At 40.2% G+C, this 56,397-nt stretch overlaps 2 protein-coding genes and 1 long non-coding RNA gene across 4 annotated transcripts; all 3 read left to right on the top strand.

Moving 5' to 3' along the window:
* Positions 1-4,821: 4,821 nt before the first annotated feature.
* LOC145434135 (uncharacterized) lies at positions 4,822-8,147 on the top strand. The gene is made up of 3 exons (XM_080311446.1): positions 4,822-5,070; positions 5,142-7,071; positions 7,535-8,147. The coding sequence occupies exons 1-3, from the start codon at positions 4,887-4,889 to the stop codon at positions 7,752-7,754; spliced, it is 2,334 nt and encodes a 777-aa protein (XP_080167572.1). The 5' UTR covers positions 4,822-4,886; the 3' UTR covers positions 7,755-8,147.
* Positions 8,148-20,881: 12,734 nt separating this feature from the next.
* LOC145434139 (methyltransferase-like protein 27) lies at positions 20,882-43,030 on the top strand. Of its 2 annotated transcripts, none has more exons than XM_080311453.1 (5): positions 20,882-21,497; positions 34,994-35,129; positions 41,688-41,799; positions 42,484-42,604; positions 42,691-43,030. In XM_080311453.1, exons 1-5 carry the CDS (start codon positions 21,408-21,410, stop codon positions 42,916-42,918), a joined length of 687 nt encoding a protein of 228 aa, XP_080167579.1. In that variant the 5' UTR covers positions 20,882-21,407; the 3' UTR covers positions 42,919-43,030. The 2 variants fall into 2 exon arrangements, with proteins under 2 accessions (XP_080167579.1, XP_080167580.1); XM_080311454.1 differs by having other exon boundaries at positions 20,890-21,479.
* On the top strand, positions 21,504-33,242 carry LOC145434145 (uncharacterized). The gene is made up of 2 exons (XR_013913284.1): positions 21,504-27,701; positions 29,454-33,242. It is a non-coding gene; the product is annotated as an uncharacterized LOC145434145 (long non-coding RNA).
* Positions 43,031-56,397: the final 13,367 nt, after the last annotated feature.

Here is a 56,397-nt window from a genome sequence, read left to right as displayed (position 1 = left end):
GTGGGCTAATGGGCGACATGCGCCACTTTTGCCTGTAGGGTTGCATTTAAAACAACAACCAAATTAAGAGAAATATGTCTCAAATATGGCCCTTGTATAAGACATGTTTTTATTGTTTTGAATACAACTCTAGTTGCATGTATATGATCATTATATTGATTCAAGGATCTTTGCTGCAATTCCGCCTTTTTCTTGTCGGGGCATGTTGTTTCCCGGATTGGGTGAATATATAATAGATATCACAAAATTTACATAGGGAAAATTTTGTGAATCATCGTATAGGCCCTGGGGATGTGTGAAAATTCGATCCCTCCCGCGAAGCGTTGTGCCTTTGCTTAATCCATATCATGTACAATTGTACATATTTGATAGTTAGCATTTCGTTTGGTACATTCTGAGTTTTAATCTGCATACTCGTGTATATTCAAGTTTTCAACACATTTTAATGTTTACAGCCGCGATTGCAAGATTGGCTGCTACGGACTCCTCTCGAGCTGACATTCCCTGACTATGCTAGAGCAATGAATATCGTATACTATTAACGGGATGTTCTAGGATAACTATTTAGGAATGGGACAACAATGATCCGATTTATATTCGAGTGCCGAATAAGCCAAACCGTATCAGAGTCGTTTACCGCAGGGGTGTCAAACTCATCTTGGCTCGCGGGCCGGATTCGGAGTTTTGACTGCTCGCGGGTCGCACAAGTCAAATTATTAGCACATGTTACTTCCCAATTCATACCTTTGTTGCGCTCCGAAATACTTTAGTATCAAGGCTTATACAATAGATTTATATATTGCATTACAAATTATATGGACTCTATTGTAGCAGTACTGTCATTCGCAAATTACGGAATAGGCAGAAATACGATGATTAGCTGATTGAACGATGTAAGTTGGTATATTTATAAGCCGCTGCAAAAACTACAACATCAGGTCCTTCGTATAATATAGCCAGGGCCCCAAAGGGACCCGGATATGTGTCCAACAAATCACTGCTTAACAGATTCGGTGTCCTAAACATAAAAGATATGCGGAAAACTAGACATTGCCACGTTTATGTATCAGTTCCACTGCGGCCACTGCCCGGAAAACTACAATGACTTGTTTACCTCGGTATCAAAAGTGTGTTAGTATGACACACGCGCGTCCACGTCGTCCAACTATCATATGGGGGACAAAAAAAGATCATACTGTGTAAACATTGTTTATTTTCTCATGAGTTTGTACTTCATTCGTTTGGTCATATCTCATTGTCGGTCGCACAACGAAACATACATTAAAAATGGGTCGCAAACTGTAAAAGATTGGGAGGCATCGGTCTCTAGGGTTTGTTTGTTTGTGGTATTTGTCGACAACTATACTATGGTCATTTACAACAGGTCGATATTCTTCATGTTTATTCCGTAACTGCCGACTTGTAGCACGGCCCACTTCTAGGCTTTTCGTAAGACACCGCTTACGCGGATGAGATGGCGAGGAGGAGCCTAGATAAACCTCCAACACTTAAGTAGGAATTCTGGAGTCGACCTCGAACCCACAACCCATTGCCGTTGTTGCTGGGGATTATACCACTACGCTATCTCGCCACAGTCTGGTCTAAAGGGTGTTTGTCAAACTGTCAATTACATCACAAAGCAGCCGACAATCATGACGTTATATGTCACTTAGTCGGTTTCCATGCATACCAAGGTCGCAAGTACTTCTTGAATCTTCATTCATATTCTATTATGTAACTAGCTATCATTTCCAACTATAAATCAATGATTGATTATGTTGGTAAATAGAGCTAGGAGTTTTTAGCTTAACTCACGATGCTCAGCTCCGAATTGTCTTCAGAAGTGCATCAATCAACCTTAAATATGATGATAGACATTTTTCGTTAATTCAGTAACGTTATATTATCACCGCAAGCACCCTATTCGAATAATTGCGACTGATATGCAGCAACTGCATAAAAAGGATTCGAGATTGACTTACCATTGTGACCATAATGGTTAGGCCAATCAGGCACATGTAACTGCAATTCAGTCGTACAGGTCATCAGACATTGACGTGGGCATGACTTCCTGAATGGCCAGATTCCTATCTGGAATCACGATTCTCAGTAATAGAGTTATTGTTTCGTCAGCTTGCTTTGTCGTGGTTACTACGACCGGAAAGTTTTTTGGCAGCCTGAGTCCTTCCATCCCATGGTCACTGGTCATTGGTCAGTCTACCAGTATAAAAATTTTATATTGCTACTTGAGGAAACCAATGCAGTACGGTTGCTTAGCCATATAGCGTTGAACAAATCAAGAATAATAGACGATTCGGGCATGAATATAAAACATTTATTACAGGTTTTTTTTTACAAATAAGTTACAAGCAAAAGGTGAAAAGTTTACTACGTCAGGTGTGTCTCTAAAGGTAGTGTGATGATACTGATACTGATACTGGTAATGATTCTTCCAACAGTTGCGAGACGAATGAGTTACGAGTTCGAGTCCGACCGAGGTAGACTCCAGAATATTACAAACAATAACAACCACAACAGGTGTCTATAGTTCGAGAATGGGGCGGACGTGGCCCGTTGTAGTATTTCAGTGAGGTCAATTAAAAAGTGTAAGTCCGAGTACAAATATGGAAATATATTATAAGAACTAGTCCGTACACTACCCTATAATGGGTGGAATAAACGCTTGGTTCCTGTACGCATAGCCTATAGCCAGCATTAGAATGTTAGTGTGATGCAACGAAATGTAATGCACACGACGACGTCGTTGATCCATTAGTGCGAGGTGAAAACATTAGACTTGGAGTGCAAAATTGGGGGGCAAAGAACAAAATCATGACTATTTTTACCCCGCGCCTTAGCTGCGCCTCATTAATACTTGTTATATCATTGTAGTACCAAGTGGAGTCACAATTTTATAAGTCAACCTACGAAGTTTAAGAGGATCGCTGCTTTCAAATCTGCTGTGCATATACGAGTACTCTGATGGCTTTTGTTTCGTCACCGAAGTAGGAGAATCTCCTGTAATTATTTTCAATGACTGACTGTGGAGGCTGTGATCTCCTATACGGAATGTGCGCCAGGTTCCACCGACTTGAGGGAATGTCGTGATTCACATCATTTGTGTGAAGATACTTTTTTCATCGAGTGCAGAAGATTTATACCGCTCTACCCAGATTTCAGTGATATTTCCAGAATTTGAGCGAGACAAGAACAATCAACTAACTACTAACACATCGCGAGTCACGACACGAGGCTGGCTTTAATTCCATAAATTGGGCAATCCTGCCCTAAGTGGTAGTCACTATCGTAAAAAGTTTCCATAGCATTGGACCTTCTGATCGACTTTGGACGCGTTATCGTCATGGTTCTTTGTTGGTAACCATTATGTAAATGGATCGTTAAAACTGAATTCGATTCCCTGCGATAAACCATGAGCTGTAACAGAAGAAGCAGTCTAAACTTTATTTCCAGAAATTAGGAGAAAAATATTGCACTAAAATGGTGCACAGCGATACGGGGTTGAAGTCAGTGCTTCAACTCAGCCGGTGGGCCGCGAAATCATGTCCGGTGGTCGTGAGGCATTTCTAAGTTCTACAGGTTGCTATTCAATAATTCACATAGGGCTGCTCTAGGTTGTTATGGTTGATATGATAGTATTTTGACAGTTATAAAAAAACTTCCGAAATACTAGTGATTTTACATGTAGCGGTTGGTCGAAAATAGGTAGACCTCAATTTTGGGTATTTCTGTATATTTTCCGTGTAATAAAATCAAGCCAATCAAGCGTAAGCTTGATATGATATTATCTAAGATGGAAGCTCAACTTTCGCATTAATAGTAAACTGCATGCGTATAGGCCTACAATGTTTCTTTTCCCCAAGAGCTCGTTTTGCATTCGTCTGGTCATTCATATCTTGGATTACAAAAGGGGTCTCGAACTGGAAAGGGTTGGGAAGCACTGCTCTATAGGTCATCACGTCAGCTGCATGATAACATATATATTAATCAAAGTCGCTAATCTGCACCAATTTCGAAGAACGTTGATCATAAAGATAGCTGATCCAGCAGAATACTAATCATGTGATTATAAACTGCTAATCGTGGTGTCATTTGGGTGGGGAACAAAAAGTTACCTGCTGAGAGAGAATGCTGATCGACTGATTAAAAACGATTGTCTGGTTGTTGAATGAAACGACAGACTACTGATAACGATACTGCGATCGTGACAGGTAGAAGGCGTTTTCTTGGTGACTCGGTAGAGCAGTGGTTCCCAACCCTTTTGCACCCACGAACCATTTCGAGGTTCTATGCAGTGCTCGGGTGCCACCTACATAAGTTACGCGCGCCGAAGGCGGTCAAAAATGTTTCCACCCAAAATAAATTGCTCATTTTAAGCCGCAGTATATGATTTCTTTAGTGGATCCATTTGGAATTCTCGAGGTCAAATATATTGAAACGGAATTTGGTTAGGTAAGAATCCCAATGCTTCATGACTAGATCTCTTCCCCGTAGACCGTCATTGGTGGGAGGTCGAAAACCTCGATAATTATTTTGTTGATACCGCGCCTATGCTGACTAAACAAAAATTGTCGACGCAGAGCCCATACGTAATTATCCCACATTATGGCTTCCTTGCATGCTGATTTGACATACTTTGGCTCCAATTCAGTTGATCTCGGTTCAATAATTCCCGTTATGCACAATATAACTTATATTTAGTCTGCCGACCGGTTTCGCAGCCTTCCGAAAATGTCTCGCGATCGCCCAAGTGATCACCCCTTATTCCTTCCCTAAAATGTCTGAGGCATCAGTGTGAACAATGCGCAACTGAATTTCTCTACAGTGTAACAGATTTACCTAACATCTATATATATCTAGTGACCACTATGCATATGTTAGCATCTGCATTGCTCGTGCTTTCGTCCACCTTGATAGCTTATAGCAGGCGATGCAACGAAGGCATTAATGCGACTGTATACGGCATTCCTCTTTACCATTGGGACGAAAGAGATTGTATAGGCGCGAGTAGCTGCTTCACGCAAGAAATCGGAATTGGGCAAAACACCCCGGGTAAGAATATGCAACAAACTACTGCTGATGATACAAAAATATAATTCATTATTCAATCGCTTTTATTATAGTTTCGATACGATACGGCGGATGTATATCGGGAGCTTACGCGAATCTACTCTCGTGTAAAGTGCTATTTAGCAACGACAGTAACTTAAACCCGGCGATTTTCTTGGATCTGGTGACGGACTCGGACGATTTCATCGAAAAGATGTCGGAAGACTTCCGAAAAAACCTGACTAAATATTCGAAACAGTTGTTCGGAATGCAATCCAACGATTTCATCGAGGGCGTGTTCGACTTCAACACAAAAATCGGCCTCAACATGAAGGTAGCCAGAAAACTGAAGCAACCGATTTCCAATTACTTCTCCACTATGTTAGAATTCCCTGGAATCGCCCCTGGCAACCTAAAAAACTACTACAGCCGTCTCAGATCGAAGGAGTACGAGTTGTACATCGCAATCGGAAATCTAAAAGCAAGTACCTCGGAAACTATCGACAAGGTATATTCGTTTCTTCAAGGACTTCCAAACGCGCCGGATAATGTTAGAGAATTCTTTAAAACACGAAAACACCGGATGTTACTTGAAAACGTACCAGGGCTGATTAGATCTATGATAATTAAAGACACAAAGGCTCTGCATTGGTTTGATGCCATGATTAACGCGCTGAGCAAACTAGACTCTAAGAATCTGAAACAAAGCGTCGCGGATATGCTGGTCGTCTTCAAAAAATCGATTGAAGTCTCGGCTACCGTGAAAGAGTCGGTCATTCAACCGATTTTCGATACTATCCCCGATGTTGTCGACGGTATTTCCAAAGGAAGCACATTCGAACAACAATCAACGAGCTGGGCGGTGTCAGTGTTGATGAAGTTCAGCAAGAAAAATAGTGCTACTAACTCGTTATCTTTGTCTATGAAACGGTTATTGATAGCGGTATTACCGCCTGGTTCGATCACAACACCTCCGGATTTGACAAATATGATTGAATGGTTGCCGGGTCTATTTTATACGTTTGCACCTGCACGTACCGCTGATATCGACAAAGTGTACATCGCACTGGATCAAGGAATGGATTCATTCAACTTCACATCTATAAGCCAGTCCGCGCCATTAGAAACTACTAAGATGAGCGAATTCTTAATCGACCTTATCCAGAAAATGAAACCGGATTTTTCCGACACCGATCGATTACTGATAATCAATTTTTCGAAAACATACTACAACGCCATGACTGCCAAGTACGAGCCCTACCTCGACAAGTTCTTTTCAACACTAATAACGGATCTAGGTCAATTTCCGACAATGGACGCCGGGATGTTACTGAAAGATTTGATGACAAATTTCGGCCAGGAGATTCCCCGCGAGTTATCACCAATGCTAGACAAGATACAGGATATCGTCAACGGCTTCCTTCAGAGACAGGGACCAGAGGCGAAAGTACTTACTATCATTGATACAATGCGGGATTTAGCTACAGAATATCACACTGAATTCCCGCAATCAAAATTTCCGACCATCGGTATGCGCTATCTCGATTTACTGACAAAACTAATTACTCAGCGAGCTCGCGCGAACACTACGCATTGCGATTATGACCCGGAATCGCTTCAAAAGTACTTCGAATGCATACAAGGTGCACAAATGAAGATGGTATTCGAAATGTACAAGCAGGGGAAGAAAGTGAGCTCTGTCGACGTCGACTTGTTCTTCGCTATTCTGGAGGCAACCGGTTTGACGTCCGATTCGTTCATAGCGAACGCGATATCTGACAACCGTACGTTAATCGCTGCGTACGCCCGACTGCTGAAGTCGTTGGAACCCGACGACGTAAAGGAGTTAGTGAACGACTACAACATGTGGCTGATGAATATATTCCAACAATCGGACAACTACGACTTCGACAATTTTATCTTGTCGATCAATTACACCACCAACAAAATAATTCACAAGTTAACGGATGTTATGACGGACGTGAGATATCTGCAAGCACCTGAGTAAGTATCCATAGAATGGATTGCTTTCGTTGCGTTCGTTGCGAATTACAGAAAATCGAGGATCATGCGGAATTGACGAAATATCGTGAAAGATATAGCTGCAGCCGTCTGGCTTACATACTTATAGCCGTGCCCACCTATAAATATGATGCTTTGTATGAAGACCAAAAGCTATAATTCTGCTATAAAAGAGGAGGGTAGCACTCACTAGATGTCGGCTATACAAGTATAATTAGTTTACGTAAAAAATCTGTTATCATCTATATATAACTGAATTAAACTATGAAATCGTAGCACTTTGTAATTCAGACGCGACATTGAGAATAACTCGTACTTCAAATTTTCTAAGTCCTGTTACAATATGATTCCTTACCGTCATAAAATTACAACTGTATGAATGCGAAAACGTACCGGCATATCAAATCACGGAAGGCAATGCCTCAACAATATTTTCTATCATTAGGTCGTGTCGGTACGTTACCTGCAACGAGGACGTTTGCAACACTCACAAATTGATTGGCTCAGTCACGGCAATGCGAAAGACGGGGACAAGAGGAGATGAAGCAAATACCCATGGTGTCAAACCGACCCCTGGTTCTGCTACGCCATTGAGCAGCCGCAACTCGTTCCATATAACTTTATTTATGTCTTTAATATTGGTCATGCATTTCATTTTCGAATAAAATGGTAATTTCTTTATATGCTTGGCAAAACACTTACCTTATCGCTGTTATAACCAACTAAGTCGTTACGCCACATATGCATTTGCGCAATTAATGTGACCTGGAGTAAAATTATCAAATCTCACGTCTTTTACTTGGTGCGCGGTGATTGAAATATTTTCGACCATTCTGTTAACGCATACTTCATGCAATAGATTGATACACGCTTCGTCATCATATATTTTTTCCACTTTTATCGATTCAAGATACCACAAGAATTGCAATACTCTGAAAGGATTCGGAGTCGAAGCGACTTGTAATATTCTATCTTAAGGACCGACTATACTTTTCATTTTATGTTAACTGAGAGACCAATTTCATGACGAAATAAACAAACGATCTTGTAGCATTTCATGTTGCGATACTAATTTTGTTGCCATGTATCAGTGCAATGCTTCTGGTAGTGATCACGGGTATAGCGTTGTGGTATAGAGCCGGAAATATGGGTTAAATATCCCAAGCCTCCCAGTTAGGGGCCATGCCGATGGTTTGGAAAAAATTATTTCGCAAATAAGCATATAATAGATTACTTTATTACACATATTTTCAATTTGAATATTTATATCGAGGTCCACGCGATTTCATCACACGGCAATTCATGATTTACTTAAGTGTATACCACCTCCGGAATAGCTAATTTACAAATGGGACTTTCAGCTGTCTACGCCAGGGGGTATACGACATGAAGTATGGAATTATAAGGCGTGATATAAGGTAGCACATTCAGGATGGCATAAAAGATGTTGTCTAATAGCCAATTTGCAAGCGGTAGCTTGATCATAATCACGTGGTGTGTCAATAGAATGCGACGATGAAGTTAAAGAAGCATTTGACTTTCTTTTAATTTGCCGTGGGAAATACTGACAAATTATTTGCTTCAAATGCTGAGATGTGTGGCCTATACGTACCGGCTATACCACATCGGCGCGTGTATTGATATAGATTTATGTGGCTTTGATTTTTCCCATGCAGCACATCCTTCTGCGCTGCATGCATCAGAGATTTTATCACAAAGGTTGTCTGGAGTTGTCTGGACTCTGGAGTCGGAACCGGAGTTGGAGTCTGTATATTGAAAATGTCTGGAGTTGAAGTCGGTGCTGGAGTTATTGGTAAAATTTACCGACTCCTCAGCCATACTTAGAACCGATCCTCTGTTCCCCCACTATGACTTAGATTTAAAATCACTCTACTAGACCCGAGTCAAAACTCTAAAAGTAACATTGAATCGTGACTAGTAACGTTGTGACTTGGTTACAACTCTAGGAAAGTCTGTCGGTGATGTTCATCTCATCCTCCGACGTACGTCAAAATTCAGCGAAATCACCCCATTCACGTCAGAAACATGGTCCCTCCACCTCCACTTGATACCTGATTATGTTTAAAGTGATTCAATGATTGAGCGCGAGCATTAAACGACGAAATGCAGTTTCGTGGCTCAGTAAAGCTCTCATACTACTCCCAAGCGCAATTTTCAGCGAATCGCTAATGAGACTCCGAATTAATGTTTTCAATCGCATGGCAGATTTTTAGCTAGTCCTAAGTGGAACTTCGATTCAGGCCGACACTGACCAGGTTCAGAATTACGATGAGGACATGCCGGCGCTGAAATCGGTCGTACATCACTCGCTCGTGAATCATTCATGTCATTTGATCAATAACGACGTATCGAGTCTCATGTTGGATGTTGCGACAGGTAAGTCCGTACCATGGTTCGCATGCTGTACCACCGACGCAGTCGGTAACAAAAGGCTACGTTCGTTTCGTAGAAGTATTCAGGTAGGTTTGTCTACTTACACAACTTAAGTGGTTCGGTTTCCGGATAATAAATGGTTTCGAGCGCAAATTGGGTGTTGCATGTTACATTATATCATGAAAAGAAAATATTGTTCGACTTGCGTCACTTGTGTGAGCCAGAGGGTAATAAAACCCTGGCGATGTAACAGATAATTCAAAGTTCCGAGGGTGTATATTAGCAGAGGTGGTCAAAGTAGTCAAGAAAGCTACTCAAGTAGAAGTAGAAGTAGCGATTACAAATCTACTCAAGTAAGAGTAGAAGTACTTCTTCCATGAGTCACCTAAAACTACTTGAATTAGAAGTAGAATTGACTGACTTTAAATCTACCCAAGTAACTAAGTAGTTTTGAAAACAGTCTTAATTCATTCGCATGGACTGTCAAAAGCTGCAAATGGAGCTATGCGGAAGGTGCAGAGAGCTTGATTCGTATTGATGCATCCCAGGAGGCATAAATTTTCGACAGAATAAGCATTCTTTCGTATTTTGGGATGCAAATTATAGTATTGATAGGAAAATGCGATATTGACCCTTTGTTTCCTAGAAGACCCCGTGTTAGAGAATATCATGGCATGGCGCCCTACCCAACATGATAAGGCCCCCAGTTTAGGCCAAGAGCAATACGGATAAGTTGTATAGGATACGGTTCAAACACTTTGCACGATTAGTGTACGTTGATAACAGGTATTGTGGATCGTAAAAGTTATATTTAATGTAGTTTTATTTTCGGAAAATAGCGTCACTTGTTTTTATGCTTCAACATGTATATTCTGCAGACAAAAGCACTGGAAGCAATTAGAACTCGAAGTATGATACTTGGAATTGAATGTGAAATACAAATACCACTTCTAAAAAGCGGAAAACATATTTCATGTCTTTTGTCCATAAAGCTTCAAAGGTGATCTGCTAAAACAGGTGTAACGTTCAAAAAAGCCGGATTTTCCAGATTAGCAGGACACGTCATGGGCTCCTAGATTACGAAATGATAGGTGATTGCTAGATTGCGAAACGGTAGTTTCAAACGTTATGGTGGGCCATATTTACTGTGATAAAATATTTGATATGGGCGACAATGCGATGTGAGCAGAACAAAGCAATCCGGTACCTATATTATATTCACTGATACTCTCGTGAAAACTTATTTGTCACTTCATAACTACTGTGCACGAAGCGCAACAAAATTTCTGAGCTTTACTTGACTTTTATGAATATTAAATGTTGGTACTCAGTGAAAACAGCCCCGAAATTCCTCAGGCTCAGGCTTTATTGGGGGATTAAACTACTTCTACTTGACAAACTGAAAATAGCGAAAAGTAAGTAAGTAGATCACAAAATATTACGAAGTAGAAGTAGAGAAAATCAGATCTACTTGAGTAAGTACCAGAAGTAGATGAAAACTACTTGAGTACTTCCAAAAAGTAGAAGTACTTCGTTACTGACCACCTCTGTATATTAGGGGTGGAGTGAACGTGAGGTTCACGTTCACAAACGAACCTTGGTAGGTTCTGCACTGCGAACCTTTTTCATATATTACAATTTTCACTTCATTACAACATCTTTGGTTGAAATTTACTACATTTCAACTGCGGGTTAGTATAGATTTCCGTTTTACACTCTGCTCAATATCAACGTAGCAACACTCAGACTCTGAATACATTGTCCGGTCTGACATATAGACCGTTAAGGCGTAAGCTTATATTCCTTTGCAAGTCCTCGTCGAAATCGTTGGCAAAGCGACGGAAGATATTGATTTTACGGGATTATTTTATCATTCGACTGCCCCAGTTGATACATTTGGCGACGCTTAGAAAGCCAGCATCTACTTCAGAATTGTGACATTTTGTCACCCGAGTCGCTACTAGGTATCGTGTACATTAATACATCACTTCACTGAAATTTAGGGTAGGAATTAGCAATATGACGTCACGTGATGTCATGAGGTTCACGTTCGCGTTCACACAGAACATTTCAAAACGCTTCGCGTTCACACGAACCTGAACCTTTCAGAGGTTCACACCATCCCTAGTAAATACCATATAATAGTCTCCATTTATCGTGATAGAACGCCAATACTATTTAATATTATTTGACAAGAAGTGTTTTAGGCCGATTTGTACAACTACTGGATTTTTAAAAAGCGCAACTAGAACTAGAACTAGAACTAAAACTACTCAATTTTTAAAACTCGCAACTAGAACTAGAACTAGAACTACCCGATTTTCAAAATCCGCAACTACAACTAGAACTAGAACTACCCAATTTTCAAAATCCGCAACTAGAACTAGAAGTAGTCAATTTTCAAAATCCGCAACTAAAACTAGATCTGCAACTACCCAATTTTCAAAATCAGCAACTAGAACTAGAACTACTCAAAAAACCGTTAGTTAGTTGACCATCAACTAACTAAATGGGTAGTTATTACAAGTCTGCCTAATGATATATAGCCTATAAATCATGGGTCTGCCCGAGTAGCTTTACTGGTAGTCCTACAGATTGCTGTAACACATATGGTATGAACACATGTGATAGACTTTTGTTTTGTGACTCACTGAAAATCAGGCGTTCTCCGAAGACTTGTAGATTAGCATAGGACAGACCTGGGCATTTTACGGCCGCGGGCCAAATACACACTATTCGTGGGAAGTGCGGAGAAATTTTGAAGAAAAATAAAATCTGTCCCAAAAGACCCTGCTTCATATTGATTTACGAAATGATTTGGATTCAGTTTCAAGCTTTTTCGATTTTGAAAACTTTTGTTTCACTTTTTGCAAGAAACATGATTATTTTAATGCACATCAAATCATTCAGCGTGCCATCAAAAATCATCCTCGCGTGCCACTTTTGACACGTGCGCTAGGGGTAGCCGATCCCTGGCGTATTCTATATTCAAGATAAAGTCGATATAATGTAGGTTAATTTAAGTCGGGATTATGACATAAGCACGCATTCACTCGGCTGATGCTGCGAGAAGACGAATTCGGAAAATCTGCCAGCGAAATTACGAATCAACAGAACGATTTTACCGATAAGCTGCACACCGCTCGGGATAGTGACCAAGCTGTAACATCCCATACATTTTAGTGTCCTTTAGAAGGACGTGTCTATGGGTTGGTGTGATCAAAAAGAGTTAACAATGTTTCTTGTTTACCATCGTTTTGAATAATTACGTGCGACTCCAAATTATTAATTGCGTAATAGTAACACAGCCACCCAGAAGCTTGTATCAACCACGTAATCCATTGCTTTCAATTCACAAATTATTAGAAATACATACACCACCGAATATAGTGAAAACTTTTGACTTAGCTAGCCAACGTATTTCCTGCCTGTCATTCTCAGAAAATAGTTTCCCTTCTGTGACGTAGCGGTTCCCAAGTCAGCAAAGGTTTAGAACCGTACAGAACTGGATTTCATTCTCCTAGTCAAAATATTAATTTCTATTTTATCCGAAATATCAGATAGTGAATCGACATTTGAAAAGAACGGGGCTTCGAGTTTGAAATGGGAGAGATTCCGACCTCAAAAAGCCTCCCGCTGGCTAATACGCCGCTGTTAGAAGTGATGGCTCTGAGCGTGCAATGGCTGCACAGTGCACATGCATCATTCAACAGAATAACGGCATCCCAATTCGCCCAAAACCACGACACGCGTTTTCTAGTTGTTCGGCAACTAATATTTGTTTTCAAATGTGCAACTATAACTATAACTACTGAATTTTCAAAATCTGCAACTACAATTAGAACTAGAACTACTCTGTTTTAGAAATCCGCAACTACAACTAGAACTGGAACTACTCAATTTTCAAAATCAGCAACTAGAACTAGAACTACTCAAAAATCGTTAGTTAGTTGACCATCAACCAACCAAATGTTCAGTTTGTACCAGTATGGTTTCATGTGATATTGAAAGACGAGCAAATGACTAATGTGCTTTATAAGCTCAGTGGGTTACCATTTGGTTACCCTGAAGCTCACAAAGTTTCAAGCTCATAAAAATCTCTGGTATCAACGCTTATGTGAAGTACCAGAAATGCTTTTTCAATTCAATCATTGGCGTATCTCATTCCCAATTGCAATCGGCACCATTTTTGACGCCCTGGATCTTTCAATAATAATAGCAGAGAAATATTCGAACGCTGGGCTGTTGAAGGATACAATTGATGTCTCTGTGGATGAGACTTTGAGAATGGCAACTATGCAATCAGTAAAAACTCTGAATATAGACTGAGAGACATCGGTATGCCCGACATAACTGGGATAGGGCACAGCAACTTCAACATAACATGAATTATGCTCGCAGCCAGTCCCAGACCCGTCTAGTCACCGTCTACTTTGAACTGCGAGCCTACAGGCTACATACGGTGTTAGAACTGCATTTATGTTACTTCACATAACTGTTGATACTATGCTTTATATGAGGGGTGGCCACTAGAAACCTTCTCGCGGGCCACGGGTTGGACGCCCCTGCTTTATATGCTCGAAAACTTTGCAAGCCTCAAGAAAACCAAATGGTAACTCACCAACTTTATAAAGCACATTATAGTCATGAGGGTGTCTTTCAATATCACCTCAAACCCCTGGTCAAAGTATAATTAAAAGCATCGTCGCTCTACTAGGGTGGATGAAGGCAATTAGATGGTTGTCACCGAATATCGCGAAAGACGTGAAATGACAATAACATAACATAACAAATACAATGACTTTTGATTGGAGGAAAAATTGTGATGATTACAATGAACCGAAGAGGAGATTCGTCAAGCATCCTTTCGATACATGAGCCGAGTTCACTACATATAATGAAGGATAATGTAATTCCACTGAAAATATAAAACGTCACAATTCGATTGCGAGAGGCTTATAGGCAAGGTTGCCACCAACATGGACCCAAAAATAAGGACAGTCGAAAAGTTCGATTAGCATTAAATGCGTTTTTGTACATATCCGTTGTGTTTATACGAGCCGTGGCATATCACATTCCAGAAACAACCTGCTCCAGCAACTCCTTGTTAGTATAAAGTGCTTCATGGATCTCACGACAGCTCATGTCTAGGTTTATTTTTACTCGGGACCGAAACAGCACTTCGTCAGCCCCCCCCCCCAAAAAAACACGTTGGTCTTGCCCCCCTCCCTCATGGAGTGATAGACCAAACTTTTTCACCTCGTTGTGATTAGAGGCGTCAACCAATATGGAAAAAAGCTGTACATCAAGTTTAGACAAAATCATTTTTTAAGCGTGGAGCAAGAACTCCAGTAACAATGCTTGTAGTCTAGGTCCTGCCCGAAGCAAACTTATTTGCGATGTTGGAATGGGGGAATATTGCTTTGAACAATTTCGATGTGCAACAGTTGGTGCTGAATGATTGCTGGTGTTCGCAGTATGGAATGCCCAGATACCCTCAGCCTTGTAGTCTGTGGTCGTTGGTGCTGATCGACTTGTGAAAAAATTATTCATCGACTGACTCGAATTAATCAATATGACACACTTTTTGTGTTTTGGGGTATCAATATGAGTTGAAATACCGGACTTTCCTGTGGTCTCCAGCTCCAGGTGAATGTCGCAATTGCAGATATTGCAATGTGCGAAGCACTCGCCCTTCAAGCTTCATTTGATACCTTTAAATTCTCTCTCATAATCGTCACGAAGAACATTTTTACACCTGCTCATTTTAACTACCAGATTTAGCCTCATTAGTAGCTAACACTAATTTAGATAAATTGATCAATGATTTATAGCTTTACTTTTTAACCCAAGTGTCGACGCCTTTTTTCAGTACGCAATAAATCATGCCTTCCCTACAGCTTATTCTGCTTTATACTAAACAGCAGAAGCCGGGTACTGCTGTTTACTACTAAAATGACGTCCGCTGCGATAGCTTGGTACAGCCGAAACTGCCACACCACTCACTGCCCTAGCTAAGCTATTGTACTACTTCGAAGTCAAATCAAGTGGTGCGTACGCCGCGGAAGTTCCTTTCATTCATGATGTCAAAAAATCTCGACGCATAACCATAATTTTAGAATACTTTGCAACACAGATACCAGAGGGAAATGATCGAAGCTCTGTAGTTGTCGAAAATAAGACAAAAGAAGGACGCCAAGTCGAAAATAAGGACATTTCTTAGAAATAAGGACGGTTGAGTTTTCTAAGACGTGGCCCTCCAAAATGAGGACAAATCTTAGAAATAAGGACGGTATGGAAACCCTGCTTATAGGAGTGCTGTAAAGCGAATAATATGATATCATAATATCATAATGCATTGTGAAAAATACGGTCACAAACTTCGTTTAAATTTTGATGAAATCTACATTGGTCCGACAAAACGTTCTTCTAGATAGGCCTATATTGAGTATCACTTGAGAAATATATATTTACCCGTATTTTACCTGCTTGTCAGTTTATTTCCTTTTCGTGGTCGTTGATTTGAGAGTACAAAGTATTCTATTTGAAAATTATCTCACCATCCTTTTAACGTAGCTATTTCAATGAAGTCGACTAATTTCCAGCAGATAATCTGTGTCATCAGCTTATCACCTTGCAAGCAAGATTTGGAGAAAATTTTTTTAACAGCCCTACTGCATAGTGCAGGACGAAATTCATTGCTAATTGTGTTTCGCGCGAGTCTCTGATGTCAGATGTTTTTCACTGAAGTAAAGCCAAAAATATCACCGACCGAATGACTCTTGAAGCAGGAGTGCGATTATGTGGAAATAACGATGTGGAAGTTACGATGTGGAAGTTTCGATGTGGAAATGCAATGCACAGCAATGTGCACTGTGAAGCAATAAGATTTACCCGATCAGGTTGAAAACCACTGCTATAGAGTAATAGACATATAAAGAAAACAATAAATGATAATTTCGCCATAAATTACGCGACCAGTGGCATTTCGAAAAATATCGCATGGGCCACACAAAACCATATCTCGCGGGCCATGGGCTGGAAACACCTGCGGCAGATGCAATACTAATAATTTCTTGCAAAACAGCTCTGATTCCGACCGACTAATATGACAACATCTGACAGTGTGGACATCGAGTTGGCACTTTGGAAGTTCGCTGAGCTGGTACTATCATCGCTTGTCTTTGTCGTCGTTAAGAAGACATTCCAAATACAGCTGAGCCAAGGGATCGCGCAGCACGTCGGGGTCACCAAAGTATGGCACTGTGTTCGTCGGCGTGTTCTCCTAGGTCCGCGGATTCCGCATAGATCAAGTTGACACGTTCGTGCTTAACCCCTGCGGTACTTGCTTTTTAGAAAACTACTGTACGTTTGTCTCTCGAAAAGTTGGAAAAGTATTGTTTGAAATTAGCTTTGTAGCGTCAATGGTTCGTGTACACAACGATCCTTTTATTAAATTCGTGTTCACATGAAGAAGAACCTTCTTTGAGGGGCTTGCACCATCCCGTGGTAATTCTAGCTGCACTATGTCAGTAACATTAGGCGAAACGGTTTTTTGTTTAAACAGCATTATCCACCTTCAAGACAAAATACAAGCTTGCAGATTCTACTGAATTACCGAGTTACTCAAATCATTTTCTGCGCTTGAAGTTTCAGGTCACGGTCTTTGTGTATCGATTTTCCTTACCGATATATGCCCTGTTACTGCCGTAACGTCCACTTTGAAGCTACTCTATTATTATTTTTTCATCCAAGGAGGTATTTGATTGAAAGACTATTCCAAGTCGATGCGACTCCTTTCGTTACCCGCTAGGGATGGTGTGAACGTGAGGTTCACGTTCGCGTTCTGTGTGTGAACCTCCGATATTTAGAGGTTCACGTTCACAAACGAACCTAGGTATGTTCTGCACTGTGAACCTTTTTCATATCACATCATCTTTGGTTGAAATTTATTGCATTTCAACTACGGGCCATTCAATGCATGGCGTTGGCAGCATAAAAATCAACACTAAAAGAGCATGCACCTTGACCATCTCAACAATTTTACTTGGTTTGTTACAAACGTTTGCTCGAAATATCCAGCTTTCGGTTTGTGAATATTTAGTGACTCTCTTCTGTGAGCTTGACCCGCAATCTCACAAAATCAAGAGCGAAATACACTTCAGCGAATGATGCTTATTCAACCAATTAACGAAATTGATGTCGTTGTCTGAGGTAAAAAATCTAGCAGGCGTACGGGGTCAATCTTAATTTCATATGTTTATTGTATCATAAAAACCAAATCCGTGCGATTGGGATGCTGGCTACTGCTGTATAACTTGTTAACCTCTGCTCAATATCAACGTATAGCAATACTCGGACGCCGAACGCACATTTTCCGGCCTGGCCTTGACCGTTAAGGCGTAAGCATCTATTACATTGCAAGTCCTCGTCCAAATTGTTGGCAAAGCGATGGAAGATACTGATTTTCTGGGGTGATTATATCAATTGATTGCCCCAGTTGATAGAACTGGTGACGTTTAAAACGTCAATATGTACTTTAGCATTGTGGCGTTATGTGGACCGAGTCGTGTACATTAATATATAGGCTATTACTTCACTGAAATGCAGGGTTGGAATTAGCAATATGACGTCACGTGACGTCATGAGGTTCACGTTCGCGTTCACACAGAACCTTACAAAAAGGTTCACGTTCACACGAACCTGAACCTTTCAGAGGTTCACACCATCCCTATTGCCCGCCATTGTATCGCAATCTCCCGGTGCTTTGGATTGATCAAAATGGTGATGAAGAAAAATCTAATAATCGTATTTGTGTGATAAGCAACGGTTCGATGATATTGCGATCAATAGTAAACAAAACACGGTGCAGAGCGCAAAGATAAACGTTACATCGACTCGCGCAGTTGCGGACATACGGACCGGGCTCCGTTAGCCAACCGTGTGCATTGGATAGTATTAGTCCACAAATATCCACGAAAACTAAACGGTGTAAAATAATAGGACAAGGCTGCACTAAAGGTACTGCTCCTGCTATAGTTACAGGCCTCGCCCGTCTCGGTAGTCATGAAGACTGGCGCAGCGCATGGATAGTAGATCTGATACTTACAATTTTTATAGGCCTACATCATTATTCTCAGCGGATGCCTAAATTTAATCTCTTGCTGTAACTAGCAAGCGATTAGGACTTAGAAGTACCTAGCACAGTGGTTCTCAAACTAGGAAGCGTGAAAGCATCTGAAGGGGGTTGCGAAGTCGCTTGAACGAAATGAAGTTTCGGAATGGGTTTAATTTGTAATAAAAAGTCCAAGTTTCAACAGCGGCAATAATCCTAATTGTATTACGATTTTAAATGTTATAGTTGCCTCGCACCATCCATAATACATCGATGCTAGAATCTGACTGATGCTGGACATTGCAGCGATAAGAAGATGTCTCAGAATTAGTAGTAACCAGTGAATTGATGTTGGTGTTCGTAGAGCTGATGCTTTTATGCTATGTTTGTCAAGCATCTGTACAAAGTGCATAGAAAGATACATAGTCACGGAGAAATATATTTTCTTAAGGTCATGTTATATGCCATGGACGGGCAACATAACGCCCGCGGGCCGGATCCGCCCCGCGAATGGATTTTGAGAGAGTTTCTACCCTGAAAGTAAAATTCTATTCTGAAAGTATTGACAAATTTTATGCGTCACAGAATGAATCCAAGTTTGTCAACCTGAGAAAGATAGACATGAAACTACTTGCTCTTTTCGGGTGTACATATATTTTCGACCATGAACAGTAACGAGGCATGGCTGCGTTCCAATATAACTGATATTCACGTGCAGTCTTTACTAAAGGTTCCTACAGAGGCTACCACATGCGGCCAGAGATCAAATAACTTGTTGACAACTGTGGCCGACCACAGATGTCTGATAGACTTCAACAGCTACTGATAATAAATTCATTAAATACTGTTTTTGGTCTCTGTGCTTTAAACTTAAAGCTTACATTAAAGACGATATGTTCCTTGTATGGGTGGATAAAATAAGATTAGTGCATATACTCTGTAATCCGGCCCGCCATGTGCTTCATATTCCCATAACCGGTCAGCCAACCGGAGAAGTTGCCTTCTCCTGTCATATGCAAAGTATAAAATTACTTTTGAAGAGCTTCTTGGAGGTACAGAACTTAAATAGACAATTGAATGGTATGTTCATATTGAAATGAATCCGAATATTTTCGGCTGACAGTCGTCATGCTTGCTGCTGAGCGAGCAAAGGCCATAAATTCTGCCATCGGCAAACACCTGTTGCATAATCCGATTTGTGCGAATAATTATCGAGACGACACATTTCGCGTCGTCGGGAGGGGCCGTTCACACTTCCATTTGTGTGCCTTGGAGTGGACTTTGATCAAAATACACCAACCAAAACTCTGTCAGCAAAAGCAGTTCGTGTACCACCTAAAAATAGTATATTGAGCACTCTCTCATTCGAAATTTCATGCTGGTGACGTCACATTTTGTGATACGACTGTTGATATACAATGTTCTTTCCAATTCTCTACTAGTTGCTGACGATTACCCCTGACGAGTGTCAGCCGAAAATATTCGGGTTCATTTCAATATAAATATACTATTCAAAATGACATTTGGATCTAAGAAACGAGGTTGTAAATCGAAGTTTCGTAGGACGTCGAAGTACAGCGACTCCTAGTAGGTCTATATGCTCAATTAGGACGCATTTCTGTATAATGCCACTCTGAGGAAAGGCATCTTATGGCAGCTCAAGTCTCTTGCCGAATACCTGCGACCCGCACAGAAAGATTTGTCTAATGCAAAAGTGCCAAGTTTGAATGTTGGGCTGCTTACAGACAGGTAGCCTACGTTTGAGCCCAAGCGCAAGTCACGAAATAGAAGCTATGTTAATTGCTAAAATAGCCCATGTATATTGTATATGGTACGTGTTATTATTACACGTTATTGTTTTTGACAAATTATTCGATTAAAAAGTTATTCGCGCTCGGCTCGATTTACCACCAGCTCTTCATTATTCGTCTGTGTATAGTCCGAATTTCGCGTCTTTCGACAGACATTTAGTCATAACCTTGCATGCCCTCAAGCTATGCATTGGGATTGCAAACTTTCTTGTTGCTCTTTTTAGTATTTTTTGATAGGACGATAATGCGTGATGGGGACGAAAATTTTCATTATCATCAAGGGGGCGTGCCTGAAAAAGTTTGAGAACCACTGCTCTATCACGAACAGAACATGCCACATGCATTGACTGTGGTTGTCATCACCTGAGACTCCATTGCCCTTAGGCCATGCCATGTAAACCGCAATGCTTTGTTCCCATAAACTCTCAGAAGGTTAGAGAACTATTGTTGTTGCCAGGTATGCCTAATCAGCTGAGTTTGCCTAAATGTTACGTACGTGAATATTGTTATATTGTTATCGCGTGTATAATGCTACGTGGTGACTATAACTGAGCTTTATCGGCATGCCTACCTGTCTTCATACAAAATGTAATGGTGTGTATGTGGGCATATAATTAATATGGCTCATGATGTAAATAAATTGTGAGTATATGAAGTTGGTGCAAGTACATTGTAATATATAATGCGTTGCTTGCCAATACATTGCACAATGCACATGTGTGACAACTCGCACATCATGTCCATACCCAGTACTATCGATAACACACTACAATCCAGATTAGTGTAATCTTCAGAGCGGTGACATTTCCTTAGATTATGCTGTTTTCATCAATGATGCCGATGATGATATTCCAAAAAAGCAATGTATGCAGCTTCCTTATTTCAGAGCTGAGGATTATTCGGAACTTGTCATATTTTGAGCTGGTGGTGCTCGCATATATCTTGAATTATTAGCTGTTCACCCAGCACAGGAAATCATTAGCAAAGTGCTTGCCAAAATGACGGAATTGGAAGAGTGGGACCGCTTGGCGAAGGTTGTTTATGCGGAGTCCTTGGAAAGAGCTGATGCGGTAAATTTATTAAATATGGTATGTAGGGTTGCATTTGAAACAAGAGGTGTTTGCAAAAACATGTCTTAAACAAGTGCCATTAAAAAAAATTGTTTGTTTTTCAAAAGTTATATTGGGGAGAGGAGACAAAGATGAGACACGGGGCAAAATGAGACGTGCATTTTTTTCATAGAACAATTTTCCAATGAGCAGATTCCTTGATCTAGGTTGTTTCCATTATGTCCATCTATAGCCCTGTCATATTAACTAGGCAATCAGATTTGAGGTTGGGCAGAGAAATGCCAAAAATATATTGTTATAGTCTGTTCAAGTGATGTGGATTAATGTTTGTAAGGGCATATCGATCATAATATTTCATATTATAAAATGACATTACTAGGGCTGGCATAGTGCAATGTTAGCGGTGTTATCGTGCACTTACCTCTTAAAAGTAATAGTCAGAATTTTTTTTATTGAAGTTCATACAACAATGGAGGTGCAGGGGTAAGATGAGACAAATCATTGGGGGTAAGTTGAGACAAGGTTATCGGAGGACTTTTCCATTGAAAGCCTCGTAATATTCAAAATTAACTGTTCACAGCACACATTATACATTATTATTTATTACTTGACCAGATGTGACATTACATGACAAAATAATAACGAAACACTTATTTTTGCTGGATCCCATGGTTAATTTGTTTTCGATGTCATTTGAATTTGTATGATGTACAAATTCCTTTAAAGTTAACTATTTCATGATTATTATATTTCATTCATGATGTCGCTAGTTGATTCATCATTTCGGGGTGAATTGGGGGTATAATGAACAAGAATTGCGTGCTGCTGCTTCTTGAACACAGTGTGTCTCATGCTACCCTCACATGGGCGTAAGTTGAGACATTTGAGCAAGGATTTTTGGTGGCCAAGAAATCCAGGAGTATATTGTTCAATATAACTCAAAGCGAACGTATGAAGAGTACAGATCACTTGGCTGTCCATCGGCACCAAAATCAATGCCCGGGTGTCTCATCTCTGCCTCCTCTCCCCCCATTTATGTCATAATTGAATAAACACCTCCGAAAAGTATGTAGCATATTTACCTTCGGACGACTTTACACTGGAAATAGTCGATATATACGATATGAAACGATCAGAACGCCCTACATCGCTGTCGGTAAAGTAGTTATAACTAGGGCAAGTTTTTTGCAGCTTTTGCAACTTTTTTTACACCTTCCGACAGCTTCCTAGATACCCAAAATCTACGTACTATGATGGTTTAAGCTGTTTGGAGGGATTTTATAATGCAACTTTTTGCAACTTTTCTCTATTATTCATGCCAATTCTTACCGTAACTTTGATCAAATAACAAACATTGCGTTAAAATGTATAGGAGTGATTTTAAAACATGCTATAAACTATTTCTAGTATGGTTCTATTCTCTTTGATTTGCTTAACAAAGAGCTATAAGAAGGGTTAGTTGCATCTTACTGTTATCTGTGACACAATGGCTTGCAAGCAAGAAGTTCAACTACCCCTGCCAAGCAAGACCGTGCCCGAACAATATGTAAATAGAGATCGCTTTATGAATTCCGTCGTTTAAATTTCATATGGTTTCCCATTTCACGAACGCCCAGGCGAGACCGCTGAAAATTACATTTCCACTGGGTCACCTTTTTCACGCTATTGATTTTGTTAAATTCGTCAAGAGTGAGATTTTTTGCAATGCCTTGGATCAAGTCTGCAGACCAAGGGGGTTTGGGGTGTGTTATTCGATTTGTTTCAGGTGGAGGGGTTGTCGCTATGCTGTTTGGCTTCTTAGGGAAAAATTATTCCCGCATTGCGTAATTATCTTGCTGTGTGCCGAGAAAAATGTAATTTTTGGCGGTTTCGTCAGACCGTTAACTGACGAAGTAACAAATTCGATAGCTCTGCAGGCATTAGGTTATACAACGGAGCTTTTCGAGTATCTCATACCCTAATAATTCAACAAAAATTACAAATGCAACTCTTTACTGCAACTTTTGGTAAAATTATATGCAACTTTCTCGCGATTTTAGTGCAACAAAAACTTGCCCTAACACACAGGTCACTTGATTACTTGATCAAAGGGACGTTCAGATGATGATGATGACCGCAGGCGGAAAAAAATCATAGTGTCCTAAATGGTCTGGACACAGCGAGATTGAACAGCTCACTGCATTTGGGTTATTTCATACTTTTTATTTGGCCAAAGGCAATTTTACAGCCATTTTTGACCGGCTTTCCGAGCGTCGAATTTGATAAAACGGTTATCAATGGAAAGCTGCTGCTGTACTGATCACAAAATTATCAATTGTATTCTGCCTATGGCCCTGGAACCCCCCTTCCAAAATCACTCTCGAATTTTCCATTGTTAGGGATTTTGGCATTGCAACGCAACAATGATGTCTTGCTCTTGCTCGTGAGTTGCACTCTCGATTTGTCAGACAGCATTGTTGTGTCACAATGCTGAACTGTATCACAATGCGAAATTCGAGGCTGATTTTTGGGGATTCTAGGCAGGGCACGGTATGGTATAGTATGGTATGAAACGAAATTTCGTTATGGAATAGAGGAAGTGCAAGTATGGTATGGTATGGAATGTTCTTTCCACACTTTCATACTTTTGGCATACTTCAACAGTTTTGCCAGAACATGACAATGATCCTACTTTCGATTTGTAAAATTGATTGCATACCTCATAAAATCGCTCATACTGAATATGTTCTGCACATATCTCAAATTGCGATTCATTACTCCCCCCCCCCCCGGTCGACATCTACTTGAAGACAACAAAGTTGCGCAACGCGCATATGAAGTATAATAATAATATTAATAATAGTTCCAATTGATATATCATAAAAACGAATGATATTTGACCGCTGTCGCTTTATAACTTGCATTTCGTAACTTCCACTCCGTAGACTACCAAGGAAGTTTTAAAATCGTAGAGTCTGAGAATGTAAAAGTTACATAAATATTGTTATCAATTTGTGAACTTCGAAATAATTTTCTACGCTTTGGTAGGATGATCAGCACGCAATATCTATTTGACATCACCATCATTGTAATTCAAAAATATATAGCTTGCCTTAAAGCAGGGGTCTCAAACTCAAATGTGCTTGCGGGCCAATTTCCTAGTTTTTGATGGCCCCGCGGGCCGTAGCACCAATAATATGCGTATTTAATGATGATTACTTCATGAATGCAATCGATTGCGATTAGGATTACGATTACTTCTGAATCTCGCGATTACGATTACGATTACAGCAAAATCTGGAAGTAGTCGATTACGATTACGATTACATTGGAAAAGTAACCAAGATTACTCATGACTACATTTATTTTGCCTCTTAGAACTTATCTTCAAAGACATTATGGAAGACAACATAACGATTGCGATGAAAAGGCCTCATAAGAAAACTAATTTCTTTTTAAATGAGACGTTATGACGTCATGCCATGTTTACGTCATAATACACCCATTAGTCTACTTTATAGCTGACGATTTCTCGCACCCAACGATTTGTATTCCAACCAGGGCCGTAACCAATGTTCCCTCTAATTTTCCACGAGTCTGCGCAAACGCGCCAATTCACTGCGCAGGCCCTTGGACAACTGTGCGCAACCACTCTACCATAGGATGATAAAACTAACTTCTGGGGGCTCCGCCCCCAAGACACCCCTCGAGCTATGGCCTTTTTTCCGGTGCTTGTCATTCAAATTGGGTTACCGTTTAGTGTTTGTTGCCGCCTGAACGCGCGAGGCGCGAAAAAAATATAATTAATGATTGCATAGGTCAGTATGATCGGGAATTGCATAATTTTTATTCTCTCCCTACTCACATAATCAGATTTGCCGGTAAAGCTGATCGAGTGAGGTGTGTTGGAATAGATAGGCCCTCTAAAAAATAATAAAACATCTTCGGGCGTAGCCTACCCGTAGGTATAATGACTTCGTTATATGATGCTATTTCGTGACCTCCTATCTGCTATGTCAAAATATATTGAAATCCCCCAAACGTGGTAAACTAAAAGACGTACACGATTTTAAATTGGAATTTCTTTACTGGAAAATAATGTTACCTCAATTTGGAATTTGTCCTGTTGTTGGACTCGGATCGCCATGACAGGGACATTCGGCCCCAGCCATTTAGCCATCCTATGGACACGGACAATTAAACATATATGTATATATATATCGAAGTTTTCGATCAGCACAAGGGCAGTGTTTTTCGGCCAAGGTTTTCTCGCTGATGATCGTTCTGACGCACTTCTCGGAGTCACATGTTACATAGCCTTCAACTTCATATGTATTGGAGCGTCATGGTGCGGTAATGGCCGACGCCCAAGTGCCCATTTCTTTCAATCATGCGCATTTTTTGTTGGGAAAGGGTAACCAATATTCAAGATATCTTATAATTAGGGCGATTTATTTTTGACCTAAAAAACTAAAGATTTTGACCTAAAAAATCGAAATTTTGACTTTTTTTGACCTAAAAAAACTGAATTTTGACCAAATTTTGACCTCACGTATGCAAATGAGGTGTTTTCGCACATAATGTGAAAATTGTACTATTTATCTTCATTTCTGGTTGGAACTGTCTGTCCTTACGAAGTATTTTGACCTGAAAACACTTTTTTGTCTTGAAAACTGACAAATGTTTACATGAAAAAACTAGTATTTCTACGAAATCTGGCCCTGTGGAGAATTCCAGTAGTTACATCACGAATTATGGTAGAAATAATTTAAATTTGTTGTAGTACAACGAAAGATACTTTCCTTCATTCTCGGGTAGAAAGTGTCTGTCCTTACTAAGTAGCGTGCCAAGAATGGAGAAAGAACGTTCAGCAGCAGCAGTTGTAGCCTTTTTGGCTGACAACACTGAAATTGTGCGTACACTGCTGGTGACACACCGTGATGCTTCATTTTGAAAATGCTATCTACATCACAATTTTTCATCATGCGATTCTTGATATAAGAACCATGCAATGCCCACGCAGTCTTGCTTCAGTTGGGATAATGAGGCACATTGACCAAACACCACGTCAGCCTATTTGTTTCATTTGAATGTTTATGATTCACAATGAGTAGACAATGGGCCGTCTACAACGGTAGGCCTATAAAGTAGGCTACAAGCTGTAAAATGTCAAATAATAAGTTCACCGACAGTGCAAAATCTACGATACAAATGAAATGCAGGTTGCAAAAAAGTTTCAACTTTTTAAACAATTTTGACATTTTTTGACCTAACGCTACAATTTTGACCTAATTTTGACTTTTTTTGATATGTCAAAAAAAAATCGCCCTACTTATAATATTAAATCGCACGCAGCGCAAAAAAGTACCGAAAAATACACCATGATTTATGTTATTTAACGAAATAATTTTGGGACCCATTCGAGCTCGGCCCTCCAAATGGCGGGTTTGGGGTGCGGCAGTTACGGTCCTGAGTAAATCTTCGAGCTAGCACAGTGTTATTTATAACTTTGATAAACCATGTTATTTCGCCATTCCCAGAAAATAATGCGCTATTGAAATGATATCTATATCGCTCACGCGTACAAGACCATACTAAAAGAATCTCTTTCGTGAGGCGCTCGTGATTGTAAATTCTCATTTCGTCACGGAGCGCAATATTTACAATTGCGGACCGAACTTGTACCTCGGTTTCCGACTTCAGTGATAACACTATTTGGCCCTGGCAATGTTCCATCTAATTTTTCGCGAGCCTACGCGCCTGCGTGGTCCATTGGACAACAGTGCGGAACGACTAAAAAAAAACATCACTTCGGATTTTTGTGCGCAGCTTGGATTTTCTGTGCGCAGAGACCGTGTCAGCACTGCGCATTTGCGCACGTGCGCAGCTTAGAGGGAACATTGGCCGTAACCAAACCTCCAAATATACTGGGAGCGAGCTCGAAGGAGACACAAAATTATTTCGTAAATCAACATAGAGCAGGGGTTCTCAAAGGGTGGGCCATGGCCCACTGGTGGGCCACAGAGCATTTTGAGGTGGGCCACAGAGCTATTTAGAAAATTTCAAAATTAATGTAGGTTTAGTTATATTTCTTACGTTATTCGCTAAAAATATATTCATATTATCTAATTATACGTAGGCTACATAAAGTTGTTCATCCGACTCTGACTAGACGTACAGTGGCACGTACGAAGTCAGCATGTACAAATCGAAAACGTTAGGGAGAAACGGTGGCTTCTTCTAGTGGCTATGACCAATGTTCCCTCTAAGCTGCGCACGTGCGCAAATGCGCAGTGCTGAAACGGTCTCTGCGCACAGAAAATCTACGCTGCGCACAAAAAATCAGAAATGATGTTTTATTTTATAGTTGTTGCGCACTGTTGTCCAATGGACCACGCAGGCGCGCAGATTCGTGAAAATTAAGATGGAACATTGCCAGGGCCAAATAGTGTTATCACTGAAGTCTGAAACCGAGGTACAAGTGCTCCCCGCAAAGGTAACTATTGCGCTCCGTGAAGAGTTCACAATCACCTGCGCCTCAAGGAAGATATTTTTTTAGTATGGCCTCAGGGAATGGCGAAATAACATGGTTTAACAAAGTTATAAATAGTGGGCTAGCTCGAAGTTAATCTGCGAGAAACTAACGAATGATAGTCTTCTCCGCGTGGCATGAACATTGCGTAAGATTTACTCAGGGCCGTAACTTTCGCACCCCAAACCCGCCAATCACAGGGGCCGAGCTCGAAGGGGGTCCAAAATTATTTCGAGAATTTACACAAATCATGGTGTATTTTTTGAAATTTTTCAGGAATTTTTTTTCGCGCTACGCGCGTTTTATTATTGTAAGATATCTGATTATTGGGTACCCTTTCCCAACAAAAATTAGGAATGATTTAAAGAAATGGGCAGTTGGGCGTCGGCCATTACCGCACCATGACGCGCCAAGACATATGAAGTTAAAGGCTATGTAACATGCGAATCCAAGAAGTGCGCCAGAACGATCAGCAGCGAGAAAACCTCGGGCGAAAAAGATTGCCCTGGTGCTGACCGAAAACTTCGATATAAACAAATATATGTAATTGAATAGTATATTCATATTGAAATGAACTCGAATATTTTCGGCTGACACTCGTCAGGGGTAATCGTCAGCAACTAGTAGAGAATTCGAAAGAACAGCGTGTATCAACAATCGTAACACAAAATATGACGTCACCAGCACGAAATGTCGAATACGAGAGCGTTCAATGTACTATTTTTAGATGATACACGAACTCTTTTTGTTGACACAGCCTATTCGGGTTCATTTCAATATGAATAGACTACTCAATTGTATATTGAAGTTCTGTACCTTGAAGAAGCTGTACAAATATATGTGTAATTGTTCATGTCCATGGGCGCCAAAATGGCTGGCGCCGAATGTTCCTGTGCTGGCGATCCGAGTCCCACAACAAGACAAATGCCATATCGTGGGAAAATCATTTCCCAGTGAAGAAATACCAATTTGAAATCGTGTACGTCTTTTACTTTAGTACGTTTTGGCGATTTCAATATCTTTTGACATAGCAGATAGGGGGTCACGAAATAGCATCACGTAACGAAGTCATCATATCAACGGCTACACCCGAAGATGTTTTATTATTATTTAGAGGGCCTATCTATTCCAACACACCTCGCTGGATCAGCTCTACCGGTAAATCTGATTATGTAAGCAGGGAGAAGATAAAAATTGACAGCAATATATATGCAATTCCCAATCATATTGGCCGATGCAATCATGAATTATAGAAACTTTTTCGCGCTTCGCGCGTTTAGGGACGCATGGGCACCCAATGTACATGATAAGTACCGGAAGAAGCCTAGAGCCGTAGGGGGGTCTGGGGGGCGAAGCCCCCCAGTAGTTAGTCTTATCACCCTATTGGAGGGTGGTTGCGCACTGTTGTCCAAGGGCCTGCGCAGTGAGTTGGCGTGTTTGCGCAGACTCTTGAAAAATTAGAGGGAACATTGGCTATGACAACCTACGGCTAACAGCAACTAAAATAATTTCAAGCGTATAATAACTGGAAGATAATGCTGAAGTAACCAAGTATTCTGGCTGGGTCATATGTCGTATGCCGTTGAAAGGGGTATGCAATGAACTCGCAATGAAGTGCAATTGATGTACAGATTTACTGTACTACGGCAGGCCGTATTATTGTAAGCTAAAAATAGCCATAACTGCAAATTATTAGCAACTTCTGGCGGAGGTATACTGCACCACCGCAACAAATCTTAATGGATTGAGGATTTATCGGAGCGCATTAATCTTTGAAGTCGGTTTAAAATGTCCGGCCTGGAAATCATTGTACATAATGAAAGAGTCACAGGAATAAATTGTATCATTGGATTGAATATTCTGACATCGCAACTTCAGTTGTTTTGGTACAAGACATACAAAGTACATCATGCATGCATATTGAAAAATCTTTCGTCACTTCTCTGTAGTACCCCATTCACCAACGAATTGTTCGATGCTGGCCCAGAACGATTATAATATTCCCCACAATAGTATCACTAAAGTCCCAATCACGCAGTGTGGGGATCTGATCATTGTGTTTCGCGACGCGAATGAAGCAGCGGACAAAAATAATCTACTTAGGAGTTTTAGCTGATGATCTACCAGGGCCGTAATTGCCGCATCCACACCCAAAATTGGGGGAACTCGAAGGGGCCCAAGATTATTTCGGTGGTCGTTTGTTGGAGGATATTTATTCAACTTGAATTTTTTTTCGCGCTTTGCGCGATTTCATATCCCGGAAGATCGAGATTTAAATATCATCAGTTAAAGAAAAATGCACATATTTTAGAGAAATAGGCATATCAGCGCTGTCCATGACCACGCATTAAACAGGAATATGACTCTAAAATATCAGGTGGGCCACAGCACATTTTTAAACCGGAAAATGGGCCACGGCCAAGAAAGGGCTGAGAACCCCTGACATAGAGAGTATTTTCGAGAGATTTAGTGAACTTGCAAATTTTGTTCACGCTTAGCGATTTAGTGTCGCTAAATATCTAAATATCTTCTCCCTAAGAAAAAGATGCGTAATTTATAGAAATGGGTATTTCGGTGCGCGCCACGACATTCCAAGACATAAGCAGTTTCGGCCAACATGTGACTCCACGAAGTGTGCTACTTTGGCCAAAACGTTCGTTGTCTATTGTCCATAATCGCGCTGGATGGGGGTGACTAATGATCCTGTCCTCCCAATTTGAGTCCCACAATACAAATGACATCCTGGGCACCCAAAGAGAAAAATGATGCGCCCCGTGAAGAAATGACATTTTGTGTGTGCGTCTCACGAAAGTTTTTCTTTCAGTTTTCTTATAGTTGAATAGTATATTCATATTGAAATGGACCTTAATATTTTTGGCTGACACTCGTCAGGGGTAATCGTCAGCAACTAGTAGGGAATTGGAAAGAACATTGTATATCAACAATCGTATCACAAAATATGACGTCACCAGCATGAAAGAGAGAGCGTTCAATGTACTATTTTTAGGTGGTGCACGAACTCCTTTTGATGACAGAGTTTTGGTTGGTGTATTTTGATAAAAGTCGACTCCAAGGCACACAAATGGAATTGTGAACGGCCCCGCCCAACGATTCGAAGTCAAAACTTTGTCAAAATTGTAGCGTTAGGTCAAAAAATGTCAAAATTGTTTACAAAGTCAAATTTTTTTGGCAGCCTGCATTTGGTTTGTATCGTAGATTTTTCACTGTTGGTAAACTTATCATTTGACATTTTACAGCTTGTAGCCTACTTTATAGACCTACTGCCGTTGTAGACGGCCCATTGTTTGCTCATTGTGAATCATACACATTCAAATGAAACAAATTGCTTGACAATGAGTTATGCTCAACCTACCGCAATATCCTAACTGAATCAAGACTGCGTGAACATTGCATGGCTCTTATATTAAGAAGCGCATGATGAAAAATTGTACACTGTGTGTATACCATTGTCACAACGAAGCAACACGTTGTGTAACCAGCAGTGTACGCACAACTTCAGCGTTGTCAGCCAACAACTGCTGCTGTTGAACGTTCTTTTTCCATTCTTGGCAAGCTACTTAGTAAGGACAGACACTTTCTACTTTAGAATGTAGGAAAGTATCTTTCATTGTACTACAATTAATTTCAATTATTTCTACCATAATAGGTGATGTAGCTACTAGAATTCCTCATAGGGCCAGATATTGTTAAATAAAGTTTTTCATATAAATTTTGTCAGGTTTCGAGTCAAAAAAGTTTTTTCATGCCAAACTACTTCGTAAGGACAGACAGTTCCTACCGGAAATTAAGATAGGTAGTACGATTCTAACATTATGTGGGAGAAACACCTAATTTGCATACGTTAGGTAAAAATTTGGTTAAAATAAAGTTTTTTTAGGTAAAAAAATGTCAAAATTCTTATTCTTTAGGTCAAAATCTTCCGTTTTTAGGTAAAAAAACGCCCTATTTATTACAATTACAAGAAATTTTCTGAACGAATATATCAAATCCATGAAAATACTTCCTGCTCTACGCGTGATTTGCCATCTTAGGTATTAGTGATTATCAAGCCATGCAACAATTTCAAAATACTCCGAACCAAATCTTTCCATCCTATCAAACTATTTTTGCTGTCAACTTTTAATCAATCTTAAAAAAGGGGCCGTCAGCACTTTCGAGTTAATTGCCTCTGTCTTGGCCGAGAAAACAAGGAGGGACGTGAGCTGAGTAAAATGCTCGAAATAGTACACGCATACAAAAGTTTGGGTAACACTGGTATATTGGTGGAGACAAGTGACAGGTGCATAGGCCTTAGTGCTGGGCGAATCCAGTAGCCTAATTCTCTGGTCCTACTCCTATCCTGTTTGTTAAAGCTCTATTCCGAATCCGGCCCCGACTTCTAGGACGGATTCCAGTCGACAAACACCATGAATACCTCAAAAACAAAAACAAAAAAACTATTGACTCGAGGGTGGCTGTCTTCTTCTTAGTCAAATGTACTGATCCGGGAGCTCCGATCCCACTCCAGCCGTATCAAAAAAAATTACTGATCGGGCCAAAAATGAGAGAATCCGGTCGGTTATCTAATCCGGCCCGGTCCATGTCCATTGCCCAGCCCAGCACAGGCCTACTGATCAGCAATTGTTATGTCATACTGGTTCAAAAGTGACATCGAGACATCAAATCACCGCTAACAGACTCCAACGTGCGTATATAGATTTCCGCTAATGCTAAAACAAACCGATAAAAGAAAATGTGTGCCAAGGCTCGAGTTATCAAAGATGTGGAAGGTCTGAAACACATTAAATCGGTGTCGTTACAGAGCATTATTATTATCATTATTATTATTTATCAGTAAAACCATGGTTTGGTGCTTATAACAGCGTGGTAGAACAGATTCCACAACAGACTTGGACATTTAGATTTGCGAAAATCATCGACGAGCTTGCGTTTTACGCTAATTGTTGACGAGAGATCAAGGATCGCTAATTGACAACACTGCGGAACTAGCTGCTAAACTTATCATGCGCGCAAGTTCGTCAACACGAGAAGCATGCATTATTGTCATTTCTGCATAATCCTAGTGAATTGATGCCACACTGGTAAATTTGAAAAATATCCAAACTCCATCTATTTTGCGAACCCCCTCCTTTTTGGGGCTGACTACACGCCTGGGTGTAATGTGAAGCAAATTTGTTATGTTAAGTAATTACAATTGACTGAACGTTCTAAAGTTTTCACCCCCCCCCCCCCACTTCCTTCGTAATTTTCGCCCGCTGCGTCTCAAAATCGCCCACTTTGGGAACCACTCTTTATAGCGGTATACCATTGTTGTTTTTGACGGCAGTTATAAAGTAGGCCTAGTGTGATCGTCTGTCTGTGATGTTCATCTCATCATCTGAGCCGTTTAATCTCCGTGGGATCTCCTTCGTTCCAGTCAAAATTATGGTCCCTCAAATTTAAACAAAATTATTTGATACCTGATTGCAATTCGAGTCCTTCACATGAATCTATCATTGCTCCGGCGAGTTAAACGACGAAAAGATAAGAATATGTTTTGGAATAGCAGACCTCTCAGTTTAATTGCAAGCTCAATCACGAGATGATCGCAAATAAGATTATGAATTAATGCAGTGGTTCCCAACGTGGGCGATTTTGAGAAACAGGGGGGTGAAAACACCCAAGGGGGCGATGGGGGTGAAAATGTTAGAACGTCCTTTGACATATACGGGAGATGGGGTATTGTTGGATCAAGAATTGCAAAATGATCACTGGGCTCCAAATCTTCAGCCGATAGGAGCTGGCTCAACACTTTGATACAAGCTCTACCTGCCGGATTTATATGCATGAATATTCACCAATAAAATAATATCGATGAACGTTGTTTGTTGCTTAAACGTATCGTCGGTCCCCCCCGGTGGGTCGGAAATCTAGGAATGAACACGAACTGGGAACCTATGAGACATACGCTGAAAAAGCTAAATGTTCCAACTATTCTTAGCCAAAAAAAGAATGTTTGGTCGCAATCGTCGAGAAAATAGGATAAATACTACCTCAAATGTTGTCATGTAATCACGTTTCGATTCAGGCACAAACTTACAAATTTGAGGGTACATACACATTGTCCGTAAATCAAAATTTTGACTTTCAAATAGCTCATTAGAGCGATAAGACATCACAGGTAATTGTTGAACACAGCGTCTATCTGTGTAGGCGTATTTCTGTTGTTGCATGACTAGTTTGTCCAACTATTTTGATTGATTTGGCTCTGGTATCGTTGGACTCAATTCTATAAATTAAGTATTTGAATTGAAAAAAGTCCACCCAAGGATGGTATTGAATAACAACAATGTGCCTTTACGTGTATGGTAAAAGCACTACACTTCACATTAAAAATTATTTCTGGTTTGTTCGTGTTGAATGTTACAAAGAAAAATGGATGCGTCGATCGAAATTTATTTTACACCCCCCAAAACAGAAAACATCTGTCAAAGACCCCATAACTCAAGCATGTCGAAGTTTTTTGCATGTGAGGAAAGATTCTGCCAGCATGCAATTGTAGACAAATTCACGGAGTGTAAGCATGGGATTATCACGGAGAATTTTTCAAGTATTTTCGGTCCCAGTGTCTCCTCGGTACCACATCTTTCCCTATTTAATTAACACAGCCAAAAAATGCACGTGAAGACGCGGCTTATTCTGCATATGACGCGAAAGTTGACTAAAAAAGGTCAACTCAACGGAAGGTAGACGGGAAAACCGTCTTTTCGAGCACCTACTCGAATAAATGAACTTTTTTGTCAATTCACCAGCGATCAGAGTTAATTGAATAAATTTCCCGTATATATATGTCCTCTTTTTCGAATCTGTAATTATTGGGGGGCGAAAATTTATGTCGCGCTTGACAAGGGGGCGATGAGTCTAGAAAGGTTGGGAACTACTGAATTAATGTTTTCAATCACATGACAAGTTTGAGCGTGACCTAAGTGGATCTTTGCTTCAGGCATATACGGAATTGGCTCAGAATTACGACAAAGATCAGTCCGCGCTGAAAGCCGTTGCAAATGAGTCGCTCGTGGAGCATTCATTGGATTTGATCAGTAATGACGAGTTGAGCCTCATGTTGGACATTGCAGCTGGTAAACCCATTCGATATTTACTTTCTGTAACGTCAAGGCAGTTCGTAACAGACCACTCCCGCTTTGTACTTCCACCACTTGTGTCCGAGAGTGAGCGGTTTGGTTTCTGGACAACTTCAACTTCTACTGATTTACCGCTAAACTGCTTACTGCGTTATACATTATGTCAAGTAAGCCCAATAAAAAATATTGGTTAATTTGCGTTATTTTTTAGGGTGAAGATGTCATGACAACAAGGCGCTTTATCCCTGTACGATGGTAACAGAATATACTTTCAAAAACTGCACCCCTTTTAGTTCCCTTAGTCATTCTGACTATCTCGCGACGGTCCATAGAACTATTTTGAAAGCTGTCACCGGCAATTGTCTGACAAGTCAGTGATGACGCATCCCCGCCTAGTTCTTGAGGCCACTTGAGTAATTAACAGACATCTTAATAGTACATCTACTTAAACCATAGTTTCGGAATGCCTTAAAATTCTTACTTCTACTTACTAAATTGTCACAAGATCCACATCGATTTCGTTATCCCAAACATTACGCTGAAATCATATGAAAGGGGAACTGTGCTCTAAAAATGATGTGGTATCAAATTGAAGCATAGATCGTAAAAAGTTTTGGCCACCGTCGTGAAGCTGCAGTTGAATCAATTTTGGATAAGCCCAGTTCCACCAGGGCTTTGGGGTCAGTAAATTTTACCAACGACTCCAACAGCGATATCTATAGATATCCATGGACTCCAACTCCAACTCCTGACTTCTTCAATAGTCCGACTCCCGAGTCTTTAAGCGTACCGACTCCGGCTCCGACTATTTTCTTAAGAGAACTCTGACTCCAACAGTGTTACCAATTTACTTTGAAAATTATATGCCACAGTGACAGTTCACTGACTATCATATAACCATTGAACATATGCAAACATATAATTAACGATGGCATGCATGCCATAATTTTGCATGCAAAATTGTTTCATTGTGGCACAGCTCAAATTATTCACTATGAAATTAACATGGAAGAATGCATTTCTAAATATTTTTTTAAAAATATTTTATAAGTTTTTTATAATGCGGACGCTCTAATACCCTGGTATGTAGGAATCATCCAAAGTTCAAACATGACATATATCCAATCATCTACGATTAAAATGTAGATAAAACAATTAAAATATAGCACTTGTGTATGTGTCAGCAACTAATACAGAGATGTAACAATAATAATTTTCTCATCACACATCATACTAATTACAAGCACACACACTCACTACTAATAAACATTGGTCAGAAACGAAATTTAGGAAGTAGTCAAATAGCATATGTCTAGTCTACATGCACTTAGTCAGGTATTCAAGTACTAGGACTTGCAGTCTTTCTTAGTCATTTGTTCGACCCAAGCAGCTGAGCTACACACTACAAATATTTTTAATTTTGTCAAGTGGAAATGAAGTGTTTGGTTATGTTTACATCAATTCTAGAATTTTACAAAACCAGACGATGTATTTACTCTGTTACAGTAACATGGTATAATTCCTAAATTGCATCAATTTTTGACTGCATCACAAAAATGCAGATTGCGATTTTCTACTTCTATGCAACTATGAATTGCAATTTGCAAATAATGTCCAATTGTTTTCATAATAAAGAAGTTGGAGTAGGAGTCCGGGTCATTTTCACAAACTACGACCCCGACTCCAGCCACTATAGTATTACCACTCTGACTCCAAGGCGTGCTAAATGTTTGAGATTCAAACTCAGACTCCATCAAACAAAAAATCAGTAAAACTCCTACTTCACCGACTCCTCACTCCTCAGCCCTGCGTTTCAATCCAGCCGCCGCGGCTGCGCATCATCGTTTCTTAACCGGTTGTGGAAATTCTGGCGCGATATCTTCACCGTCGGACTTGGTCGACGCGATCTCCATATTCCAGCTTCATTTATTTCTGTAGTCCTTGGAAAACATGGGCGTCACTTACTTTGCTTCCCCAATCCATATGGTACAACAGCACGGACTCTCAACGATATCTGCAACATATTTATTGCAGCAGTAAAGGTATATGCTCTGTGAAGTACAACTCAGAAGTATAGCTGTCCAATATTGTAGGTTAGCCCTCTGAATACTTAACTCGAGAAGTTCCTTTTTGCTGGTCTATATAGCTCTTCTTAAACACAGATAGTACTCAAGACATACGGATATATTTCAGACGTTGATGCAAGTATGTTTAGAAATGAATATCCTAGATTCCGTCGAATCATGGCGTTCTATACTAGAAGTAAATTACGACAGGATGTCTATCGATTGCCAGAGTACGGCACGATATTATACGAGATATACAATTCATGGTTGGAAGATCAGGGATATCCTGCAGTATGTATATAATCACCATACTGGCCGAGGCTCGGTTGTACGCTACCAGTATTGTGCAGTGCTATGCTAATGTCTTATGATCTGACACTAGCCACGATTGAACATTCTCAAGGACACATTCAAATTCACCATAAATATTGGAAACAGGCCTCTGCAGTGATTTACGAACTGAAGTGACAGCCACCGAATACGTTCTTGGCCAATGGATATTGTCGCATTACTGTATCGTATGCACTACAATAATACATCGATATAAAACACTGGTCAATAAAATGAAAAAATATGGTAAAACATCTGAGAACCGTTTCAGGAGTTTTCGAAGTTGCTGATTACGAATATCACATTAGTTTTGCCAGATTGGCTCTTGCTCAGAAGATACTTATACCCCTAAAAAAAACAAAATTACTGTATTTAGCCTACCCTTGAATATTTCACTCGGTAGGAAGAAATCGTAGTTTTTTTAAATTTTATAATGCGCATAAATTGATAATTGACTATGAAGAACGCTCATGTCGTTCTCAGTCATTGTATCAATATTAACATGACCTGATGCGTAATATTTGTTTGTCAAAAAAGCAGTTAGTCAAGCCTGAAAATTGCACTTTTGCACGACAGAAAAACGGAGGAGCCTAGGTTAGGGTTACCATATTTTTGTAATTTAAATTCCGGACGCTCTTTATCGCCCACTAGCGGATTTCAAAATGAGGTATGAGCACATTGTTGATCAATATGACGTCACACCAGCAAAGCTTTGTTTATTGACTAGAGGTGGTCACGATCCGGTTTAGGAGTATGTGGTTGTGTGTTGTAGGATGTAACCAGGGCCGTAGCCACATTTTTCAGTATCCTACCGCCCAAATAAACAATGAACACTGATCTTAAGCTTACTATATGCATCTGGTTTCTATGCATCTGGTCGTTAAATGATTTGAATGAATTATGTCAATAATATCGGTTCTTCCATATAATGTTACATAATTTGATCCCCTCTGCGCCCATATGATCAGAGTCAGCGGTAGAGCAGGTGGAGGATGAGGATGATGACTTCGAAAATGCAAGGAGCGTAATTGTACATCGTTAAAGTCATGTCCAAAGTCCAAACGGCCTAAACCGACTCTATGTACAATTGTACATACCGTTATCTTGTAATTGCAATAATAATTAGACTCATTTCTGTAACTGGATGTTATTTTTATTTAATTTTGATCGCAGTTTTGCGAGGTTAGTAGTAGTCCCCATGTTAAAACCAATATCCACGACACTAAATCGCGCGCAGCGCGAAGAAAATTTTTAATGTTGCATATCTGCCCCGAAATAGTATTGTTTATGTTGATCTAGGAAAAATTATTAGCTTCCTTCAAATTCCGGACATTTAGGCATATTCTAGAAATTCCTCCCGGGCGCAGTTTTGACAGTGAAATTCCGGAGGTATGGCAACCGTAGCTAGGTAAACCTCCAACACTTAGGAATCGGAATTCTGAAGTCGACCTCGGTCGGACTCGAACCCGCACCCATTGGTGTTGCCGCCGCGGATCGTACTACTGCGCTATCTCGCCACTTCCTGATCATCTTGTTGATTAGCAAGGAGAGAGGTTCCACCAATACATCAAAACAACTAAAGAAAGATATCAAGGCCTATGAGATGAACATACACTGTAAACGAAAATGGTGTGTTTTCGCAATTCACTCCCTGGCGTAGGGTGTGTTCTGAGTCATCACACCTCCCTGGTACTAAATTTTTCATTTACACCTAAGCTAATGGGTGTAAATAAGCAAGATACACCCCTCCACACAAATCCATAAAATACACGGCACCAGCATTGGCATCTGTGGTCAATTGTTAGTGATTACACCTTTTGTCAGAGAAATGTGAAGTTTGGGATTCAATCCGCGCTAAGTGCTTAGCCAAAACTTGACTGTTGAAGTTTTAAGTCTGTGTCGGTCAGAAGCCTGGTTAAACAGGCAGGGGTGCGGCAAGTCTGCATCCTTGTTAAAAATCCAGTCGAATCACTGTACTGATCACTGTATGGCAGTGTTGGGATCAAGTCACTACCTTCGAGTCACGAATCATTTCGAGTCATTGCACATTTTGACTCGAGTCAAGTCAAGTCAATCGATTCTCGAAGGTGACTCGAGTCAAGTCAAGTCACTCGATTTTTGGAGGTGACTCGAGTCAAATCGAGTCAAGTCAAGTCAAGTCACGAGTCAAGTCACAATTCAAGTCAAGTTGCCTTTTTGAAGTATGAGGCATAATTACGTCATTACATTGAACTAGCTGTCTCAAATACAGATTGAGAAGTCATTGATTTTGAACCGATGAACGAATATAGAGTTGACTATACACCGAAGAAGGCGCTGTATCACTCGCATATTCGTAAAACTCAGTTTATAGTTACCAGTCAAATTAGAGAATAGAGAATAGAGAAACGAATTGATAATATTCAATACATTATTCATTTACGTATGATACAATTCGTGCCTGCGCTAATGGTTGAAGAGTATATAACAATATTCGAATTCAAATTCGATAAAACAATAGGTTTGATTAAGGTAAGAACACAGAAAAGAAATAGACATTTTGCTATTAAATTACTTCACTATTTACTAGTTTACGACAACGTAAGCTGTAAGCTTCGATCACTTCGTTTGCGGTCAATTTATTTGTGAGAGAACAATAGAGGGTCAGTAAAACGCACGATCATTGCATGATTGTTCGCTATCACAAGTCACATCAGCGTTTCGCGAACAATCCGAACATATGCAATACACAGTGAATTTTATCGACACCGATTACTTGATGACTTGAAATTGACTCGTGAATTTTGCTCCGAGTCACGAGTCAATCCACATTTTTGATACACCGAGTCAAGTCAAGTCAAGTCATTTTAGCAAAGGGACTCGAGTCAAGTCAAGCCATACGAAAAAGGTGACTCGCGTCTGACTCGAGTCAAGTCATGACTCGAGTCATCCCAACACTGCTGTATGGCAGTTGAGAACTTCTCTGCTGTGTCTAACTGTAGGTCGTGTAGGACATATTCTCTTTGGGGTTGGAATATCCACCGAAATGCGTGCTTTCGCCCACTTTATTGTTGTCCGTGTCTTTGAGGCTTCTTGGGTAGGCTTAGGCTATTTAAATTGTTGCATTGTACAGTTTTTGTGGATTTAACCCGGTTTGATCAAGTAAATTCGCCTACGCATATAGCTTCACTGACCAATAAGCATTCGTTATATTAGTTTGTATATTATGGCAGACCATTGCTGGAACCTTTCGAGAAACTGCACTAAATTGCTTACAGGCGAAAATCGTACATTAAATAATTGTGCTTTAAAGTAAATTGATAATATTATAATCCAATGATGGTTGACGTAATACTGATTGAATTAATGCCACGTTATTTTAGTATCTAGATAAATACTTATATAGCCCATTTTCTATCTAGCCATTACAGCGAAAATGAGAGATTTCGGTCGAAATTGCCCCATGGGTTATCTACAAAACAAGAGCCAATTTGAAAAAAAAACGAAGGTCCTATTCGGTATCACTGCCCTTCATAACCCCTATAACCACTTTTACATTGTCTGCCTAAAAATATATGTTGACCAGTGAATGAGGCACAACCGGCACCTCCTTCGTTGTATCATTCTTGTGAATTGTGCATTCGTTAATACACAACACACATCTACATTAATTCCCCATTCGATCGGACGGCATTTGCACAGCAGGGTACCGGTAGCTTAAACCGAACCTTGACAGTATGGTGATTATGCATATGCTGCGAGTGGCATTGAGAATCCGTGCTGCTGTATCATGTGAAAGAAAAGTGAGTGACGCAGCATATGTTTCCCACAAACTACATAAGAGATTGAGGGTACAATATATGGGGGTTGCATCGAGTAAATGAGACGGTGAAGATATCGCGCCAGAAGTTTCGCAACGGGTTAAGAAACGATGAAGCGCACCTGCGTCAGCATGAGTGGAACGGGGCTAATCTAAGATTCACTCACTACGGTGGCTTTCTGAAGAAATGTCTGCGGCCCAAAAAAATTTCGATCTGTGCCTCAATTTGTGACAACACTTTTAGAGCGCAGTGCCCTTTTAAGGACAAGCCGCATCGGAAATATTGATCTTGGAAATATGAAAAGAGATTTAAAATCTTTTTAGAGCATCAATTACATCCAGTATTATTATAACTCACAGGCACTGGTAACACTGCACTTGTTTTCAAAAACGCTGGGTACAAAGGGATTTGTGATGCTATAGATATCAATGCAACTATGTTGGAGATGGCAAAACAGAAAAGAATATACAGGTGACCGAGTCATAGAATCTATGACATATATTGTTAATTGATTACTCGTTGGCAATGTTCCCTCTAAACTGCGCACGTCCGCAAATGCGCAGTGCTGGCATGGTCTATGCGCACAGAAAATCTAAGTTGCGCACAAAAAATCTAAACTGATGACCTTTTTTTAGTCGTTGCGCACTGTTGTCCAGGGGTCTGCGCAGTAGGTTGGTGAGAGTGCGCAGACTCGTCAAAAATTAGAGGGAACATTGCTCGTTGGTCTTTCGAGTAGGCAGTTGTGATCAAAGTAGTCATTGATGATGTTCAATAAGTAGAGGTAACTATTTCTAGGACGAGCAAAAATTTTATGGAGCAAATCATGGAAAAGGCTGGCAAATTAGTGACGAAATTGATTGTTATAAGTAGATCGGGACTTAAGCTATTGCTGGTTATTTAATGCTGATGAGAGCTTTTAAAATTATAAGACTCATCCTTGCCAACCATTGCAGAATGAATAATAGTACCACAAATCGGCGTGATTTTCAAAATTATGTTATTTCAACCCATGCACTATAGTAAGTACGGCAAGTGTGATCAAACTTACTATGTAATGTAGAATGTCTTTGGCCGTTTCTTCAGTATATGGGGTTGCCAAAGCGGTTCAATCCTTTCCGACTCGAACCCGGGCTTCTTATCGGTATTGATTTGCAGGAATGCAATTTGCGAAGCAGTCACTGGAACTGACCCTCTCCCAGTGCAAGTAAACTGCTACGACTTCGTCACCGTAGGTGGAGCGTTTATTGAAAACCATCTGCCGCAAGCATGTGTTCCAGTAAGTCTGACGATTTTGTCATCTACAACCACTTTATTATGTTTTGCAATAAGCTGTGTTCCATATTATGATTTGATTGCATTCAGCACATCATAAACGTACTGAAAATCGGCGGTCTACTGATTTTCAACAGCCGTAGCACGGAGAAGAACGCAAAATATCGGGAGATTTTGTTGGAAATTTTGGTTGGTCAGGTTGAGCAGGGAAGGATAGCCCTTGTCAGGAGTGTAGAGGCTCCGTACGTTAACCGCGAATGTCGAGAGACGGGAAAACCAATGACGGCGCTGGTCTCTGTTTATAAGAGACTGGAATGATTATTATGGTTCCTTGATTAGATGCATTTTTTAAATCAAATTCGACAAACCTACAGTAGAATACCATAATGCTAAATCTTACGATAAAATACAAATATGGCTCTTACATGAAGTCAATTTCTCTTATCGTATATGGAGGCGTGTAACGCGAAGATTCTGAATAAGTTGGGTGGTAAGTTCCAAATCTCCCTTACCGTTCTTTGAGGTTTGTTTGTTTGTTTCATTAACACATCATTGGCGCTTATCGCTATTACAGTCATTTGCGCCCAGTACATGAATTTTATTAATGCCAGATGTCTTTTTGCTTTTGTTCCTTCAACGTGATCTTTAGCTGCCATCTTTCTAGAGTTCGGCCCTGTTTTATTAACACATCATTGGCGCTTATCGATATTACAGTCATTTGCGTCCAGTACATGAATTTCATTAATGTCAGATGTCTTTTTGCTTTTGTTCCTTCAACGTGATCTTTAGCTGCCATCTTTAGGCTCTCTCTTCCTCTGGGCTTTTCAAGGCGCTGTATTTACAGCGGGATCGGCAATGAGGAGCCCAGATAAACCTCCGACACATAGAAACATGGCAAAGCCGAGACTCGAACCAGCAACCATTGGTGTCAAAGAAGTGGTTGAAAATACTGGAGACCAGTTGTAAATATTAAATCAATTACGAGTCGTGATAATGCGCTGAAGCTACAAATGGGCCAAAATTGGGGGTGCATTTTAAACGAGTGTCATCTACTCTGGGAAACATGTTTGATGAGGTGGACGGATTTAAATCGCTTCTATCTCAAAAAATTCTCACAGGTATAACCACTGAAAACAGCCGATAAAGCTGTAGAATTGTGCACGTAGGTCGGGTTTCCAAAACACCTAATTGCATTCACCGCACTATCGGTATCTGTGTCAGTTTATTGATAATTTTATCATTTCGAAATATATAATCACAAGACTGGTTTCGGAAGGACTTGGAGTAGTCTTTGAAATCAGACGCTTACCTGGGCCTATGAGATGTAAGTGAGATGTACATGCGCACTAGATGGAAAGAACTAAGGCATAGCATTAAACAACTAGTGATCAATGTTTCGAAGCTCGAGAAAAATCTATGGCGCGCACAAGAGAGCCGAAGTGATGACCTTTTTTATTTTTATTTTTTTAGTCGTTACACACTGTTGTTCAAGGGACCGCGCAGTGAGTTGGTGAGTGCGCGCAGACTCGTCAAAAATTAGAGGAAACATTCATAACCACTGTTCCACAATAACTTCAGCATGAGATGTTAGACAGAAATGACTAGACTGGACGCAGGGTTGTAATGACTCGACTCGAGTCCGACTCGAGTCAATTTGTGTATTGACTCGACTTAGACTCGAGTCATTGCGCATGACTCGAACCAAGTCATATGACTCGAGACTCAGACGGCCAAGACCGACATTTCATTGTAATTCCGAAGAATAGGAAAGTAGCCACCCTAATGGGATTTCGTGTTTTGGTACTGGTACATAAAAATGCGTCCAGAAACTGCTAAAAGGGAAGAAAATTGGTATATTATGAATGCGAACTATTCGATATCACCAAACTTAATTATAAAAAGTGGGTGTAACAAGACTTTAACCGAAAACTGAGCATTCAAAACAATGACTTGGACTCGGACTCGACCCTCTGTTCGCTGACTTGAACTCGGACTTGACTCAGTGGTCAATTGAAAATGACTCGACTTGACTCAAGTCAAAACTATAAAAGTGAGATTGACTTGTGACTCGGAGCCTTGTGACTTATTTACAACGCCGGCTGGACGTGATATCTTCATGAAAAAATATTTTCTCAATTTTGGTGCCATGTCACGATCACACCAAAAGGTGTTGTCAGAAACGTTACGCGTAAAGATTACATTCGCCATCACCGATATTTGTGGAAATGGATTTTCCGCAGTCGTTCATATCAAATCGAAGACGCGGATTTTCAAGACACGACACGTATTTCAGCTGCAAAACTTGCTTTGAAATAATAAAAGCCTACCAACTTTTTACATATAGTGTGATGATGTTTTCATGAAAAGTCATCTTGTCGCTGTTTATCGCAAGCCTACAATTTGTATTTGCACGGGACAGATGATGATTGCACGATAATTGAGCTGAATTTGAACTGAAAGGCGAGTGTGTCTGCGAGGTTCCGTGACGGTTCAAAAGGGGTCCACGAAGACAATAAGGTTGAGAACCACTGCATCTATTTCATGCGAAGCACAACGAAAATTCTGGATTTTACTAACCTTGTGAAGATAAAATTCCCTTTTTGTACTCCCTGAAAACAGACCCTATCTTTTTTCTCTCTTTAGCATTGGAAGAATATAATACTCGTACTTGACAAAATGTAGATAGCGAAAAGTAAGTATGTAAATCACAAAATATTATGAAGTAGAAGTAAAAGTAGTGGAAAATTAGATTTACTTGATCAAATACTGCAAGTAAAAGAAAACTCCTTGATTAATTCGACAAAGTAGAAGTACTGGCCACTTTTCGTACTGTGAAGTTACTGACCACCTCTCGATAATATTGACATATGACTCTAATGCAGTGGTTCTCAAACTTTTTTTTTAGACACACACACCTTTATGACAATGAAAAATTTCGCGCCCCCCTCCTTTGCCGTGATATGTCAAAATTCAACCAGAATGCTAGCAGTCCAATCAGGCAGTTTGTCGGAAGGGAAGGTTATGACTGTTGATGCGAGAATTCTCAAATATGAAATTCGGACTACACACAGAGCAATAACACGAATTTGAAGGACATCTCGCGAATCGCAGCTTCGCGCCCCCCATCAGATGCTTTCACGCCCTCCGTTTGAGAACCACTGCTCTAATGATAGATCACTATTTCAGTAACGTGATAACGCGCCGAATAAAATGCTACAGAACGAGAACGTCGACTTAGATATCATTGTCATACCAGGACAGTTTTTGAGATTTCTTCTGGAGTTATCGTAGAAGAAATTACTCACTATTTTTGTATAAATGATGTCACTGATCTGTCAGCTTATGGAGTTGTAGTTGGAATTTCAACTGCTATAGTTAGGTCAGCAAAATTTGCACTCATTCATCATCATCATCATCGTTGGTTTATTAGCAATTTTATCAGTTCAATACACCACAAAAATGCGATACAATGAAAAGACAGGAAGATGTCGAAGCGACAAGGAGTAGTCTATGGAATCTGACACCCACCTTGGCCTAGGCGATGCAAAGAGGAGGCATGCACACTGAATGAAAGTAAAGAAGATAGTATAGAAAAAGAATGCGACAAGAAATAGGGCGGCATGTCATGGGAAGCGAGATCGATAGGTCAGTCGTGGTCCGGTAATCTTGAGGATGGACTGTATTTATTTAGTAGTAATTGCTTGTATTTCGACTTGAATGTGGACATGCTCGTCGACTGTCGGATGGCCGGCGGGATACTGTTCCACACATCAGGTCCGGCATATTTGATGGTTCACATATTGTCAGTCTGTAGTTCATACATATGTGCTCACTGCTTTATCAAGTTGTCAGTTATTGCCATTGTAAATATGTTCTTTCCGAAGTATTTGCAATAACTGGAAATAAGTAGGCCTACCCTACACAGACTGTAAAAAAATCAGGCAGCTTTCACTCGTTGGAATAATTTACACTCGGAATCTGCTTCAGCAGAATGGATGCAATCGTCCTATAGAAGAAAACAATGTTTTTATATATCCTAATTTAGCAAATTATGGAATGATCTCCGCAAGTATCGGAAGATTGCTTCACTACGGCTACTTTTACATCTCTGTTCTGGATGACGACGAAAAAGTATTACGCTAGCGATAGGTGTCGCTGTAAACCACAACATCGATTGTAGTCAGATGGAACTCTCCATGCCAGCTACGCTGTAAATTGCTATGGTACAACATCTCACTTATTTAGTTATTCTCTGAATAAAAACTATTAGCCATACTCGTTGAACATGCGAGATTACCGAAAGAGCGAATATATATATAATGAAGATCATATATATCAGAAGAAAACAAAACTGTTCGACCTTAGAGCAACAACACGAATATACAACACCGGTGACATCCTCACGCAATAAAACGAAGGGAGAACATTGTTTTCTAATGGATAGAACGAAGCTACCGCATGAGATCGAACAAAACCGGATAGGAATTCATCGTGATTGAATGTACCGACAAAGTCATCCTTTCTACGTATTTTAGTCATACCAACGAGAGATAGAAAATTTGCATTATTAGGTTAACTACCGGATATAACGAAGCCTAATGCATGAGATGGAACAACACCGAGTATGAATTTATTCTGATTGAATATAACCACAAGACCATCCTACTACGTATTTTAGACATTCCCTCGACACTTAGAAAATCAGAACCTAATCGAGATGATCCCGGATGATCCTTTCACGGTTCTGTGTTTGTTGGGTAATCTCAAAATTTCCTTTAGAAAGAACATTTTCAAGTTTGCTTTGAGAAATGCTCGAAAGTGAAATGAATGATGCGTGCTCTAAAATCACAATGCAGGTAATGGTGAAATACATTTATGCACTTGCTGGTGTGTGTAGGCTTGGTCCAGTGAGATGATTCATGATGTAATTGGTATACAAAATTATGCGCACAATTATGTTACGTTGTATATGTATCAGAGGTGGTCAAAATAGCCACCTTCGCAACTCAAGTAGAAGTAGTAGTAACGCCAGAATTTATACTCAAGTAGAAATAGGAGTGGCGGTTCACGAGTAAGTAAGTAAGTAAGTAGGTATTCTACGCCTATTTTAGCCTAAAAAACTGAAAACTGTCAAGTAGAAGCTGAAGTTGTCTAAAATCATAAATACTTAATAAGTAGTGCGAGTCGGCAAAATATAGTTGAAAAGTAGAAGTATTTCGTTACTGACCACCTCTGATATGTATAGGCCGTGTTAACTATGTGAATATGTCTATAATGTATAAATATCCATGAATTGCATCTATTTTTCTTATTCGATAGCATCTCGTTGATTAGTGATATCGAGCGCGGTATTGTAATAAACGGTGTCAAAACATATCGCCCATTCACTCTTTACGTCATTGAAACCATAAACTGCAAAATGGTTTACAACATATGACATTCTTTGGTCATTCCAACGAAATATTGACTCGTGCAAAGACAGGCAGGTTTCACAACTGAAATACTTTCGAGATGCGTTCGAATTGAAATGCCGCCGGTTATGCCGGCGATACTTGTCTCTCGGTATGCGCGGTTTCGTAAGAAGTTACAACCCGGCCCTAATTTCGCAACCTTTTATCTGCATACCAGGATTTCTCATTCAGGCAGATGTGGCATCGCATGGTGGCAGCAGAAATGACAATTCGAATGAGAATTAGCTTTTCAACAATGAGCGGAAGCTACCGTTTCCCTGATGCATAATTTATAATAATATAATAACAATGTGACTTCATGGTACCAAAATGTGAATCGTTGCGTGCAAATGCATCTTTCCCGAGCTATTGATGCCACTTTTTAAATTGAACTCAATCAACGACCGATCTTGACAAACGATGATCCGGCCGTTGATGAAAGTTGAAATATCATGTATTCAAATGAAAGACGTAACAAAGTATAATGTCTAAAATAAATTGAGGTAGGCCATGAAACTAGGTTTTAAAATAGTGGTCGGCTGTGGTAGGAAAGACAAAGCAACATAATAGAAACAGAAGTCAGCAACTGCGACCACACATAACTCAGCGTAACTCACTTCGTACCAACAGCAAATCTGACTGAACTAAAGAGGCAACGCCCGACCAACAAATGTAATGGATGAATTACGCAGCACTTAATTACTAGATAATTACTATTGCAGATCCATGCAGTAACAATTGTTTTATTTTTTTTAGCCGCGATTTCCTAACATCCGAAATTGCAATACAGTGGTTCCACCGAGTGCACAGCATGTTGTTCTCGAATGTGGTTCATGTATACAACAAATATTTTCACGCTACGAAATCACTGAGATGAGTAGACTACATACTGCTTGCATAGAGCAATAACTGCTTGACCTTTCCCACATTTTCCTCACAATGCTATACCCAAATAGGCCATCCTACGCGAGGGCGGGATTTGCAAAATCGTCACCCCAAGTAAGGTTATTGAAGACACTATCCACACGACTCAAGAGTGGCAGGGTATTGTGACTTCGGAACGTCTTCAGGTTCAAGGATTTCAATAATAATTTCACGAGATCCCGCCCCTCTGCAATAACTCGATTCAATTACATTAGCATCGTCGTGGGATTTCTGAATGCTTATAGTCTTTCCAAGCGCATAGCGACCATTGTCAAGAGCGTTACTAATATACACATATAACATGGCGCACACGGCGAATTCCATGTATAGTGAACTTCGATTTTATGTCATATAACATCACGAATCTTCAACGGTGATGGCAAATTTGATCAGGACTACATCGTCATGAAGCATTTTACGGTTGGCCATCATCATCAAAACTTCCGTTCGGTTCAAGAGTGTTATAACTGCTCAAATGCCGACAATGTCTATGGTTCCAATCATTCCATGTCTAATACGTCGACTATTTCTATTACAGGTCGCCGAAATATAATCTACATGTTTTTCAAAAGTATTCACACAATTATGACGTAATTATACAATTTTTCAAAATACAAAGAAAAAATTTTGTTCTTGAAATGTCATTGAAATTTTACAAAGTGTTTTAAAACACCGTTTTAAAACCATCTCTTACTGCAGTAGACCAACGGCGCTAAATGGATTAGTGGTACAGACGACAAAACCTACGTGATTTGATATATCACAAATTCCAGTATTTTCTCAATAGTAAATTTTAGGGAAAACTGACGATAATACACTCACATGATTTTTCATCTGAGAATCTGGCAGTCACAATTATCAATGCAAGTAATTAGTTTTTCCAGAGGGGCACCTAAAATTAGGTATTAGGTCCGTTGTCGTATGATATGGATTTCAACTTGAGCCTCATACATACGCAAGTGAAAAGCATCTAAGTAAGCAACTTCTATCTTCCGCGATACATAATATAAAATATTTCAAGAAAACAATATTACAGATCTTACATTGCAGCAAGGGTCCAAGGAGCTCTGTGATCTACCGCAAGTGCCTTAGTGACCAACCGGTGTGGAAATACTGCTTATCGTTAACTATATTCTACAGGAATGGCTTAAAATAATCCGGCGGTAGCCTAACTCTAACCGTTTAAAAATATATTCAATTATTCAATTTCACGACAAAGTTGAACTTCCTTACGTTTTTAGTAGAGGTGGTCAGTAACGAAGTAGTGTTCTACTTACTAAACAACTTCAACTTCTACTTAAATAGCTTTCTTGACTACTTGGACCACCTCTGTTTTTAATGCAGTTGCGTGCATGGATAAAGTCATTTTCCGGACACTCGCATTGCAAGTGTAAATGTTTCGGATAAATTCGGCTCGGGCTCCAAAAAAAAACAATTTTATGATTGCTATGATCTTAGATCGAAGGTATTTTGCACGCTGTCACGGAACATCCCCGTGCGATACCTTGATTTTTGACGCCGCGGGTAATTTTTAGATTTATGAGAAACGGCAATGACATCATCATAGAAGCATTGTCTGATAAAATACTTGAAATGATTATCTCGTCAAACATTCGCAATACTTTGAAATGCATACGTTAATACGGCGTCTCGCGGCCGTGATCGTGACTGCATAAATTCCGTTCGCAACACACAACATATTTTTCCTGCAGCTTTCTCTGGCGACAACCGCACACCCCATTATGAATTAATGGTTACAGAGATGGTCAGCAATGTACTCATTGATTTTACACAAGTGAAACTACAAGGAATTACAAATAGAAGTAACGATTTTCGGAGCATGTCAAATCTACTTCAAGTCAAGTATAAGACTAAATATCTGTGAAGTACTCAAGTAAGTTGTAGTTTGAAACAGGGCTGTGGAGTCGGTAAATTTTACCACCGACTCCGGCTCCGACTCCGACTCCGCACATTTTAAATATACTGACTCCGACTCCGACTCCGACTCCTGAGTCTTTAAACGTACCGACTCCGACTCCGACTCCCGGGTCTTTAAACGTACCGACTCCAACTCCGACTCCCGACTCCGACTCCAGCATTATTATCAATTTACTTCGAAATTATATGCCACATTGTCGGTTGAATGACTATCATACAACCATCAAACATATGCAAACATATCAATAAATGCGGCATGCTATATTGTTTAATTGTGGCACAGCTCGAATTATCCACTATGCAATTAACATGAAATAAAGATTTGCTAAATATCCTTCCTTATTCAAGTTTTTTTATAACGTGGACTCTCTAATATCCTGAAATGCATGAATCATTCAAATATGGCAGATATCCAATCCTGTATAATAAAGATGTAGATAAAAAAAAACACGTGAAGCTCTTGTGTATGACTCAACAACGAATAAAGAAATTGAACTTACTAATTTTGTCATTGCACACTATCCTGATTACAAGCACAAACACTCTTACTACTAATAATATACATTGGTCATAAATGGAATTTAGTTAAGTAGTCAAAGACCATAGCCTATGTCTAGTCCAGTGCTCTTCAACCTTTTTCGACGTGGTACACCCTTTTACCGTTTGCTCAAAACTCGTACACCCCTGTTCACATAAAACAACCAAGTCGGTAATGGACCTAATAATCATAAGGATTAGCAAGCTATAGGAACTGCTAAATACTAATTAGGGCTCGAGATTACCGTACTATCTAATATATCGATAAAGCGTAACGACACATGTCTGTTCTGTCACTTTTAAAAATGTGTTGTACATGCTTTTTTAAATCTAAATTGTCTAGGCCAGTGGTTCCCAAACTGGGGGGCGCGCCCCCTTTGGGGGAGAGCGAAAGCTCGGAAGGGGGGCGCGAAGAAGCGGTCAACCGAAGAAAAATTTCAAAGCGCGATTTACCTCCAATTCACGCGTGTTTCTCTATATATACACCGAATTTCATATTTTTTTTAATTCTCTCATCAACAGGTATAATCTTCCATGCCATCACAAAATCTGTTTGAGTTGCTAGCATCCCGGTTAGATTTTGTGATATGACGATAAGCGGGGTGCGAAATTTTTCACTATCCTAAATGGCGGCGTGTCTACAAAAAGGATATCAACATCCTTCATGCAATTTCTTTTTTTTCGATTTAATTTGAATAAGTGCAGAAAATTCTTGCTCGCAAAGATATGTCGTAGGCATGCGAACAAGAATCGTAAGCGCATTTCGACTCAGATTTTGATACTCTGGAATTTTAAGAAGTGTTTTAGTAATAGCTCAAATCAACTACGGGATTCAGAGTCTATTCACAGCCAGTTAGGCCGCCCGCCACGCAAATTGGAATTATTTCGTGTCAGCCCAAAAACAGCATGACATTACGAACGATAATCAACCTAAATGTAACAGTATTGGGGAGAGAGCAGGTAAAAAGCTACTGCTGCAGAAGCGGTAATTCAGAACAGCGATGAAAGCAGGCGCACTAGTCTACTGCCCCACACACAGTCGATGGTAGCACACGGGCTGCAAGAGATGTCAGTAACCTCAGATCGTCTGCCGCTATACACAGTCGATTGCCGCTAATTTGCATCACTAATAACAAAATACTAAATTGCAAATGTATGGCGAAATATTGGACATAAAATCGGCATTTTAAAACAATAGAGTTTCGATTTCAACATGGAAGCAGTTTCGACACTGGCTGGCTGCGTCACTTTCATTTACGTGCATTGCGGCATTTATTAACGTTGGGTAGGAAGTACCGATTCAAGAGGTCTGAGCTATCGCGGCGGTCTCCTCAATAATCACTAAAAGACAAATCGCTAGCTGAACACATGTTTGCTAACTGCATCCTTTCCAAGACCCAAAGGAACCATTGGTCCATTGCCGACGGCTGAATGAATAGGAGAAATATTTGCTTATGACATCACAATCTAGCGGTGTACAGTATTACACTTGAGGTAACATCGTCCCATATTGCTCATTAACCCGTGGGTCAACCTGTACTGACGCATAAACCTGCCTTTGTGATAGCTAGCCATCGGCTCATTGTAATTCGGATCTGGTACACCCCTGTACACCCCATCCGAGTGGTACACCCTTTGCAAATTCTGGTACACCCTAGGGTGTACGAAAACCCCGGTTGAAGAGTACTGGTCTAGTCTACATGTACTTAATCAAGTATTCAAGGATTGGGACTTGCAGTCTTTCTTAATCATTTGTTCGACCCAAACAGCTAAGCTACACTACAAATATTTTTAATTTGTCAAGTGGGAAGCATCGTTTGGTCATATTTACATCATTTTTACAAATTTACAAAACCAGCCGATGCATTTGCTCTGTTACAGTATCATGGTATAATTCCAAATATTGCATCAATTTTGACTGCATCGCGAAAACGCATCTTGCGATTTTCTTCCCCTCTGCAACTGAGTTGTAATTTGCAATTAATGTCTAATTTTATCTATATCAGGGGTGGGCCACTTTTTCGGCGAAAGGGACACCTGAGATTTACGAGCCATTGCGCGGGCAACTGGAACGTTGATAACCTTTTTTTAGTCATCGATAGGAGCGAACCGAATTAGATAACATTGCAAACAAGACTTATATTAATACGCTCTAAAATTGATAACAATATGTCATGCAACTGTGCAGTGCGCAATCAGGCCCTGGTCGCGCGAAGCGCGAAATTTTTTTGCAAGATAACGACTGAATTAGGCTATAGCTATGTCAATAAAGATGTCGCTAACATACATTGGGGGTCGCATCTGTATACCACTGGGCTCATTTGGCAAGGACAGGATTATTCGACGTTTAGACATAGCAAAATCGACGGTATCAGTGAACATGCCTCTATCATTTTTTGCAAATGTTTTGTCGACGATCTCGCTGCGAGTGCACAAGCGAAGCCGTATCTCCTAATTGCGAATATAGTTCGACTCAATTCTGTGAAAAAATATGTATTTATAATTTTCAGAAGGGGGCTCAATTACTGCATGCAAGAAATCTAGTGACAATGAATCATGCGAAGTACCGAGAAAAATTTCAAGTCAAATAAATCTGCTATGAAATATTCTACTTCATGGTCATATACGAAGATCTGGGATAAATACGGCTGACCCCTGGATACGTCAATGCGTCAGAACTGTTGTTTTAGTCATTATCAAATTTCGCGGTCATGCTAATCAAATTTTGGTTGGCCTTGCAATTGTACCTGATGTCATAAATAATTTCGAGAATTACCTCGCAGTTCACACCTAACCTTCTCGTGTGCCAAATTTGGCCTGCGCGCAACGGGCTGGCTGCACCTGATCTGTATGGCTAATAATAACAGTGATTGGTGGTACATAAAAATTCTATTGAAAATTCTTTGAAAGCAAACGTTTTCATGATAGAGAAGTTGGAGTCGGAGTCGGAGTCGGAGTCGAAGTCATAGTCATTCTCACAAACTCCGACTCCGACTCCAGTCTGTATTTTCCCACCGACTCCGACTCCGACTCCGACTCCAGCTATTATAGTTTTCACGACTCCGACTCCGACTCCATCAAGCGAAAATTACCCCGACTCCGACTCCGACTCCACCGACTCCGACTCCGACTCCACAGCCCTGGTTTGAAATGTATATTGGTACGAGCCGTGGAAGAATTTGGTCTGTCAGTCGCTCGGTGACAGTTTGCAAAATTGTAAGATGCACTTTTTTCATTGACGTAAAATGAACAGCGGCGATGAAAATAGGTCCAATCCACGACCTTACAAATCTTTCCCATCATGCATGGTCTGCAGCTGTTGTGACAATTTAACTCGTGAAAGTGATGTAAATCTGTCCATACACTTGTCTACTTTATATTTGACATAATCGAAACAAGTAAAGTAAGTATAGTTTGACTCCAACAACTGTTGAGGTATATATATGGATGGAAGAATTCTAAAATGTAACGACATGGGTAAGTATATGCAGTAAACCGTATTCACTTGAGCACGTTGATCAATTGGAGACAGGCTACAGACGGCCTCTGATAATGAATAACATTGGCAATGAATCCACTCTGCAACGGTAGTGCAAGCGTATGAGTATCGGGGATTGTTGATGAAGTATATAGTTCTTGACAAAGGTGGTCAGTAACGAAGTGCAGACTGCGAGAGAGCAGTATTTTCCAAAAAAGTTTTGATCAATGTAAATAATTTATGTAGCGGTTGCGTGGTTCAAATAATCAAATATTTGAAGACTTTTTGGACGTACAGAACTTCAATATACAATTGAATAGTACATTCATATTGAAATAAACCCAATATTTTCAGCTGACGCTCGTCAGGGGTAATCGTCAGCAACTAGTAGAGAATTGGAAAGAACATTGTATATCAACAATCTTATCACAAAATATGACGTCACCAGCATGCAATTTCGAATGAGAGAGCGTTCAATGTACCATTTTTAGGTGGTACACGAACTCTTTTTGTTGACAGAGATTGGGTTGGTGTATTTTGATAAAAGTCGACTCCTAGGCACACAAATGGTAGTGTGAACGTCCCCTCCCAACGACGCGAAATCTGTCGTCTCGATAACTATTCGCACAAATCGGATTTTCTAAGAGATGTTTGCCGATGGCAGAATTAATCGCCTTCGATCGGTCGGCATCAAGCTTAAGCGGATGAGTTAAGGGTGAGCTTCTCACCGAGCCTGATGCACGTGTTCTGACAAATCTGGAGACACGCTGGTTTATGCGTTTCTGCAGACGCTTTGACGTTCTTCCCACGTAGCCACAATCACGGTGGCACTTATATTCCAACACTACATTACTTTGTTGAAGTGCAGGGTCTTGGCGCGTTGAAGGGAGCAGCTGTGTATTCGTAGAAAATCACACCGGTTCTGAGTTCTGACTGTGTCGTGACACTTACTGACCGCAGAAATCAATTGTTTTTCAAAGCGGGTGGAAATGAGACCAATCCAAGGTAGATGGATATAGGCTAAACATCTTTGATTGTTCGTTTGTTCGGCTCTGTTGACTTTTCTGCGTTGAATTGCGTTAATTTCCTCTCTATGCCGCGGTTGATGACGTGTTCAGGTAACAGTTATCTATCATGATAGCGTATTGAAGATTTACGATTTAGGATTAAAGATTTACTTACTTATCTGAGTAGTTTTTAAAGACAGCAAATTCTACTTTTACTTGAAGTGGTTTTGGACTCCTTCGAACAGCACTACTTCTACTCGTATTTGACTAATATTCTGCGTCGTTACTTCTTCAGTAGCCTCACTGACTACTTTGACCATCTCTGGTTCTTAGCGTGAAGTAATTTTACCTCGAAGAATCTGACCGTGGAGCACCAACATTCTGCGACTCTGTTAAGGTTTGAACCTTTGACACAGCTTCGCCTCGCCTCCAGGATTAAATTTACGCCACGTGATCATACATG

The sequence above is a fragment of the Botryllus schlosseri genome, chromosome 2, assembly GCF_051294905.1.
Source record: "Botryllus schlosseri isolate E-star chromosome 2, Bs_hap1, whole genome shotgun sequence".
NCBI classification, from domain to species: Eukaryota; Metazoa; Chordata; class Ascidiacea; order Stolidobranchia; family Styelidae; genus Botryllus; species Botryllus schlosseri.
The sequence above is the reverse complement of the archived record's forward strand: the minus strand, read 5'-3'. Positions and strand labels throughout refer to the sequence as shown.

Bases quoted from the DNA above. Each gene is read 5' to 3' on its own strand.
- LOC145434135 (XM_080311446.1), top strand. From the start codon at position 4,887: ATGCATATGTTAGCATCTGCATTGCTCGTGCTTTCGTCCACCTTGATA. The intron at 5,071-5,141 runs GTAAGAATATGC...CTTTTATTATAG, and splicing joins AATTGGGCAAAACACCCCGG to TTTCGATACGATACGGCGGA. The intron at 7,072-7,534 runs GTAAGTATCCAT...TTCTATCATTAG, and splicing joins AGATATCTGCAAGCACCTGA to GTCGTGTCGGTACGTTACCT.
- LOC145434139 (XM_080311453.1), top strand. From the start codon at position 21,408: ATGACGGAATTGGAAGAGTGGGACCGCTTGGCGAAGGTTGTTTATGCG. The intron at 35,130-41,687 runs GTAAACCCATTC...TATAACTCACAG, and splicing joins CATGTTGGACATTGCAGCTG to GCACTGGTAACACTGCACTT. The intron at 41,800-42,483 runs GTGACCGAGTCA...ATTGATTTGCAG, and splicing joins AAACAGAAAAGAATATACAG to GAATGCAATTTGCGAAGCAG.